Source organism: Drosophila novamexicana, unplaced genomic scaffold (assembly GCF_003285875.2).
Source record: "Drosophila novamexicana strain 15010-1031.04,08,12 unplaced genomic scaffold, DnovRS2.1 tig00000739-arrow-arrow-pilon, whole genome shotgun sequence".
Taxonomy (NCBI): Eukaryota; Metazoa; Arthropoda; class Insecta; order Diptera; family Drosophilidae; genus Drosophila; species Drosophila novamexicana.
In genome coordinates, this window is record NW_020824819.1 from 2,510,682 (window position 1) to 2,582,770 (window position 72,089).

General features: G+C 40.7%; 1 protein-coding gene, 1 long non-coding RNA gene and 1 other non-coding gene across 7 annotated transcripts; 2 read left to right on the forward strand and 1 right to left on the reverse strand.

The window, feature by feature from the left end:
* Nucleotides 1-14,011: 14,011 nt before the first annotated feature.
* On the forward strand, nucleotides 14,012-17,444 carry LOC115763472 (zinc finger protein Noc). The gene is made up of 2 exons (XM_030706057.1): nucleotides 14,012-14,524; nucleotides 14,991-17,444. The coding sequence occupies exons 1-2, from the start codon at nucleotides 14,435-14,437 to the stop codon at nucleotides 16,473-16,475; spliced, it is 1,575 nt and encodes a 524-aa protein (XP_030561917.1). The 5' UTR covers nucleotides 14,012-14,434; the 3' UTR covers nucleotides 16,476-17,444.
* Nucleotides 17,445-21,203: 3,759 nt separating this feature from the next.
* Trnap-agg lies at nucleotides 21,204-21,275 on the forward strand. The gene has a single exon. It is a non-coding gene; the product is annotated as a tRNA-Pro (tRNA).
* Nucleotides 21,276-38,418: 17,143 nt separating this feature from the next.
* On the reverse strand, nucleotides 38,419-43,295 carry LOC115763542. 5 transcript variants are annotated; one of them, XR_004017919.1, is made up of 5 exons: nucleotides 42,936-43,295; nucleotides 41,380-41,575; nucleotides 40,835-41,326; nucleotides 39,008-40,774; nucleotides 38,419-38,586 (listed from the first exon to the last, which is right to left on the reverse strand). It is a non-coding gene; the product is annotated as an uncharacterized LOC115763542 (long non-coding RNA). The 5 variants fall into 5 exon arrangements; XR_004017916.1 differs by having other exon boundaries at nucleotides 41,380-42,088; XR_004017917.1 differs by lacking the exon at nucleotides 42,936-43,295 and adding an exon at nucleotides 41,714-42,915.
* Between the last annotated feature and the right edge of the window lie 28,794 nt (nucleotides 43,296-72,089).

Below are 72,089 nucleotides of genomic sequence, written 5' to 3' on the forward strand. Positions count from 1 at the left end.
TAAGAGATGTTTTCTCAGCAGCATCAACAGAAAGACTATCTCACACACCATGTGGCATGGCAAAAAGCATTCGGCCAGCATTTGCATATTTTTGACATATTTTCTACAAATTTCGGGGCAGCTTGACCAGCTTGGGTCTTGTCTCGGGCTGGGAGGGTACCAATTTTAACTATATGCCACAAAATGTTCACAGTTGATTTATACATGGTTACGTGTGTGTATGTGTGTTTGTGTATGTGTGTGTGTGTGTGTGTGTGTGTTTTTGCTTTGTGGGCCAGCCTAAATAATGCATATACGGATATGAAAATGTTTCTTTTCATGTTTTATCGCACATTTTTCTTCATTTTGTGGGTCTTTGCCGTTTACAGCACATTAAAATTTACTTGAACGCTCGTAAATTTTGCAATTTTCCTGGCAAAAATAAAAGTAATAATCGTAAAAATTTTGATGAAACAGATTTTTACCAGCTTTCTCTTTCTCATTCATTTGATTGTGTTTTTATAATGCACAAACAGTATTTCCTCTTGTAATTGCAGAACATATTTTTTGCCCAAGCAGTTCTTAGTAATCTTTTATATTACGCTTAAAACTTCTAGTTCATTTAACATTAAGTGCATATGCAGTTGACTGACAGATTTTCAATCCAACTAAAGCTTATCATTCAGCAAGAACATAGACCTCAGAACCTAACTGAGCTTGAGTAGCGCTTAAAAGTATATAATCATATAATTTCGATTAAAATCATCAACAAATCTTCATCAAAAATAAAATTGATGTGGTTACTCTACACATGCAAACACAAATTTCGTTGCCTAGTGTGAAGGAATATATTTTTAGCCGCATAATTTATTAACAATAATCACAAGAAATGTATGTCAGGCCGGTATCATTTTCAACACCCCAGCCCTCCCTTCCACACATCTATATCAATTTAGATAAAGTAATAATTAAAAACAAGCAACAGCTCCATTTTCGCCGGACTGAAATGCATGATGCAAACAGTTAAATAGGTACTTAAATTGCTTGTGAAATTCTCGCCAACTTCAGACATTAATATGAGAGAGAAAAGAGAGAGATAAAACAATTAAAACAGAAAGAAAGATAGATTGAAAAGTTAACTGACATTAGTTTTCGAATTTTTTGTTGTCTATTATGTTTACGTCAGGTGATATAAGTTAGTCAACGTTCAGTTTGTCAGTCAGGACAAACTCCTTTAAACATATTACTTATATATTTTATTTTAATTTGTGTACTCCTAATTGGGAATAAATTGTAATTCAAGTAAACATGAAATATGTAGTTGCGAATAGACCAATACAATTGATACTCTGTTTACAAAATTATAAAAAGAATATAAATGTTTTGTATCATGTTTATCCCACAATCGAAATAATGTTGATAAACTAAGACCATAAAACAAATGTAGTTAAGAATTCCAAGGTATTTTTAAAGTTCTCAGACATATTTAGCATTTATCAATTGGCTTAAGTCTGCTTTATTTAACTATGCACATATTTTAAATATTTGAGACCATATAAAATTTGTTGTATCTCAGTAGATTTTGTTTCACATTTTACGGTACTTATCCCTATGGAACATAAGTTTCAGCAGACCCCAATGCATCTGGTTTGCAACATCATAAAGTTCATCCCTGCAGCTCTCGCTAGGACATCACTCCCCCAGAAAGACACATAAATTGCGCTTTTAATAGCATCCGCCTGTCATTGCAATCTAAATAAATTGTTATATTTATTTACGACAAAATGTCCACACAGCGTTGACTGTTGTCTGAAGAGGAGAGCACGGGGCGTGTGTGGCTAGAAAATATGAAAATTAACTGCCGACTAAAGCCAAATCCCGCCACATATATCCCACACACACCACACACACCACACACACACACACATCCACACACATCCACACGCACGTATCCCCACACTATCCGGGCAAAACAATTGCGCCACATTGCCCACATGTGTGTTTGTGTGCGTGTATGTGTAATTTTCACTTCATGTTCGGCCACAAAAGCGCAGAAACTGCCATAAAATGCACACAGTGCTCACAGCCAACGACGAGTCCTGGCCAGAGGAGCAGCAGGCGACGCCTGCGACGCTTGCGACGACCCCGAACAATAAGGTGAACGGGGGCACTAAATGCCACTAAATGAATTTATTTGCCAGAGTAGCCCCAACAACAACAACAACAACAATAGCAATCTGAACGGGAACATTTTGAGAGTAAATAAAGCCCAAATGAGATTTATGCAACATGACCGACAACGACCAAGTGCTGAAGTTGCCCCAAGCCACACGCCGAACCGGCCCTGCCCGGCCCATCTGCTCCGTATGCAGGTTAGTTTGTTAGTTTTAGTGGGCACCCACTTTGTGGGCATTGCGGAGTGGATGGCAATCACCGTACCGGCTCTCAGATACTACTTTTTTGGACCGTGTGCGTGCCTTTTAACCCAACTAATTTTTAGGAAACAAAAAGAAGAGAGCAAACAATGTTCGGACACTCACAAAAACAACGTCCTTCTTCGTGGTGATCCTGGTTCTGGTTCTGGTTTTGGTTCTGGTTCTACTTCCGTGTGCCCGGCCATTTATTCTGCACAAAATTGTCACATAAATTTCACAGCGTCCGAGACATGTCGTGCGTTCTTCATTTTGTATTTTATGATATTTTTCCTAACTGGTTAAAGGGAAATTTATGGTTCAGAAGCCAAGCAAACGCAGACAGCTTATCTATTTTTTGTATGCCCCAGCCATATGGCTGGCTATGAATCGTGTTTATTTAGACAAAAAAAACAACAAATCGATTTTTAAATTAGTAATCGGAGCCCATCAATTTATTAAGAGTCCCATTTATTTTTAGTAAGACTTTTCAACATTATATTACATACTATTAGCTTTACCTGGACATTTTTATACCCTGAACCCATTGAAAATGGGTAAAAAGGGTATATTGTATTTGTGCAAAATCCAAATGTATGTAACTGGCAGAAGGAAGCATCTCCGACCCCATAAAGTATATATATTCTTGATCAGCACCAATAGCCGAGTCGATCTAGCCATGTCCTTCTGTCCGTATGTATGAACGCAAGGATCTCAGAACCTACAAGAGCTAGAGACTAATTTTAGATGTAGATGCTCCTAGTGCCTGCGCAGATCGAGTTTGTTTCCGATAATCGATAACTTACTGTATCCAAGCAATCGATTAAAATCGATATCGATATCCTGTTTTTTGGGCAATTTTGGTAAATAATAAGAGCTAGAGTCAACTTGTAGCTTCTAGAATGGTCTATATATTTGCATATGGAAGATGAGGGTTCATGGTATCCCCCAGCCGGGAGCTCCCGACTAAAACCTCTTACTTGTTTCATTTTCCGGCCGTGGGTTGCTTTGAATGAATTTGTGTTTAGTAAATCAACCAGGACTAACTATTTAATATACTCATTTAGATAAATTATGCGAAACTGATTACATATGCTTGACTAGAGCTATAGCTTATATATAGTCGAAACATGAACAGGAGAAAGTCTGCCTGGTTTTTATTAGAAATGTATTTATGGCATCAATTCATTTAGTATTTATTATATATTATTATATATTATTATAAATTAATATTGATAAAGCGCAAAGCTTTTATCTTAAATGAAATGTAAGAATATGCAATTACCATATTTTTGTTAAAGTGTTACTAAGGGTTGCCATGCGGATACAAGCTTCTTATATAGAACGACATTTAGCTGTAGGGAGCATTATTTTTCAACTGGGCGCAATGTTAACAGGAAGTCTGACCCTTTTCTGTGTTTTTGTTTGAAATTGACTGATTACACACAAAACAGCCGAATATCCGAAATTTGTACGTAATTCGAGACTTTAATAAGTTTCTTGTGGTGAATGTGCTAGTCTCCCTCGCCGAGAGCGAAAATTACCCCTTCTCCAACAAATTGTGACAGACGGGGTGTCCCTTTTCAAATGTGTAACATTTTCTCTCTGAAATGGCATTGCTAATTAACCAATGATATTTTAGGGTTATGAAAAAGTGTGAGAAAAAATGAGACCAAATAACGCCTAGTCTAGTGTGGGCTGCTGGGTTTCTAACTATTCTGTTTACGTTAGTTTTATAGACAGAATATTTAAAGTATTTTAATGTTCTAGTAGAGGTGTAGAGGTGTAAGATATGCATTTGAACCAGCAACTTCACCCACCGAATTCTTGACACCAATTTCCACCAAGATAGAGTTGTTTTACCGAAAAGTGTGAAACATCTCTTACATGAATTTGAACAAAGTTAATTGAAATTGAGTTTGAGCCCGATCGGTGAGTAAGCAACTATTTATTGTTAAAAATAAGTTACATAGAAACGTTTTTCGCGTTTTTTCCACGCTTGAGTGCGGAATTATGCAAATCTCCGTCTCAGCGTGCACCTCCATCACATATTAAACATTTCTACATTAAACATTTCTAACTCTACGGCCTAGGCTGTGGGTTAATCATCAATTGGTCAGTCATGACAAATATTTGTGTATATAAACTTCCTAACTTCTGTTTATCAAAGTCTAGTCTAAGGACAATTGCCAGAATCAATAGTGCCCTAAGCAAGTTATCACATTAGCCTCACCTCACAGACTTATACGGTCCACAAAACGCTGCCCTTAAAACCTGTTCATGTAGTTCAGTGACATTACTTCTGCTTAGTTTAGCAAAATGACGCCCCGCTCCAAAGGTCGCTTCTTGCAGGAGTGAAGTGAAAGCATCGTTTTCATTTCATTTAAAATGCTGTCAGCACGTAACCCTGGGCCAAGACTCACGGGGCTCTCTCCCGTTCTCTCTATCTCTCAATGTCTTCATGTCCTTTTTTTATGGCAATTTCAACGCGTCATTGAGTGTGCCGTGGCGCGTAGTCATCAGCCCGTAGAAGGGAATGGAATATAGTAGAGTAGAGTAGAGTGGAGTAAAGTAAAGTAGAGTGGAGTGGAGTGGAGTAAAGTGGAATGGAGTGGAAGTGCTGCCAACCATTCAGGCTGAAAATGAAGACGCGTAGAAGAGAAAGACGGCGACGCGGTAGTCTTGAGTGTGAGGTGTGCGTTTATAATCAAATTAGAAGCGAAGCGTGAGATCAAAGAGACAGCGGCGGCGGAGAGGAGAGGATACGACTACGGCGACAGCGACGTCGTTCATTTAACCCGGCGTGAGCAAATGGTGAAAAATAGGCGCGACATAATGCCCGAAATGTCGAAAACACAAGCTGCCACAAATTTAAAATATGACGAGGGGCTGTATAGCTTGACAACTTGAAGTGGAAATGACTGCGCGGCCTGAAGAAGACGTCTCATTAATGACAACAAGGAGCCTGCGCCTGGGTCCAGGTCCAAGACCGCGTCCACGACCACGACCACGACCACATCGTAAAAGAAAAGGTGTATTAAACACTCGTCTCAACTCAAACTTCGAGCTCCGGCCGGGACTGGGGCTGCGGCTGTCAATTCAAGTTTTTGTTGAATTGTTTTGCTCAAGTGGTTACTGCTTGCTGGTTGTCGACTCTCTAACCACTTCCTCGAAGGATCATAGCGCTGCCATATAATTGAAAACGAGAAGAAGGTACCACAAAATTGCTCTCGACGTTGCCTGACATTTAAAGTTGATTATGAGTGCCGCCCAACGTTGGGCCAGGGGGATGGATGCTGCACGTAGATGCTGATGGTGATGATGATGCTGGAATGATTTTCGTGCTGATGTTGCTGACGACAGGTTAAATGTTTTCATTATGAATCGCTGAGCTGAGCTGCCGGCAGTTTTTCTATAATTGGAGCTGCATTCAAGTGTCCTCCAGTGTTGTTCCAGCCGTTCTTGCCGTTCTTCTTGTTGTTGCAGAAAACTAAATTGAGTTCTAGGTAGTCAGAAGTCAGCAAAGTTTCCAGTCTCAGGCACGAGTTCTCAAGTGATGGCCTTTAGGTCGACTGTCAGTTTTTCAAATTCATAACAGAAGCACAACAATTCTTTAGAGTTTCCTTTAATGCTCGCATTAAGTCAAGCACGTGAATCAATTGTAAGCCAGCAAATATTTAACAACAACCGTTTAAATATAAAGTTCTTCATCAAACCCCAAACTACAATTAATTATTACTGTGAACGAAACTTTAACCGAACGAGTTGTTTGAAGAGCCGCCGAGCTAAGCCATATATTTGTTTAAACTTTGAAAAAGTTGCTAGTTGCCATTTTGAAAATATATAAGAAGATGTAGACCCCTTCACAAGATTATATTCAGAAGGGATAAAATAAATAGTGAAAAGGAGATTTTTCAATATCTGTGTTGATTTATTGATTTTTAAAATAATTATTGTTCTAGAACATATACAATCAATATTACGTTCACACAAAATCTTAATAATGATTGTGGCAAAAATAATATATATATTTTTTTCAAGCAAATAGAAGGCAGTTATTCTTCTCAACTAAAGCATTTATCTATTCGAAAGCTGCGAGGTGCGTCTACAAAAGCCATTTAATTTAGTTAGTTGTAAAAAGAACGACAGACAGACAGTCCAGGGTATTCAAAATCCAGCTGTGATTTATGAAACATGAAAGAGAGCCGGCTCTAAACGGTGCCTGGGACTAAGGCAAATACGTTCTTCTTCGTCCACGTGACGATAAGCGGCACATCAATAAATTAACACAAAAAGCGAATGAGCACTGGCCAACTGAACGGGAGAATGGAGAGTAGAGTGCCGGGTTCAGTAGAGTCGTAAAGGACCCTTTAAAAAACAAACATGCCATGCATAACTGATGAGTCCTCCTCGTATTTATATTTACTCGCAAGCGTACTTATCCATACTATCCAAACTGCTCGGGCAACCCGTGCAGCGCACATCAAAAACAGCAAAAACCCTAACAACGTGCAATAAAAACTAAATTATATCCTTTCACGTTCAAGTGGCTGAGTCGACGTCGCCGTCGCCGACGCCGACGCCGACGCGGCGTGCTTGAGAAGCGAATCAACAATGCCGCCGAGCAGGAGGCAGCAACATGTTGTCCAGGAACTGACACAGCAGCAGACAGACACAGAGACAGCCTGACAGACGGACAGACAGACAGACAGACAGACTGACAGAGAGACAGAAACCGACACAGAGATCCCGGACAGACCGACCCACGCACTATTTAATTTAGTACAAAATTATTATGCGCAACATTAGCACTCGCCCGGCCTGGACTGGGATCTTGAATGCGTTTGGCATCGGGATGAGAGAACGCGACCGAGGCGTGAGGTGCCTCAAATGAAGTGTGAATTCTGCTGTCAGCCTGTCATTTCAACGAAGCGCACAAGAACAGAGGCAGAAGTGCCGCCTTGCTGCGGGTTCATGTTTTCCTTGGGTTCCTTCCATATTACGTTTTTTCTTTTTTTTCAAGTACCACGCGGTTGTTATAGCTCGGAAGTTTGTTCTTCTTTCCGAGCTATAGCTCACATATGTATTAGAATTATGTATCCGACGTAAGACCAAACCGCTGTACCCAAAATTCAATAGGGCCGCAATCGATTTTTGCTTTGCTCAACTTTCAATCGTAAATCCAAATTTCGTTTGAATTCGTGTCGTAATTTAATGTTATATGCGATCATAAATGCAATACATTTGTAACATAAAACGTAGAGTACTTGCAAGGATAATAAAGACAGGGTATCTAATAGCTGAGGCAAATATCCTGTCTCTAGCTTTCCTAAGCTCCTGAAAATTTTCAAAAAACGGATTTTGATATCGGTTTATATCGATGAAAAAGGCTCGTTCGGCGCAATTGCCAGTAGGATCCACGTTTAAATTTTCTTTGTTCTGAGATCATTCAAACATAAGGCTGGGTAGGCCGACGGGCATGGGTAGATCGACCCATTTGAAGAATAAATGTACTTTATTGGGTCGAAGATGCTTCCTTCTGCCTGTTACATACATTTGCACAAAGCCAGTATACCCTCTTTACCCATTGTCAATGGGTAAGGGCATAATAAACAATATTTCTAAGTTAATTATTCTATTTTATTGGTGATTGCAAAAGATTGCAGTTTTTGCAACATTTCACGTAAATACGTTGTTATTTTTGGCTCAATTTTGCCTGCCTACAACTATGTTCCGAACAAATTTGAGAGACCCAAAAATGACACAGCCGACCGTGGAAATCGCAATCAACAACTGTCACGGCAAAACAGGCAAATAGTAAATGACGCGTGACAAGGCCAGGACGAAGCGGCGAGTCGACTCGCTCAGACGACAAGAAGGGTAATTGCAGAGTGAGTGAGAGAGAGAGAGAGAGGGAGAGAGGGAGTTGCCTCAAGAGACTTTGATAAATGCGTCATAAAATGAGCAATTATCACGTGCGACGGTGAGGCAGCTGAGCTGAACTGAACTTGGAGGACAATTAAAAAGCAAACACAGACCGTCAATAAAATTATTTGTCAAAATGTCAGTGTGTGTGTCAGCCAGGAGGGGAGTGAACCGAAGATGCAGCACATGGACATACGCAGAAGTGTCAACTCTGGTGGCAGCGAAATTAATGAGGACCATAAATCAAGGACAATGCCTGCCCGCCTCTGTGCCAGCCTGCCAGCCTACCAGCCTGCCTGCCTGGGCAGCCTGCCAGCCTTGTAGTCCTTGATTGACCGCATTCGCCAGTTGTTGTTTCTGCACAATGCCATCGAGAGTGACAAAGTATTTTAGAATCCTTTGTGGCAAGAATTAGCGACGCCGTCAAGCAAATCAATAAGCATGCGACTATCCGGATTCCGGGCCATAAAATTGTTAGGCCCAAACAGCGCAAGGCCATGCCTAGCATCGATAGATATTCATGATGTATAGAGCATAATTTATGTGCTCTCTACCGACACAAGTCACACAGGCATCACCATGGGAGATCGAGGGACCCGGCTGCTCCTTACGGATGACTGACATAGTCGGTGTGCGTAGGAAGCGCCAGTATTGAAAGTCCGAGTTGACGCTGAGGTTGCCTTTGCGCCGGGGACCTGCTTCGGTTGTTAAATTTTGAAGGTCGTAAACATTTTTATGTTTGCCCATAAATATTTACGCAGCTGAATGCGATTCTTGGACAAAAGAATATGCAATTGTTGCTTCAGGACTTTGTTGTTTTTACAGATTTTAATGTGAAACTCGAAATGCAGTTTTATTTGATTTCGTTGTCATTCATAAAATTATTGTAGTTCCGTAAATGCTACATTGCTCCGACTTTCCTTAAAGCCTAATTCGTGTTCATGTGCAGGCTTTAATGCTGAACAGTTTATAAATAATATCCAATATTTCATTTGATCCTTTTTGTAATATGTTGCTAAAAAATGCTCTTGCTTTGAGCAGTTCCGTTGTAAGTAAGACAAATCATATTTACACTCTGTATTCATTGCAAATGTGTCTAATAGGGTATAGTAGGTGGTGCAAATGCATGTAACAGGCAGCAGGAAGCATCTTTGACCCTATAAAGAATACACATATATATATATATATGTTCTTGACCAGCATCAATATCCGAGTCGACTTAGCCACTCCCGTCCTTTTTCCATTCGTTCGTCAGTTCGTATGTACGATTTTTTAACATTGGAGTCGCCAAATTTGACATGTAGTATATATGGTATATGGATTGCTAAGATATGAAGGAGAATTCGCACTGCATCTGGTTTTGGTACGAGAAGCTCCAGGATATCCCATAGTCGGGAACTCCCAACCAAAGCCATATTCTTTGTTAAACGAGTCAGCTCAAGACGTAAGCTGCTGAAATTTTTACTGAAGCGTCCTTTTTGGTCAGAAGTGAGCACCATGATGGGGTTTTTTAATTATTCTTTTTAATTCCTTCGAAAAGAACTAAGCAAATGCATGAATTTACCAGAATAAGCATTTCACAAAAAAAATATATATATTTATAACAAATTCTTGTTTAAAATGACGAAGTGTATCGACATCTGGAACTATAAGAGCTATCACACACATATTTCTGCATAATTTTAATAATAATTTCAATTTAATATAAAATGATACCAAATAACCTTGCGCTTCGACTATATACTATATACATATAATATTATACAATAACATTTATTTATCTGTGCATAAACTTCTAGGGGTCATTCATGTTGAAAAGAAAGATAATTAAGATTTTGATGGGCAGTAAAAACCTTTTCTTCCGCATGCAACGTTATTTTGCAATCAATTAATACCTAATACCATTGGCAATGAAATGTTTATTGTCAATTTGTCTGTGCGATTCGTGCACGTGTCACATTTTTTATACCCCACAAATTGCATTGTTTTTTGTTGATTGGCAGCAACAATTTATCCATTAATTTGCTTTATTAATCTACCCAGATTTGGCATTTCCAGGGGATCGAGCACAGGGATGGGAATGCGAATGGAATAGAAAAGTGTGCCCGCTTTTTGTTATTTTCGAATCATGTTCCAAAGAACCTTTTCGTACATTACCGTAAAATTTCAATGTCACCAATGCCAGGGGCAATTTTTCTTCGGTAACGTTGTGTGTTTTTTTCTGGTCGTTACTATTACGAGATAAATTGTAGTCGATAAATTATCGACAGTCGGTCTTTCGGTAGCTCTGCTACCCTCCCTTGCCGCCCTTCTCGGCCCAGCCGCCCGGGGGGCATGCCGGATGTGTATCCCTTTTTAAGAACATTTTTTATGTGAGTTATTGATGGTGTGCCTATGTGTGCGTATGTGTGTGCATAGTCGAGTCGAATATTCGCTCTACTGAATTTATTGCAGTTTGTTTTTCAATTTTTTAAATGGCTGGGATTTTGGGCTCTTCACAAGTGAGTTATTGTATTGTTGGCAACATCAAACGAATGCAATAATCGTACTATGAATGATCTAATCAGAGAGTACTTTTTTATGAATCAGCGGACTATTTCTTTGGCTGATATCGCGAAACTGACTAGCCTTGGTAGTTTACTTAGCCAAGTTGGCCACAGCAGCTGCTGTAGCATCCTCTTTGGAGAGAGAGAGAGAGAGAGAGAGAGAGAGAGAGAGAGAGAGAGAGAGAGAGAGAGAGAGAGAGAGAGAGAGAGACTACTCGCACTTGACAAGCATTGGGTCGTAGTTTTTGATAGGTATACCTTCATATTACCGGAGATAATGTCAAATTTATTGCATTATTTTGCGCAGCGTGTTTTGCAGTTGTTATTCTTGATGGTGTTGGCAACATGCGTGCCCGCTACCCCACCCCCACATTTCCCCCCTTGGTCTCGCTGTTGTTGTTGTTGCTGCTGTGCATAAATCAAAAGGTAAATGGCTGCATTTTTATGACTGCCTTTTGCGCCATTGCCATCTCCGTCGCCATCGCCATCCTCGTCGTCGTCGTCGTCGTCGTCGTCGTCGCCCATCGTTCATCGTTCGCCTTTTGCGCTGCTTCGCTTTTATCACACAAACATTTCTGTGATAATAAATGCCATAAAAATGAAGAAATATGTGGTTAATTTTATGTGCTCTGCTGCTGCTGCTGCGGCTGCCTCCTTTTTATATTCTCTTCATATATATGTATATGTACATAAATGTTTTCGCGGCTACAAATTTTTCGCTTCTGCTCAGCGTTTTTACATCCCTGCGTGTAATTTATAATATTTTGTGTTATTTATATGCCAGCCCCACCCGCCCGTCCGCCCGTGTCCGCCCACCGCCCCCCGCCCCGCCCGTAAACCATCTGCGGGCAGAAGCATCTCGTTTGCCGTTTGCGTTCGCATTGCTAGTAAATAATTCACATGCCCCGGAAAATTTATGACGCTGACAAAGTAGCCGTAAAAATATGAATTACTTACGCTCGTACGTACTCGTTCCGACATACCTGTACTGTATGTACTTACTTATGTGCTGAGCACAATGCATATTTATTTTGGCATTTAACGCAAATGAGCCAAACTGAAAACTGGCTATTGCCAGCACCTTGTCCGCCTTGATGGCCGGCGCAAAAGCCGCAAATTACGTTTAAGCCGTATCGTGAGGTAACACGCTTTTACCTAATAAATCCATCATTCGCTGCGAAGGTTATCCGGCCCAGCCCGACCTGGCCCGACCTGGCCTTGGCCAAGTGCCTAGAGCCTAGAGCCTAGAACCTGCCACATAGCTCTACCTGCTCTACCGCCCCTTGTTCTGGCTTATCCCAGTCCCAGTTCCAGTTCCAGTCTGCATTACGTAAATATCAATAATCAGCTCTAAGCTAAAGGCAAAATCCACTTAAATGCTTATCTCGCATATCAACACATATCCCCGTTTGCTTCAAATGCAATGAGCATTCATTTTCAGAATATCGCAGATTAAATACCCTGGCAGATGTTGTCCATAATGATATACTAATGAGGTGTTTATATGGAAAGTCAACCTATGTGATAAATTTAAATATATTTTTATTTTTTTTGTTATCTCGTATCTTATTTGTAATCGCCAATCTGGCAATAAACAAATTGTTTAGTAACAATATAATTTTAATATGATATTACTTAATTGCTTGGAAAATATAATATAATGTATTTGTCCGATTCTATATATAAGTAAGAGCTAAGTTCATAATATGCGAGGTATGCGTAATTTTATCAGATATTATTATTATTTTGTGGTTTAATCAACGCATCTTGAAGGAACTCAGTTTGCAACTAATAGTTCAAATGAAAGGTGCCTACTTTAAGGTGATCCCAACCGACCCCGAATACTCGTAGTGCAAAGAAATAGTTATTTTTTATTATTTTGTGGTTTGCTTCAGCATGAGACTCAGCTATTCTTTATGCAAATGCTTGGTTTGTGGTTGAATTCACAGTCAATGAATTAAGATTTAATTTAGGGCTTGATCAGCTTGAATAAAGCCATCAACAGGCACTCATTCATTCATTATTAAAAATGAATGAACTCAAGCAACCATTAAACTATTAAAAAAGTCTAAAGTGCATCATATGGCAACGCCAACACATGCAGAACTGAAAACTCTCTCGCATTGCAGCTGGCGTGCTCTTATGGCGAGGCTTAATTAAGCCACACACAGGCACACATATATGTATATGATACGATTACTGGAGGACAAAACATGTGAGAAATTGTTTGGAACAACTTTGACACAACGACAAAACAACGATTTCCACTTAAACAACAAACAGAAGCTCTTGTGGAAAACAAACCGCAGAACAGAGCCCAGAAGTTAATCGAAAAACGCTAAACAATGCCCGAGTCAGAGTTATTGTCGGCTCAGCAGTGGCGAAGAGGCAGGGGCGGAAGAGCCAGTCGTAGTGGATGTGGAAGAGCGATGGAGAGCGGCAAACAAATTAATTTTTATATGACATAAAAACGAGCGAGCCGAGGCGATGGCATAAAAAGAAGAGTGGTTAAGTGTGGAGTGACTGAGAAACAAATCTCAGCGAAGAAAATGCGACTGAGCGTAGTAGAATGGCCTGGTGTTGACAGCCGACTGAGAGGGAGAGCGAGAGCGTAGTTGGAGTGGGAGAGCATGATTGAGTGTGAGCTCCAGATGCGCGTGACATATGTGTGAAGATAAAATTAATGCGCGCGTCAAAGGCAAACTTCCGCGAACAGCGCCAATCAGGCAAAGAAAAAAGAGCACTGCTCTCACGCTCAACTGTTGCTCTCGCATTGAGTGTTGCCGTGTTACAAAGAGGCACTGAGCCACAAATGTCCATGCAGCTGACTGACTGACTGACTGAAAAAAAAAACCTGCTTGGTCACTTTACGGCTTCCATTGCATGGCGCATGCGATTTGATTGGACAAAAAGTACGCCATATTTGAAAATTACACACAGTGCAGCTCACTCGCACAACACATGCCACTCTCTTTTTTCCAACACTCTGAAACGGTGTGCAGCGCTGCTACCGGTTTTGAGCGCAAGAGAGCCAGAGGCACGACTCTCTGGTGAGCGCACACAGCTGAGCGTGATTTCGCTTCACTCTATCGCAAGTCTCTGAATGCCACTTCTGTTGAATTCAGTTCGAGTTTAGCCTTCGATGCGTTCAGACGTGTTCGGAAAAACTTAAATAGCAAGCAAAAAGTAAACTCTACATACAACCAACCACATACAACAGCATTTGTGTATCTGTCAGAACGTTCGCCAGCGACAACGCCGAGTGTAAAGTGCTTGAACAGCCAAAACAAAAGTGAAACATACGCCAGTTGGCTGGCCACTTGTCAAATCAGTGAACGCAAGCAGTTTCTTAAATAAATAAGAAATTCACAGTGTGCATTTTATTAATAAATATCCATAAAAAAAAAAAAAACACCGCAAATATTTTCAAATCAAATTTTGCCGTCGCATTCCCCTTTGGATTACTCTACACAACAACAACCAGCAGCTGCAATTTCTTGTATAGCTGCTCGGGCATAACCCGTCGCATTTTCTGTGGATTACCCGACTAACAAAAGCCAAAGCAGCTCCAAAATGGTTGTCTTGGAAGGTGGCGGTGGTGTTGTTACCATCGGCAATAACCAGTACTTGCAGCCGGATTACCTGGCACCATTGCCCACAACGGTTAGTACAAAAATAACACAAAAAAAAAATGATAGTTAACCCAAAATCACATTTAAAACAAAAACTTAAAAATGGCACAAGGGCCTTCAAAAAAATGTAAAAAAAGCAAACACAAAAAAAAAAAACTATAAAAATACAGAATAGGTAAAAATTCAGACAACAAAAATTACATTGCTGCCTAAAATTTGTTGTTTTTTTTTTTTATATACAAAAAAAGCTTAAGTTAAAAAGACATTAACATAATTTGGGGAATTGCAATTTACGGAACCATAAATAATGAACTTAAACTAAACTGCGTGCGAATAAAAAATTATACTTTAAAATTTTTGTTGGTAAGCAGAAAAGGAAAATTTGCATGGTGTTTTTTTGGATGAATCATAGGGAAGGATAGTTTTTTAAATTGGAAAAATGATTATTATTGAAAACTAATCGCAAATTTACGACGCTTCCACTCGTCATTTAACAGATGGATGCCAAAAAGAGTCCACTCGCATTACTGGCCCAGACATGCTCACAGATTGGCGCTGATTCATCGGCCGTCAAGCCGTTGCTGGCCGTGGATAAGAACAAAAAGTCCGGCACGTGCTCCTCATCGTCGACCTCGTCGAGCTCCTCGAGCAGCGCGGAAATGTCAGCGTCCAAGTCGCCCAGCCAGGCCAAGTCGCCCAAGTCCAGCACGCCCATAACCACGACCATTGGCAGCGAGATGAAGCTGGCCTTCAAGCCGTACGAGACGAACGTGCTGAGCCAGCAGAATCAGAACAGCTTCAAGAGCAGCGCCAGCCTGGCCAGCGATGAGCCGGCCCGGCCCAGCTCCAAGAGCTCCACGCAGGAGCGCGTGCCCTCGCGCAACAAGTCAAACGCCACGCCCACCGATGCGGCACAGTCAAAGCCGGAGGGCATGCCCACAACGCCACATGATGGCAGCCGCAAGACAGTCTCGCCCGCCGGCTCCTCCCAGCGCGGCGCCAGTCCCATTGTGCGCTCCGGCATGGAGGTGCTGAACAATGCAAACGGCACAGCACAGCATCCCAAGGAGATGAGCAGCATGGCAGCTGCAGCGGCCGCCGCCGCGGCGGCCTACAAGGCAGCCGGCCCGTATGGACTGAATCCGCTGTCGGCGCTGTGCTGTCCGCCCGGCATGGAGCAGCACGCGAATCCTGCATTTCGTCCGCCGTTTGCCGGTGGCTTCTCGCATCATCATGCGGCCATGCTGGCCGCGGCGGCCAGCAGCGGCTATCCTGGCGCCGGAGCTGGCCCCGCCGGACAGCCCAATCCGTACATAACCTATCAGCGCATCAAGACACCAGCCGGCGGCGAGGCGATTGTGCCCGTCTGCAAGGATCCGTACTGCCCCGGCTGCCCCTACTCCGCACACACGCAACAGATGCTGATGGGCGCACCCTGCCCCGCCGGCTGCACACAGTGCGAGCACCAGAAGTACGGCATGGCCATGGCCAGCGCCGGCCTGCCGCCAGCTCATCCCTACTCGCAGGCGGCGGCAGCTGCGGCCGCCAATGCAGCCGCCGCTCGCTCTGCACCCTACGTCTGCAGTTGGGTGGTGGGCGATGCCTACTGCGGCAAGCGCTTCCAGACCTCCGACGAACTCTTCACCCATCTGCGCACCCACACGGGCAACCTGTCGGATCCGGCTGCCGCCGCGGCGGCCCTGGCCCAGTCGCAGGCTCAGTCGCTGCTCGGCACGCTCTTTCCGCCATCGGCCCTGCGCGCCGGCTACCCCACACCGCCCCTGAGTCCCATGTCCGCAGCTGCCGCCGCGGCGCGCTACCATCCGTATGGCAAGCCGCCGGGCGCCATGGCGGGCGCCCCTTCGCCCTTTGGCGCCGCAGGCGCCTTCAATCCAGCGGCAGCGGCTGCGGCTGCTGCCCTGGGCCCATACTACTCACCGTATGCCATGTACGGACAGCGCATGGGCGCGGCGCACCAGTAAGAGGCACGTCTTGGATACCAAATAAAGTAGCGAGCAAGCAGGTAGAGTGTTGTGCAACGGTCGAAAAACATATTATAGATAGATAGTGTTGCACAGAGCTGTGTTCGAAAGCACAGCAACAACAAGTTACAACAGCTCTGTTTTATTATATAAATATTGAAATGATTTCAAAAAAAGAAAAAAGAAGTAAATGATTATTGTAAGTGTAACGCTGTCAGCGGCGTTCGCTGTTCTGTGATACTAAACTGTAGATTTGTCGAGCGCTAGTTACGTTTAAGTTTCAGATAACCACAGATACTACAACAGAGAATCCAAAAGCAAACAAATAATAATAACCATCAGAATATTTCAAGTCGTAAATACAGTTATAGAAAGGAGTTTTCTCAGTTTCTGTTTGCATTATATTTATCGCCTATTTCAATTTCAATTTGAATCAAACTTAGCGACATCGTTTTTGAGCATTATTTTTTAAGACGCGTTTGTTCTCAAAGTTCAACCAAAGTTTTTCTATGACTTCCAATTTCTCCCGCGACCTATACACATACATATATGCAAATCGTATAATTATCAGGTTTTGTTTACTTATGTATACACATTTAACTGATGTTTAAGCTTTGTTTAATTTTAATTTGTCTAGGCTTAACTTAGTTCTTAATTATTATATACATACACGTACGGATAATAATATGATTACAAATTCAATAATGTTTTAAGCGTATAATAAAACTGTAATAACAAAAAACAAAGAACAAAAAACAAAAAAAATTAAAAAAAAAATATACAAAAAGAAGATTTCATGTATAATTATTTACTGTGTATCAACTCAATGCATATAAATTAAAAACTCGCGATTACTTCTCAATGTATGCCACACAGCCCCAACATATACATATGCAAGCTACAAAGGCATCAACAATATATTTAAAAGTGCGCAGTAAATAAATAAGTACACGCAAACAATTCATATGGACAACAAATATACAAAAAAAAAAAAAACAAAAAAACATTTTATAAAAATACAAAATCCATTTGTCTTCATTATTTAATTTGTTCCGCACTCTGCAGGCTCAAAGTTTGATGATTTGCCATAAACGATGTTGACCTGGACATCAACACAGACAGACAATCCATCAAGTCGCTGTCTTATATTGTGTTCATTTATTCTCATCAGCTTTTTCGATTTTCGGGAACCTATTAGACAAGATACAAGTCATATTACGTTTGATAGTATATATACATACATATATAGATATATATGAAAGAACGATTCGATCACGTTTTAAATTGTTTCCAATTATTTATATACAAAATATCTAAGAGAAGGGCATTGCAATTACATCATTCAACGATAATTTAGAAGTAGAACCGATCTTTCGAGTATTGTGATTTTGGTAAAACTAATTTGTGGATTAAGATCAGCAAATTATATTAAAAATCGCTATACTCTTGCTAGCTCATTTAATATCAAGAAAACAGATTTTGTATCTTTTGGCAATATTTGTTTTTGCTTCAACATTTTCATCTTTATTTAAAAGCTGCCCGCTTATTAGGCAATAATTAAATTTCTTGTCAAAACGTTGACAATTATGTATTTCATATGCCTTTATATTAGTTAAGGGGGCAGTTAAGCACCTACTCCTTGAGGGAGGTCAATCGGGTGAGTTTCCTTGAGCCGTTATCCAACAGGTTGAAGATTGTTTGGGTCACTCAGCTTGGCAATTACCTGCTTTACCCACGGAATACCAAGCTGGAATTGTGGCATTCTCGTGCTAGATGGTTGCATTAGACAGGATTCGCAGCACTTTATTTATTTATTATTAGAAATAATAAAGGAGCAAAAACCTATAATAGTGTCTCTTATGTAACGTGCCAAATTAAAGCGGTTAAACCAGTTGGATTGGAAGTAGGCCTCAAATATATTACCCAAATCGGGTAAGAGAAGAACTAAAGTACGAATACCAGTAGCATAGTGTATCATTTTATCGTCTTCTTCAAGTATATCGGGCGATGATTAATAGAACCTAGAAGTGGGAGGCATGTATAGTACACCTTCAATTAACCATACGTAATGGACTACCTGTAGTTGCCTTATCACGCTCAATTAAATCTTTGCGGGTTTTATTCCTACACTAATTTGTGTATTTGATTGTAATCCATATAATTGGTCATGCATATTTAACTTATGAATGCTCTTACAATCTAGCTTTCTAACACATAACACAATTAATCCTCATTTATTTTATACATACATTGCGGCTCAGCAACTTGTCAGGCGCGTCCACTTCTGTCATACAAGTAAATAACAAAGGAACAAGTACTTGTCAGTTTAAGGCATTGAAGGATGTGCATCACATTTGCTTTAGTATGAATGAAAATAAATTAAAAAACAAAACTAAGTTTCTTCGCGTGGAGTGGAACTCACAACCAACCCTCAACCGACTAAACTACTTGCCACACCCCCACCAATCATAGCAGGAATTGATTCTAACAACACAGAATTCAACACAATCACAGTTTCAATTCGTTATATATCATAATGTATATTTTTATATGTATATAGAAATTCTTGAAATTTCCGCTAGCTGCCGCAAACACTTGGCTTGCCATTAAATTATCACAGTTTCTTTAATTACATTTGTACTTCTTAACCGATCTTGATGAAATTTTCAGCAGTATATCCTCTTGTGCTATAAAATATTCGTATATTTTTAAAGCGACAACATAATATAAATTGTGACTTAAATTGAATTAATAGCAATGGGGCGTTGGTCGGGAGAAGGGGTTGGCGATAGCTATAAAACTTGAATAACCTGATCCATATATACTATTCAGGAAGGTGCAGTTCACATTTGGTGACTCTAAATCTTAAAACTTAACAGGATTTAAACATCGATTCTTATCGATCGCTTAGAAACGGGGCTAAGTTCAATAGTTCAAGATCCTTGCTTTTTCCCTTCTCATATCCTCGCTTTCACACATACGGACAGACGGACTTTAAATGATGTTGTCCAATAATTTATATACTTTAAGGGTGTGGGAGATGCATCCTTTTGGCCTTTACATGCATTTGCACAAAACCTTTCTATCCATTTTGCACTAATTTTAAATGAATTAAGGGCGTTAGCTTTCCTGGGAAAAAAATGTAAATCATTTATTTTGTTCAATATTAATATATATCATATGTCTTCAAGGGTATTGAGTTTTCGGCAAACCATAGATAGCTATTATTGCCACTTTCTGTAAAATGACTCCAAATTAACGTGTTTCCATTCTGATGAAACTGATCTGTACTTACTAATTCTTTTGGTAGTTATTATTCTAAAATACGGCTTGACTTGAAAACGATCGGCTTTCATTTAAAAGTCAAATCGCAATCAGAAGTCGATGCTGCATTCCGAATTTCGTATGCCAGATGCATAAATTGTGTGCGGCGTTTCGATTTTAGCTCACAAAATTTGAATTTCATGAGCGACGCGTTGCTGGAGCCCGGCGACCGAGGAGTAGGGGCACCGTGGAGAGGGGCAGAGGTGGGCGCGGCATTTGCGCAAGCGTTAACAAACTCTCGGCGACAGCTATAAAACACCCAAGCTGAAATTAAAAATCAATAAAAGAATACATTAAATCAATTGACATTCAACGAACAGCGCTCAGAAAATCCCACTTAGTTACAATGCGCTGACAATTATTATTCCCATACAATATGACACGAGCGCCACAATCGGGCGTACATATCTTTTAAGCAAATTAATTGTGACAATATTCAATTGATTTGATTTAAAATTATCGCCATCAGCTGTCAAACGTTCAGCGACTGTGATTTGTTCAATTGTTTCTACACATTTTTTCGATTAGTTGCGAACCCGGAGCCCAACCCCTATGTTATAACTAGGGAATTGCTCAAACGCTCTCCTCACGTCTACACTCATACGTTCCTTCAGTTTCTAATTAAAAGAGGCTGTCGTAATTAATTTGTCCCGATATATTTCATATAGTTTCGAGTATAACAAGATATGCATGCCTTTGTAAAATGTTAATATAGTCTAAGGTATATAAAAGATGTATTCATGTTGAGAATAACTTCGTTAAATGCAGGTTCACTTTTCTTCATAGGAGCTACCCTGCAAGTTATATCGAATATTTGGAAATCAGAATTTCAAAAGTAACCCAAGTTTATATTAATCGCTCAGGCCAAAAAGATCATGTCATATTCGACTACACACAAATTCGTTTGGTTGATTCGTTTTTTTTTTGTTCTGATTAACAATAAGCATTTTTTTGATTGTCCAATTTCTGTTGAAAGATCTGTGATCGTGTTTTTATTGCTGTCACATGTTTTTTTTTTGTTGTCTGGCGCTTGATTGCCATGTCTTCCATTTTTATTTTGTGTTCCAAATTGAATTTATTTACATGCATCATATTTCTTTTGTACTGCTGTGTTGTCCATGTTAAACAATTTGTTTTGTTGTCAACACTCGCGAGATACAACAACAGCAGCAACCACTAGACAAACTACATGGCAACTTGTTGTTATTATAAATAGACTCGCTTTGCTTTGTTATTGTCTGGCCAGTGGGAGAGGAGAGCGCGTCTCGCCTCGCTCGCTGAGACGTTGCCGCTCCAACTTGGGCCTCTCTTGCACTTCTTTTGGATTCGTTTCATTTGACTTTCTTGTCTTGCGATCTCTCGATGCGCTAGTCTTGTGCTCTGCTTTGTCGAGTCTGCTCAACTGGCTCGTTGGTCTAGGGGTATGATTTCCGCTTAGGGTGCGGGAGGTCCCGGGTTCAAATCCCGGACGAGCCCAAGTTAATTCGAATATTTTACTTTATGAAATTTATTTTACATTTTATTTAATACACATATAATAAATAAGATCAACTTTACCAAGCAGGAATATAAATGTTTGTTATTGAAAACACACTTTCTATGCCTAGAGGGATAAAATCTTCTATTTATTGGAGTACGCCGTAATCTATTACTGGAACAAAATCGCTGAAAATGTGACTCAATTTATGGGCGATTTTAAATAGTCTTGTGACTCAACTATTTCTAATAGAAATTGAAATTTCCGAAGTGCTTTATGGGCACCGTGAAATTAACGATAATCGATGGTTGTGATTTGAAAAGATTTTCTTAACTTTATGTCTGGGCGTTCGGCACATTATTTATGGCAGCTCCATACTAACAAGTCATATATGCTTTTAAGTTATGGCTATATGGCTATAAAAATCATTTTATTAGCTCGCTAGCATATAGATGTTATGATTAAACCACGCGAAGAGCTGACCATAATTTATAATCGCAACAAACAAGTAATATTTCGAAATGTTATCCCACATACTACCCGAATTTCGGATGCCCTATCTAAGACATTCCCAATGTAATAGGGACCTATAGACCAGGGAATTCTTATATACTTTTCGAGATTGTACTCTCTATTTGTGAGACATTTCGTAGAGTGCTGTAAAATACATTAGATACATTTAGGCAGGTGGCAATTTTAATCAGAAGAGTACCCATCGTGTTTAATTGAGTATTCGATTCGTTGTATTGTGATCAAATAAATCGTGGCGACGATTGTATAAAACTTGATTGTTGACAACGTGGTGCTGTGATTTTGCTTCAGCCAAATTGATATAGAGCCACAGCGACAAGTTGACATTTAAGATCTGATGATTTACTCGCGGACTGCCCGCTGATTTATGAGGTGTCGTTTTAGATTAGCGAGTGACTCTTCGGGTTAACATTCCTTCTTATGTAAGTGATAAGCTCTCTTTGGCAATTTAAAAAATAATTATAAGTGTGCTGTTTTTATTCCCTGCAGAGGGTATATAGTATAGTATGTGATCTAAGTACATCTGATCAACATCGGCTTACTAGAAAATGTAGCAGCTAAAGGTTAGAAGTACGAGTTTGTGTAAACATCTTTTGTTTTCTTTTTCATAAAGCCAAATAAAATGTGGAATTTATACACATACATACAATTTTATGAACATGCATATATATAATATGTATAAAATGCATGTTTGTAAAAACGAAGCTTCACACTCCCAACTCTAGCACGTTGACATTATTAATATATACTTAAATAAAAATATTATTTTCTGCTTTTAACACAAGCCTGAATAAATATTACAGCAAATGTAAAAATATCGAAAAAAAAAATGGTTTGGTTATGTCAAGCTGAGGGCCTTGTCCATATAGTTCCCAATCTTTCAAATACTTGTTTTCGAGATACTCTAACGCATTATTACTATAAGTTGCATTACAATACTCTTATCAACACTGGAGTATTTTATAATATAGGGCACTAAGTATAGGCAACAAATGTGATGTTGCGGAAAATGGATTTGGTGAGCCATAAAATCAATATCTATTAAAAACCTTTTCCAAAACTGTAGCCAATGAGAATTTGTCTTCGCTTGCTTGCAGCAGCAGCTGCCCCTTTACGATCCATAGACATGTTAGCATTAATAATAGAGCCAGATGATGAGTGATGTCAGCGTAGTCGTTGCAGCTAATTAACAGCTTTGTTATAAATTACAGCAAAGTCATTAAAATTGTCGTGTCTGCCCTCCTGGAGGAGCGTCAATCATGCGTGGGCCGACATGCATAGATGTGACATCCAGGGGCGTTCAGTGAGCGAGGCAGCTAATCGAGTAGCGAGTAGCGGATACATTTGTATCTTTTAGTTGCTCAAGTGCTTGTTGCCCGCTGTCAGCTCCTTGATAATTTTTCAGCGTAATTTTTCTTTGGTCGCAAGACACCCCCGCTGTGTTTCTTGCCTGCGAAGCTGATGTTGTGACATTGTTGCTGTTGCTGCCTGTTTTGTTTTAATATTTATGGCTTCCTCGTGTCATTTTTATAATGTTGCGTTTGACACTTTCCCTTTGGCTCCACTCCACTCGCGGCCCAGTATCTGACATTATATGGGCGGTCGCGGTGTCTCTCGTGCTCGTTCTCGTTCGATGTTTTATGTTGTTGTTAATATTAATTTCTGAGTTTTTCCTTCAGTTCTTAAAATGACATTTGTAGCTGACACGACAACAGCGGCGACTGTCAACAGACACTTGGTAGGCATTTATTTACATTTTTTTCTATATATACATACATTCAGTCGAACGCTGCCAGAGGAGACTCAAATTTAATGGCTGGTGCCTAGAAAATATGGGCTTCTCTTCTTGCGCATCTCTTTTGCAATATCTGAAAAATGTGTCAAGCTCATAATTCTGGCGATTAGGCGACTGCACCTAATGTCACGTAACGTAATCGCATAGAATTGACGGCAAGGAAACAAGAAATAAAATACGATATGCAATGCGCAGTATAAATTCTGTATACATAAACACACGCCGGAAAATTTAAGGCTCTGCAAGACCTTCAGTTGTAGCTGCGACATAAATACTTCAGCTGCTGTGATTATTATTATGGCACCCACCTTCCCACCTTCCCACCTGCCCAGCGTGAATTGGCCCGACGGTGTGCACAATGGAGCGAAAAATACTTTGGCCAAGTTGTCGGCTCAGTTGACGGCTCATGTTGACACTTCAAAGCGACCGCTGACTTTTTGGGAGCGCGTTTCGTTGGCTCTAATATATTATTGATAGCTACATATAAAAGTATCTGAACGTATCGCTGGTCAGTGGTTAAATTGTTTTGCTTTGTCTGCCTGTCCACACATTTGGCCATCATAAATTATATGGTTCACGGGCTAATACAGTTCCTTTAGGGCTTTAGATTCCATAAGCCCACTTTGCATTAAATGGCTTTGCCATTCATGAAGCTTGTGTAAATCAGGTCAACGCAAACTGTCATCAGGCTCAACAACCTATGAAATTGTTTTTAAGTTGTCATATATTTAGCTTTACAGCTACTTTTCCATTTGAATTATACCCCGAACCCGTTGAATATCTTGGGTTAGTTCTGTGCAAATGTATTTATCAGGCAGAACAAAGTATCTTCTGACCCCATTATATGTATATATTTGTATGCTTCTTCTTATGATCTCGCAAAGACTTGCGTATGGTATACACAGATGCAGAATATTTCACAACCCACCGTTCTCCAAATAGTTGAATACAGCAATTATTAACCAGCATTTGGGTGCCAAACTTATAAAGATCGGACAATAAACACCGAAGCAAATAACGAAAATTATGTAGATAGGGTTTTTGTGATGGCAGCTAGGCGAGGGGCTCAGAGAATCTTCTATGCGGACACTCCTGACTAGAGTACTATTACTTATTTTTAGTTACCGTCAATAAATTATAAGAACGCCGGGTGAATGTTCAATATTTTCGAAAGATATGTTATAAATCTACGCATGATAGCATTTATCAATAAATTGATGAAAGTTCTAATGAAAAAAACAACTGCGATAGATCAAAATAAAATAGGTAAACGGAATAAGAGTAAGAGATTAATCTGGACAAGGCGTTATTTGAGTATCAATAAGGACACAAAACTAAAATGCAAGTTCAAGCGATGCAGTTGCATTCATCCGACTGCGCAATACTCTGCCCACTGAGATTAATCAGCAGAGATTAACTGCAGCTTAAAGAAATTGAGCAAAGACTATAGGAGGATGATGTAGTGTGTCTACAAAACGGGGAGCAAGATAAACAAAGCTTAAGCCGCATATAAAGTTTTTAACTTTGTAAACAGAGCACAATTTTGAATACAAATTCGTTAGCTGTATATGCGCAGCTGATGTGTAATACTTGCTTGTTTCTGCCCACTAATATACTCCAAATAATCTAAAGAGCATAAATATTTCATGCACTGTCAAGATAGCCGATAGCTGAGGACGCCTGTTAAGTGTTATATCGCCAGAAGTTGCTAAATATGTGCTTGACCTGCTGCTGCTGCTGCTGCTGGCGATGTCCGCTGCCTGTTGTTTGCCACATTATTAAGCCAATTCAGCAGCAGCAGATAAATAAATAAAATTTGAAACATCGCCGCAACAATAAAAGGCGACAGTACACGATTTATTAAACGTAGCCGCGGCTGATTTTGTTGTTGTTGTTGCTGTTGTTGTTGCTGCGGACCAAATGAAGAGGCAGACATAACAAGCAGCAACGCAGCAGCAGAAGCAGCAGCTGCTGCTGCTGCCACCGTTGTTGCTCACATTACTCTTTTTGGCGTGGCAAAGACAACAACAACAACAGCAACAGACTCAGATATATTGCTATATAGAAAACATACAATACTTTAGGTTGAGGCCAAAATGACTAATGACCAGCGATTATCAAGCGATAAAAGGCAAGAGACCACAACAACAACAGCAGCAGTAGCAGCAACAACAACCACGATAATTTATTATTGTTTTAAACATTTGTGTTTTGCGCTCAAACGAGATACATTTGTCTCATCTAGAGACCGTCGCCTTTATTCATTAAGACAATAAAGAAAAGGGTCTCCGAAATACTTACGTATATATGGAAATACAACATACATAATGTGAATATAAATATGGAACATATATATTCAAATTTTTTTTTAGCATATGTGTGTTGATGGCTGCAACTTGTAATTAGTTGGCCTTTTATAACCCGCTTATTTACTACTGTCTGGGTGTTAAATTTGCTGCTACCAGAAGCGGCAACAGCAACAGCAGCAGCACAAAACAGGCAACAATAATAAACTTGAAGATTCATGAAAGCGGCAAAGAAAAATAAACAGCAAAAGAGACGTAAATCTTGGTCTTTCAGTATTTCATTTCTTTTGTGGCCCCAGCACCAAACAACCTGAACTATCTCAAGCCATGAAATAAAGGCTTCACGTAATAGCTACGAAGCCTGGTTGCTCTTGCCGAGCTCTATATCTGGCTATACGATAAGTGAGAGCAACAGATTATTAATACATTAATATTATTATTATATTAAAAGAAAATATTATTATTAAGCACAGTTTATTGATGGTTAATTATTTAATCATAATATACGTATATTTATGTATTGATAGAATAAAATTGTATTATTGAGGTTGATTAATTTAAAGTGTTAATTATTGAGATCGGGTTATCAGAAGTTGGCTTGAATGATTGAGGGGGAAAGAACTGGGCTTTGATTAATTTGAGATAATTTGTTTGCTAACGGAAAACCAAAAGCACCCCAAATTCAGACATAGTCCAATGCTTTCCCAATGTGTAGCAAACATCATGCGTTAGCTGGAACGCCTGCGAGTTAGGGTATTCAAATATGGGGTAAGCGAGCTTGAGCAATGATGTTTGCGCGGCTCGTTGTAAATGTGAATTGGCCGAAATTAAAAATAAATTTATGACTTAAGTGGCTATAAATTATATTTCTTGTTAAAATTCTATTGTTTCTGGATTTTTAATTTTGTTTTGTATCTTTTGTGCTCGACTTTCTTTTCATTTATTTATTTTTTCTAAATTTTAAATTATTCACCATGTGCCCTGGCACATAAATTTCTGGCATTGCCTTTTCTGACATTATTTACGACCTGCTAATGAAGTTGAGTAGTTTCCCGATGATTTGCACAAAGATATTTCATTAATTATGAACATGAATAAAACAACGTCTAGCTGTACTCGTATTTTATGGCCGATCCCATATTGAAGATTGCCTGTTCACAATTGCTTGCAATTAATTGTAAATCTGTACCGGAATACCCACTGATAAGACGTCCCACTTCAGCACATGAAGCCACTTGAAAACAGATCAAGTCACATAAATTTCAGCCGCCATTCCAGACCTTTGTTTATTACTGAAATACTTGAGGTCTGTTTGACTGTGTACGCTGTTGCTGTTGGTGTCTGAGGTCTTTTGGGTGATTTGTTATTTATTAAACACTTCGACATGATTTTTTGTGTCCCGAGATTTGTAATACTCTCTGTTCTGTACGGCAGCTCAGCTCTCTGATTCATTTTGTAGCGCCAAAAGATGACTCGAGAATATTTGCGTGAATCAACTGGAAAGCAAAGTGGACTTTGCTATCAATATTATTACATGTTTAATGATGGTTTATTCATTCTATTTTATTAATATCAATTTCTACTTTCGCAGAAGGGCATTCGCTCTTCGATAATCGTGTTAATAGTGTTTCCTCCGGAGTACCTCCTTGGTTGTTTGGCCTGACACTTTATCACGCAAGCGGCGAATAGACAGCTCTGGAACATTTTTTTTTGGGGGGCTTCATGTGGGCATAGAATATAATGGAATAGGTTTTAATAAAGAGGCGACACAATTGATGCGTCCATTAAACAGTGCCTAATCTAAATACAAGGCAATTAAAATTGAAATTTATGGCGCTAATGTGCCACATACTCGGAGGGTTTAAGATCTGGCCCCGCTATAGGCACGCCTGTCGTCTGCCAGCTTAAGCCATTATATTTTATAGAATTTTATGGTTCCGTTTTCGGGTGTAAGATTCAAGTGATAATTTGTGTGGGCAATTAAAAATTTGTTTGACTGCCGATTCGGGCGCTCAACTTGTAAGCTACCCACCAACAAATTTGTAATACTCACCGCTAAGTAAAGAGCTATCTTTTAAAAATAGCTTCGGCATAGCTTTTGTGGTATTTTCAAGATAAACAGAGAACGACGACGACGACGACGACGGCGACGACGCATTGCAAAAGCCTCTGACAAGTGTCAACTGTGTGTGGAGTGAGCTCATTCCCATCAGTCTGGATGTGTTTTCTTTTAAAACATTTGGAAACACGACAAGCGCTATAGTAAATTTAAGTAATATACTATCAACATTTTGCGGCTACTTAGCTGCTTAGTTGCTCAGCTGCTTAGTTAATGGGCAAAGATAATAAACAGCTTTACATCTGCATGGAATTGTGGAAGAAAACATTGCCGTGCGGTCTCGGACCTGCGCCGAGCTAGTGAGTCTCGTGAACGTGCTGCCTTGACAGCTGCTTTCTGCTGGAGACTGGCAAATGTCTAAATTTAGTAGCTCATACACATTTGGTTAGTTTGCTTTGGACCAGAACTGCCATTTAGATAACTCGGTCGGAAGATTGTGATCTTGAGATTTGCAAGATCTGTTTGTTGTCTTGCTCTTGTTGACGTTGATTGTTGGCTGGCACACGATTATCACTGCAGCATTCTATTTAATCTGCTTGATTGTTGTTTAAAGATCTCGGCAGTTTATCATACACTTTATGGCATACTCAACCAATTACCCGGCCATCCTATACTAAACCCTCTAATTTATGGCATAGGTCGGCTTTAACAGCTTAACATCATCTTTTATTGCTGCACAACTCAAGGGAAACATGTCATAAGTATGTCAAAGCAGGGATCAACATTTTTTCGTAGAGTTATATAACAGCCACAAAAGTTGGTTTACAGTTGCTGCAATATCTCCTTAGCTTATTGATATCACCCGATTATCGTTTGAATACTCGCTTCGCTAATTCATGATAATCTCTGTGATTTATATATTTTATTACCTAACAGAGTTAATATTGCACTTAACTTTAATTTTGAAATTGGCAGCTTTTAGTTTGAACTCCGTACCTCTCACGAAGGTGTGAAAAGCATATTTTAAAATTGTGAAAATCTAAAAAGTCAATAATACTCAGCTCGCGTGTCACAGTGAAACTTCCCCGTAACCAACACAAAACTAAAAAGTAACTCTACAACAAGATGGAAACGCGCCTACAATAAACATACATTCCTTGTTGATATCAACTAGTTATACGTTACTTCATTGCGTTGGTAATTGTAATACATTTTGTTATACAAATGTTCCTGGTTCAGGTGTCTAAATGGAAATACGTTGATGGCATCGTTCCCAGCGCAACTTGTCTGGCTATCAATGCCTTCAACTTGCAGAGCGCGTAGGCTCAACAAGCTCTCAAAAAGTATACTCTGCAAATTTTTGTTGTTGCTGTCAACGTGGCCGCCCTCGGCAACATCGCGAGGTTGGTTGGCATCAAGCTGTCAAACATTTAAGCCGCCCACCATCGACCATCTGTCTGACAGTGGCACTCTTCTGGTCATTTAATCACAGTATTAACTCTTTCGCTGAGCCGCTGTCAGTCTTGTCTCATTTTTGCCGAGCTGTCGACCAGAGAGGGGCGCATAGCGGGCGATGCCGACGTTATAAATACTACTGTCTTCCAACTGTCAAGTTGGTATAAGTTTTGAGCGCAAAATACAAAATACAAAGCCGACTTGACAGCTGGCTCTGACTGTGGCTCTGGTCATTTCTCGTCGAGCACCATACTCCAAGTGCTGCCCCCCTTTGGCCATCATCAGATGCTGATGATTATTATGTATTTTGTATTTTGTTGTTTCTTAACTTACACATACACGCACACGCACAAGCACACGCACATATGAGAGATACTCATGTGTCTCTGCATTCGTTTAGGCTTTTAAACGCTTAGGCCGACTTAAGTTGGACTTAACGCGACTGGCGAGCAAAAGCCAACAGTTGGACAGCTAAAGACGCCTCAACTCGACGTTGGCGACGTCGGCGGCAAAACTTGAAATGAATTTGGACGCGCTTCGGATAATGAAAACGAAACGTGGCGCGCGCTTCATGCAGAGGGAAAAAAGAAACAGCAACAGAAACGGAAAGAGACAAACACACAAAAAAGCCCCAACCGAGACATGAAAAAACAAAACCGTCAAAAGTGATTTTGTGCTTTGGTCAGCAGCAAAGTAAAATCAAAAAGTGCCGCCGCCGTCGCCACCGTTGCCGTCGACGTCGCCATCAGCACCTCCAATGCGAGGCCCTACCCGTTCCTCCGTTTCTCGTTGTCTGTCCGTAGGCCATTCCCGGCCCCGGCTACTGTCCACCCTTAACTGTTTTGTGGAAGCTGACAAGCTTTTGGCCGCATGGGGCATTTTGACATCTGATTCTTTTTCTTCGACTTTTTCTGCTTTGCTTTCGGTTTGGTCATTTGACACGTACTTTTCGCTGTCACAGCGCCCCAAGTATGCGGCAGGCGCAGCAGCATGTCTCCAAATAAAACTGTTGAAAATTTAGAAAATTAATAATTACATGCGTCTGTGTTCTATAAGCATATAAGCACTTAGTGACAACTTCCTCCCTTTCACCCCTTACCACAAAGTTCAGGCTAGTGGCAGTGGCAGAAAACAATAAAAACAAAATCACTTTTTATTTTAATAGAGTGATTTTTGCAAATTTTCTAATTATACCCTGAACCCATTAAAAATGGGCATAAGGGTATATTGTATTTGTGCAAAATCCAAATGTATGTAACAGGCAGCAGGAAGCTTCTCCGACCTCATAAAGTATATATATTCTTGATCAGCATCAATAGCGGAGTCGATCTAGCCATGTCCGTCTGTCTGTCCGTCCGTCCGTCCGTCCGTATGCAAGGATCTCAGAACCTATAAGAGCTAGAGACTTGAAAGAGACTGTAGGTGCTCCTAGTTCCCGCGCAGATCGAGTTTGTTTCCGATAATCGATAACTTACTCCGTTTCAAAGCAATCGATAAAAATAGATATCGATATCCGGTTTTTTGGGCAATTTTGGTAAATAATAAGAGCTAGAGTCAACAAACTTGACAAAGTATAGAATATATATATGCATTTGATGTTGGAAGAAGGGAAGGGAGCTCCCGATTAGAACCTCTTACTTATTTAATATTGTGTTCAGGCTTGGGTATGCAAAGTAAGTATATTGATTTAGATAAAACTACCTATTTATATGGCTTGAATAAATCCAGTGGAGAGAGCTCGATTGGGACAGTACTTCGTTTAGCATAATTTAATAAATCTCACTTGAGATACTCCAAACGTTTTTTGGCCAACAACTTTTTTTTAACGAATGCCATATGATAGTAGGGATCTGTAAGCATTCAAAAAGGTATAACATTTTAAAATGAGATTATATTTACCCGAGATTTTCAAAAAAATCGTCAAACATGTTGAGATATTCGAACTTACCCCGATTTTGGAAAAAAACGTGATGTAACCCCTTGCTTTTTGGTCGATTTGGGTCAGAATTTAGATTTTTATTTTTCTGGTGCCAATCGATAGTACTGATCCTTACGAGCCAAAAATAGTATAAAATTGCAAAATCTGAGATTATTTGGCCGAGATAGTCTAAAAAAATTTTCAAAAAAGGTTGATTTTACAAACGAAACGTTTTTTGGTCAGCAACTCATTTCAACCCATCAAATTTTAATATGTTTGAATGCCGTATGGTAGTAGGGATTCGTACGAATTCAAAAAGTTATAACATTTCAAAAACAAGATATATTTACCCGAGAGTACAAAAAAAAAAATCGTCAAAAAAGTTTGTTTTTTTTTAACTTATATATGTTTATTGTATTGAATCAAAAAATAGCATACATTTTTATTACAAAACCGTTAACTTAGGTGGTATCTCGCCAATCCTGGTTGGCTCCTCAGGCTTTATCGTGGACAAACGTCAAAGCCGTCTTCTTTGAGTAAGGCTGCACCGTCACGTAGGTAGTCGGTGGGCTCTGGGGCTTCTCCTGTGTCGTGGTTGGAGGAGGTCTCTAAAGGATATTTTCTTGAGCCTTCTGACTACTCACCTCTCAGCGAGGTCTCTTGTATGGGTTGGCGAATGCTTCGACTCTGAGATTACTTGGCCGAGATAGTCTAAAAAAATAAAAGAAAAGGTTGAATTTACGAAACAACAACAACTTTTTTCAACCCATCAATTTTTAATTTCTTTGAATACCATATGAAAGTAGGGATCCGTACGAATTCAATATGGTATAATATTTTAATATCAGATTATATTTACCCCAGATTTTCAAAAAATATTCAAAAAAGTTTTGATATTCGAACCTACCCCGTAATAGCTCTCGGGTAAGAGCTGTCGGGTAATGGCTCTCGGGTAATAGCTCCGCGCGGAGATATGACGTTCAAAAACGACATAACTCCGCGCGGAGATATGACGTTCCAAAACGACAAACCTCCGCGCGGAAATATGACGTTCCAAAACGACATAATTCCGAACTCCGCGCGGAGATATGACGTTCAAAAACGACATAACTCCGCGCAGAGATATGACGTTCAAAAACGACATAACTCCGCCCGGAGAGTCGCGGGACTATGTCGTTTTGGAACGTCATATCTCCAAGCGGAGCTATGTCGTTCCGAAACGACATAACTGTAAGGGTATATAGTGTATATTGTATTTGTGCAAAATCCAAATGTATGTAACAGGCAGAAGGAAGCTTCTCCGACCCCTTAAAGTATATATATTCTTGATCAGCATAAATAGCGGAGTCGATCTAGCCATGTCCGTCTGTCTGTCCGTCCGTCCGTCCGTCCGTATGTATGAACGCAAGGATCGCAGAGCCCATAAGAGCTAGAGACTTGAAATTTGTAGGTCCTCCTAGTACCTGCGCAGATCGAGTTAGCTTCCGATAATCGATAACTTACTCCGTTTTCAAGCAATCGATAAAAATCGATATCGATATAATCTTTTTTGGGCAATTTTGGTAAATAATAAGAGCTAGAGTCACCAAATTTGACATATAGCTACTAAAATAGAATATATATATGCATTTGATGTTGGAAGAAGAGGGTTCAGGGTATCCCCTAGGCGGGAGTTCTCGACTGGAGCCTCTTACATGTTTTTATTTAATGTTTTTCTGAAGAACAACAAATGAACAAATGTAAGGAAATATAGGTACTTGTCCTTTTAAATATGCAAAACAAGTTGAATAAAATATTTTTCACACTTATCGATCACATTAAATTTTTGGTAAAAACAAAATCATTTGATTCGTATTGACATAAATGCAATAGAAATTACTTTCACACAAATGTAATATAAATGTTTAGTTTTGATTTAGTTCGAGAGAAATGAAATACACCTCATCTGAATATTGCCTAGGGCATCGGTTACTGATCCATGCTATATTCTTTTTCCCCTTTTGATACTTAACGAGCAAAAAAGTATTGCACATTTTATGTGTAATCGAAATCATCGTATATTTAAATGATTTATATGCTTAATTGCAATCAGTGCTCATTAAAATGGGTTAAGGCTCCCATTTATTTTAATGCCAACATCCAGCAGGGCGAAAATGCACGCACGTTTTAATTTGTATTTTTGTGCGCCGTGCAACGCGAAATTGTTTATAAATTATTGATTAAATGACAATGCGCTGTCAGAATTTGATTTATGGCCTGGGGAGCGGACGACTTCGTTGGAGGCACGCAAGCAAATTGTGTGGGCACAAAAATACATTGAAAATTTGTTAAGCAAACAATAAACAATATACAATAAACAATAAAAGATGGCCGCCACAGCCGACAACGATGACGGCGACGTTCTCCACGATTTATGACAGCAAATTATACGTGAAGGGGGGCTTCACAAGCTTACACAACGACGCCCAACCGAAAAACCCAACACTGGAGCCAGGGCTGGGACGCGGTCTGGAGCTAGAGAATAAACAAAGTCGTCTGTTTTTATTAATTTATCATTGGACAACGGCAGCAGCAGTGGCGACGAAAAAAAAAGTGACATTAAGTCAGTCATCAATCAAAATTACGAAATAAAAAAAAAAAAAATGCTGCAATAAATAAACGATAAAAGGTCCATTTCGTACTTGAAGCTGAACGCCGAGCCGAGCACCGAAAGTTGGTTGATTTTCAATGGCTTTTCAATTAACGATGGGATTCATATCCCCCCTGTTTGGAATGGGAATGATATAAGGAATATCCGGCACCCTTTTTGAGTAAAAGCTAACTGAAATGATTCAGGATGTTTTGTATTTTCCATTTGATGCCATGTCCAAAGTGTGTTTTCATCCTTATGCTCGGATCATATTGTTTTTGACATAATTAGTTAACTAAAATAATTATATCATAACTGAATAATGGTTTTAATAACTGAGTAATAATATTTTGATTTAATTATTTTGATTAGCGTATTGAGATCTTATATAATATTTTGTACTAATTTTGGCCAGGTCATATGTGCTACTGTCTAAGTGCATTTTCCTGCTTGGTTACCTCTGGCAGAGAGAGGAAAGAGGAGAGAAAGAGAAGAGACGGACAGGGTTCAATTGAGCTCAAGCCATTGGGTTAACAGCCCGCAGCACATATCATCGTGCAGGCACAAGAGGTGTAAATACCCCAGATTATGCTAGCTACACATGCTACTGGTTCTGGACAAACAAGGTGCTCAGGCACTTTTAAAATGTACTTTTCTTCATATTTATATTTAATTTTTTTCCAACTAACCCATAGCAAGAAACCAACTGCGCAAATATTTGCCAGGCATTTAGAGCCCAACGGTTATGTTGAGAGCACCATATTCCTATCGCCAGTGTTTACCAAGTGTAACACGCTGTTTGTTTGTTTGTTTTCCAACACTCAAAAGTTGATTGCGTACGCCAGTTGACTGGTTAATTTGATCGTTTCCCGCATGGAACGGTTTCTATTTGACTTTTGAAACATAATACCAGCCTGGCCGAGCAGACAGATTTATAGGCGCTCTCTGCAGATGCAGTTGTTAACCGTAATACCAGTTTTCACTTTTGCACACAAGCCTGGCCTATGGCCAATGGCAGCGGCCCGATCCTGATACTTGTTCAAATAAATGGAAATAAATCTGCACGTCAGGCGATGTCGTCTGGCTTTGATTTACATCATATAATGCGCATTTTTCTCGTGTTAAACAGACTTAATGTCTGTTTATAAGTTCAAGCAGCGAACACCTCACACAACACACAGCACACAACATGCGATGACATCAGGAATTTCAGAGTGGTCTTGCTTGGGTGTCGCGCTATAAAATATATACATACATACATATAAAACAATCTGATTTATAGCATTTTGATAACCTCTTAGCTTCATCTCTCACTCTCTCGGTTTCCCCCCTCTCCATGCTAGGCAGCCAGTGGAGCGGAACAGCTCAGAAGGTTGTGCAAAATGCTGGCAATATTTGCGACGATAATTTATGGTCCGTTCTTATAGTTCAGATTTATAGATGCGTGTTTCTATATACGCCTGCATATGCATGTGCATGATGGGAGGACTTTACCATTTTGTTTGCAAAAGCGTAATTGGAATTGGAAGATTAAATGAGGTGGAAAAAATTACAACGCTTTGTTTACAAAAAGTATATATACTATCTTTGCATTTTGCTACTGGGAATGTAAGCCAGTTGCGCTCTGCCTATGTTTTGGTTGTATATTATTATTCCACTTGGAAAGATTAACCTATATTCTCTGTTTGCTGCATCATGGGAGTTCCCTAGAATTCAAGACATTTTAAAGGCAGCTCTCGAAACTCGGCTAATGTAAACAATTGCACATAAAGAACAGTTGAAGTAAATTAGTTTTCTTACAAGCTTAAGTGGGATACAGCAATATACTTAATATTAATTAAATCATATTTGTTCGTAGATGGGATCCCATTAAAATTAGAGATTTTGTCTTATTTTTTGCTTATCTATAATAGCTTGACAAACAATAAGCCAACACGCGTTTCGCGAGGCAACGAAAAAGCTAGATAAAGAAGAAAGGTATTAAATTTAAGTGTATTTATTTTAATTCTATATATAATCGTGTAATTAACTATTATGTGATATAAACAATACTGTAATATCAACTTTTAAAAGAAATTGTGTGCAAGTAAATAACTACTTTACTGGGCGTATGTAAAGATATCAAGGGAACTGTATCTCATGGTTACGAAATCTATCATAGAAGTAAATTAGACTTAAGTAGTGGATAACGATTTATAACCGGAAATGTCACAATGTATTAAGTGAAATGAGTACGGATTGTTTTGTTTAGCATAAGCCAAATATTTGGTGTATCTATTAACATGTCAGAAAGTTCTTGCCGAGTGAGCTTAAAAATAATTTGCCCAGCTAATTAACACACACACGCGAAAGTTCATTAAAGCACTCAAGCAGGCAGCCGTCCATTCATGCAACAAGGCGACGTCCCACTTGAGATGGTCATGTCAAATTTGAAAAGGAAAATTATTTTGACATACCCGCCGCAGAAGGGGCGGGAGAGAGTAGCGAAGAGGCCAGATACAGTCGACAAGCAAGACGACAACCGCAATGACGTGACTTTGGCAAAGCAAAGCAAATTGTGATAATCAACACGAGGGCAATCCACAAAACGCTATTGCATGGCTGTCAATCAAAGGGGGTTGGCCCACGGTCTACGACGTGAACCATGAACCGTAGTCTCACAGAGCGGCTGCTGCCCGAATCGCTGGGCAATGCGAGCTGACAAATAGTTAGCGCTAAGCGGGGGTTAAATTGGCGTTGATAATGACAGCTGAATAATTTTTATGCGGCGCGACATGGAACATCATCAAAACAATTTCACGCTACACTTCAAGTTAAGAGAACTGCAGAGATACTTCTCTGCTCCGAGATACAGATACGCATACAGATAAAGATACAGATACAAATTTATGGAGCGTGTGTGGGGCTGGCGTCGCATAAATTAAATGTAATGTGACATTTTTACAAAATGCGCTCATTTCTCAACATATCCGGCTGAAAGAAAAACTGAGACAGAAAACAGTAAGCATAAGAAATGGGAAGTAAAGTACCGAAGATTAAATACCCTAGAAAACGGATGGCGGACTTTATAGACCTTGAATTTCCCTAGGAGCTTTTTGATATATTATAAAGGATATCAAGGAATTCTTCAAAACAAAACATTTTCTTTACACAATACAACATTTTTTTTGTGATAAAGTTAGATGATCTACAATATATATTTGAAGCTGAGAGACAGCTGTTCCATCTGATAATTAACATATTTTAATTCTGGGTTCAAAAAATTATTTAACTTGTGCTTGACAAATTTCATCCAAAAAGAATAGTACCCTTTCAGCGTGTAAAAATATATATTAATGAAAAGCAAACGTGAAGAGATGCGACAAAATGAGACGCATAAATTCTCATATATGCCAAGCGAAATATTTCGCCTTAAATTAGCCTCAATTAAATGTTAATGCATTTTGACATTTCTGCTGTCGCCCCCCCCCCCCCCAGTAAATGCCCCTCTCCACGCGTTCCCCTAGCCCAGCCAGATTAAATATACAAAAATAAACATACTTATGAATAAGACGGAGGCCTCTCAGACTACGCGTCGTGGGTTTGTCACATTCACTTCACAAGTCGGCTCGGCATTCATGAAAAATGAATTATGATTTGACGTAGTAAGGCGAGTATCTTTCGGTTGCGCTCTGCGCAGTATCTCATCGGCTGTGCGTGTATCTCTGAAATGCAAAGAGCAATTAGCGTTGATGTAGCCGCAGCAGCTGCATCTTCATTTATCATCTGCTGCTGCCACTTGCTTTGCTTTATATTTCATGGCTGACATTCTGTTGGCAAATATGTATATAAATTACTTAATGGCTTAAATCAACACTCAGCATTGCAGTCCCTGCTTATTGTACTCATCAAATCTGTGAGCGACTTAACTAAACGTCTTGTAAGTCTTGTAGGCTAGCTTGTATCCTCCTTGGTTTTGTAGTTTCATTAAAAGTTGTTGTTGCTGTTTTTCGGGCAATCGCATATCTTAATATGTTCAATTGACTTTGTATATGAAAAATTATTTATGAGAAAAATATATTCAGCATCGGAATATTATTTTAAATAACTTGTACGCGGAATAACATTAAATTTGATGTGTACCAAATTTGTTGTATAATTAAGTAAATATTCATAAAGTAAATAAAATAAAGGGCTTTGGCATGCTGAAGATTGTAAGGTGAACTAAGAAGCTCGTAATTGCTGAGCTCGGTGGCAATATCTCAAAAAACAAGAAACTTGTCCATACAAAAACTCAAACTTTGAATCGGTCGACGAGAGCAATATTCTATAGTTGTCATTGATATGGTATGGTATGATATGGTATGTGAAGTTAAGTTTGTGTGTTTTGAAATGTATTCTATGCAATAAACATACCAAGACAAATTTAACATAATTTATTACATTCATACTGATCTTGTCAGATTCTAAAACATGAATTATCCAATGCAAGCCAAATATTGTTATCATCAAACATAGTCGCGGAGCAACTACCTTTCGCAATATATATGTTCCGCGTCCCCGCATTCAAAGAGGCATAGTTTTGTGCTTTGCTTTGGTTGTTGTCGCTTATCACCAATAAGTCAGCTTACGTCCTGGCTAAAAAGCATTTGATTAGTAATTAATTACCAAAAAGCTAATAGATAGTCTGTATAGCTATTTCAAGGACCTTCCGGCATCATATGCAGCATACTTTTCCAAAACTCAAATGTTATTTAAATGGATAGAACTCGTAGTTGTAGCAAACTTGTCTGATATTATAATTAACAGGCTAAATATAGAGATGGAGAACGAGCACTGAGCAGAACTAAGACTTAAACAAGTTTCGATGGGTTAAATATAATCTATAGCATCATTTTGGTAAACCTCGAAGAAATTTGGAAGAGAACACGCCCTGTGCTTGACACTCCAGACCTTACATCTGCTATTTGCATCTGTGTGTCAATTTACCTGCAACGAGCAGCAGAAGAAGAATAATTTTCAAAAAAAATTTGCGTAGTCCCCCTTTCCCTGCGCTCACCTTGTGGTTGTCCTTTTTGCCGTTTGCCCATTTGGGCCGTCGCGTCGAGCAGCCGTTCGGCCGTTCAACCATTCGGCCGCATGTCATCGTTAGTGTCTGCTTTCGGCAGGGATTTGTAATATTATGCTGTCAAGTCAAACATGCCCACTGACAGTTACCAACTGTCTGACGGGCGGACGCTTGACTTGAGTATGTAAGCCGACGTCGGGTTACAGCCCTCTTCTGCAATCGCAATCGCCATAGGAACGACAATGCCTGGGGAAAGGGTATGGGTATGGTATGGGTAAGGGCATGGAAATGGGAATGGGAATGGGAATGGGAATGGGAATGGGAATAGGAATCGGAGAGTGGCATTCGGGGATGTGCGGGCTGGCAATTACACTTTTGACGCCAGGCCAACGTGTGCAGGCAGGGGCGTCACCAGTGTCCTCGTGGTCCTTGACTGTCGGCCGACGGTGTCGCAATTGGCGTCGCTGTAGGTTTCGGTTTGATCCTAACAAATAATGACATGGCAATTTGCGGATTTCACAGCATGTCCAAAGCTCTGGATACACGTAAATAGTCGCATATTCCACTCGAACATTGCCAGTCAAGTCGAGTTAACAAAGTCAATTCAAAGCGCCGCTACAAGTTTGTTTAGTTCTCGCTCGCCTTGGGATCGGCAACGGCCACTGAAACTGGAACTGGAACTGCCCTGCTATCAGTGTCAATTCAAGGTGGTTGCAGCTGATCCCCCGCCGAGGACCGCCTGCCAATGTCAGTTAGTTGAAAGTCCTGGCCTAGTCCCCGCTGCTTGTCAGCCCGTGTCTGTCTGCCCGCTGCGTTTCGTGTGCGCCCCACAGAAATTCAATTGCGAGCATGGGTTAAAAGCTTGCCAAACTGACAGCAGCTCGACCCGAATCCGCACCCGGACAGGGTCTTGCCTGCCCACTGTTGGTTGCGTTTGGGTGAAGACCTCCTACGTGTCCGCTGTCAAATTTTCCTGTCTCTGCACAGGCCCGTATTCCAGACCCTCGGTGTTTCTGTTTCTGTGGTATTGCTTAAATTTGAGTAAAGCCTGGCATTCTTTCTTTCTTCCTTTCCGACATGTGCAGCTGTCATGTGATTAAGTCATTAACTTGCAGATTGAAGATTTTACATTTATTTTCGTTATTATTTATTGCTTTTTGGCTCTTTCGCTGTCTTTCTATATATATCATGTATATCTTAACGACGTGATGTTACAGCCCCTCACATTCGGCTACAAGTTATCTATTAGTAAAACATTTCACCCCTTACAAATGGAGAGAAGAGTAATCTCTAAATATAAAATTGGTTCTTCTCAACGCACAGGCTAGCGCGTAAGAGCTAGGCACCTATCTGATGAAGGTGCACGCTAAGACAGGTTTTAACGCATTACCAATCAGACAGTCTGTCAGGGCAAGCATTTTAGTGTACAAAGATGGAGGCGAAACTACCGAATACCAAATGGATATACCCAAAATGCCTACAACAAATGCGCAAAATCATATCAGTATCCCGTTCGCCAAAATTATAGGAAACTCATTATATCCTGAACTCATTGAAAATGTGTAAAAGGGGTATAATGTATTTGTGCAAAAAAGCATCTTCAAACTCTTCTCTCGATCAGCATCAATAGTCAAGCTAGCCATGTCCGTCTGCCTGTTCGTTCGTCCGTCCGTATGTTTGAATGCCAGGATCTTCATGTTTTTTGTTAGTCGCTTTCGCCTTAAACAAAAGTATTGCAATCGTAATGGGTTACTTAAGCTAAATAGAATAGAGTAGAAATAACTTATTGGACAGGTCCTATTCCATGTAGGTATTTACTTGACTTTGGCACATCCATCGACATTTTTATTTGTTCCATCTATTGCGTTTATCGAAATTGAGTAGCAGCTGTTTTAGCCCAGCTGCCAGCTCACATTAGATGTTTGCCAGGCCATAAAAATGCATTAAGATTAGGCATTTGATGACTGTCACCTGTTGCATTGTTTGTGGAGCTTACAATCAATTAACTTGTATGGAAATCACATAAATTGATGTAACATTAAACGAGTGGCAGCTGTGCCGTCTTCAGGTTGGAACTGGCCATGGTCAACATTTCTCAAATTTTACGAGCCGCTCTTCAAATTGATAGAAACATTAACTAAGCTTCAGAGTCTGGCTTGGCGCGCAGAAACCAGTTTTCCAAAGAGTTTTGCCGACCGCTGATTGCTCCGTCCCCTGGTCCGGGATTTCAACAGATTCGCGACCAAACCGCCGTCATGTCTGTAAATTTATGGCACTTCCTTTTGCCCATAATTTTCAAATTAAGTGTTGCTTCATTTAAATTAATACATTTTCTGCAACGTTTAGAACACATTTTCACTTACCCATTATACTTCGGAATTTGTCAGATATTTTAGTGCGTTTTTTTTAATACTCTTTCTAAATGAATATTGATAAAATTAGGTGTATTTGTATTTGCTCGATCATCTATTAATCCGTTCCTCGGTCCGTCTATTCATGTTTTATTAACTTCAGATCTGGCCTTTTTGACTATATCTCACAGTTTATAAAAGCGTCCATCTGTGGTCGATGGTCGTATATTATGAGCAGAACTTTTTTATAGTCAAAAGTAATGTTTCTGTTTGGGAATTGATTTTTGTATTATTTTCAATGAATCAATTCGTTGATTTTTTTCAACTTTATCTTGGTTTCTGTTACTTTTGTTAATTGCGTTTGCCTCTTTTTTGGCAAGCAAGTTTTTGAAGCTGCTGCCTATCTCCTCCTTTCCGCCTGACAGCCACTTCCTGCCTGTGCTGCTCATCCGTCAGCCAGGACAGCGTCTGCCACTCCTGCTGATCTGCGTTCCCCTTGTCCACTTCTTGTGCCTGGCTAGCTGCCTATCGATTCGCTGCTCGTCTCTTCGCTGACGGCTCATTAGCATGTGTGCATAGTCCTCTGCATGAGTTTGCCTGTGAGTTGTCTGCGGGAGTGAGAGTCCCCTTTTCTCCCTTTTAGCCTGTCAGCCGCTCTGCCATTAATTCTGCCAGCCATGGAGCTATAGAGCCTCGCCTCGAGCTCAAAAACTAACCTAACCTGCAGTGTAATGCGTTGTATTGTTCACGCAAAATTTATTTCCGCTGCGTCATGAACATCCTGCTGTCGTCGCTGATGTGCGGGTATGTTGCAGTTGTTGTTGCTGCTGTTGCTGTTGCTGTTGCTGCTGTGGCTGTTGTTAATTTACGTAATAAATACGCTTGAAAATTTTGCACGCACATGCAAAATGAATTACGTCGCCTGACGTTGGCGCAACAGCACCAACAACAACAACAACAACAACGATAGCAACAGCAACAACAACGACAGCAACTTAACTGTCACTTGTCACAGGAACGTTTCGTGGGGGCCCTTGGCAGCATGTCCTGGCAGAGCCGGCGACGGCGACGGCGACGTCCTCGTCGTCTCTCACATGTCAACGCGCGTCGCTTTGCTTGGCATTTTTGTGATGTGAAATGAAGCAACGAGGTGACAGCCAAGGGGAGTTGCTGCCGCTGCTGCTGCTGCTGCTGCTGTTGTTGTTGTTGCTGGTTGCAGCAGCAAACGGCAGCAACACAAATGAATTACTCGCGTGAACAACAAAAACTGTCAGAGGGCTGTCAGCTATGCTGGCGCAGGGGGCGTATTGCTGCCTTAATGCTGTTGTTGTCATTGTTGCATGTGCCTGCCTCTCTCTCTCTCTCTCTCTCTCCCTGTGTTTGAGGTGTCAGCGCATCTCATTTGAAATGCTCACACAGAAAACAGTTAACAACCAACAGTCAGTCAGTTGTACATCAACAACAATAACAACAACAACGATGACTGCCACACGCTGGCAACATGGGTCTGCAGCCAGCTGCAACATGTTGCCAGCTCTTGTGGCACCTTCCTGAAGTGATTATCTTACCTAAATTGCTTGTAGCAATCCACAAAATTTGATGTCTACGCGTCTTACGGCGTTGCGGCTGCTGCTGCTGCTGCTGTCGGTGCGTTTTTTGCGCTGCTGTCGCAATTTTCATTTTCGCACTCCATTATAAAGTAATTTTTTTGCATTACTTATGCCTGTCAACGTCTGCTTTGACTGCTTTTCCTGTTTCCGCAGCAACGCCTCGTCCTGGCCCCGGCCGCGTATCCTTCTTGTTGGCAAAGATTAATATGTTGCCGCTCTGCCATTTCCTGGCCACACTTTGTTTGTTCGCCCCAGCCCAAGCTCCATTCGCCGCCCCAGCACAAGCTTAAAACTCCGGCTGAGCTCCGGCGTGTGTGACAGTTTGCAAATGTGATTGACAACTGACACTTCCATATAAATTCAAAGCTTTCACACACAGCAAGCAACGCGTTGACAGTCTACACAACACATTGCAACTGAAGCACAGGCCGCCTCTGAGGCATGACAAGCTAGCAAAACGACTGAATGACTGAGTGACTGACGGCCTGACGGCCTGACTGATGGGCGGTACGACTCCGACTGACGACGGCTGATGGACAGCCTGCCAGCAGTTGGGCGTGTTGGGCCATCAGGCAAGCTGGCAAGCAGCTCAGCTGGAAACAAGAATGGGTTCCAATTACAGCAGCCAACTCCTAATAGAGATGTGTAATGGGCGATCAACCGCGAAGTATATTATGCCCGAAATTAAAATAGGTAAAAGTTCGCTATTCGATGGTGCTTGGTATTTATTTATTTATTGCAACAATTAAATGCTAAAAGCCTAACTAAAATACACAATTTTCTAATAGCATCACCGACCAATGGGGATGCTCTATTTGCCCCTCCGGCCACCTATGCCCCTTTTAACAGATAATTTTGTCAGCGATTTTATTAGAGACTAAGGCTTAAATGATGTGTGTTAGTAGAGAATATATGTAATGTTCTCAAGGAAACATTAAAATTAATCCTAATTTTATATTATTTATGAAAATACAATAAATAGGAAAAGAAAGAAAGAAAGAAATGATTAATAAAGTAAGGAAATTTATACTTGATTTATAGAGTGTTAAGTAGAGAGGATAAATAGATAGTAATGGGAAATCATCGAACCGGTGGGGGAAAATTTATAGCCTGTCCGGCAAGCTATGCCCCTACTCATAGCTGGGAATTGTCAACGAATAGCAACGATTTTATTAGATGTAGAGAAAGTTCGGTGGATAAACCGTGATGCAAACTATTGTAATATTAGCATAACACGCGAAAAGAATCTGTTGTGCAGGTTGGTAGGAATAAGTGGCAATAATTCCTGGTAGGTCTAGGTGAAACAGAGATTTGAAGACGCCCAACTTATTATTGTCCTTTGGTTGGTTAACGACGGAAGATCAAGCAGAAGAAGTCTGATGTAGTAGGATGGCAACAGCAGAAATTATATATACAACAGCTCGATATTTATATAAGAACAGTAACACAAATCCTATCTTTTTTGGTCAGGTAAAGATTATCCGGAAAGTGTGAAGCTTGTCAAAAATGTTCTTTGAAATGAGTGTGAGCCTGTTGCAGACACCTTTCCAGACTTACAGGCGGAACTTTTTAAATCATGTCTCAAAAAAACATATATACAGATTGAAAATAAAAATAACGATACATTTAAAAATAAATACTTATTGGCATATGTAAAGGTAATAAAAGGTAAAGACATAAAATGGAATATTTAGACACTCGAACAATATTCTTTTATTTTTCATTTTCCACAAAGCTCAATATGAAATTCGAACACTTCCTTTTTGGTAGATATGTATTTTTGAATATTATTATTTTTATTTTTTTTATTATTTGGAATTATATTCATATAATTTTAAGAATGAGTGTAGAAGAAGCTAAGCTAAGCTAAGTCGATTGTTCAACTCATTTTCCGGCATGTTTGCCTAGCTATTTCCTGTGCCTTTCAATTATTCCCCCATTTGAGATTTATACAATATTCCAATTACCATGACTACTTCCTCTGTTAAGGCTTAGACCTTAAAACCCAAACCCAAATGAAGGGCTAATTGCTATTTAGGGTTTCGCTCTCACTGAGTTGGAGCAATGTCCCATTATTCAAACATCAGCCTTAACTGCTGACACGGCCAGGTGGGTAATAGACTCATCATGCATCGAGCACCTAGCACCGGGCAGCACCATCATTATCATCATCATGGTCGTCAGAGGCACAGCAGGTAGCTGGCACCAAATGGCAAGTGGGAGCCCATTCGGTGGAACCTGTCGCTCGTGCTGACGACAAATGTCTCGGGCAGCAAACGGAAGTGACATGACAGAAATCTCTGACAGCCTCTGAAAAAACTTGATTATAAATGTTCAAGCCGTGCAGAAAATAAAACTAATAAATTGATGTTGATCAGATGCTGCTACCGACCCGACGGCAATGACAATGACAAAATCAGCCGAGCTGACAATGATGAAAGTGACAAAGACAATGGCGCTGAATGACAGCCAGGCAACTAGCTGGGTAGGATGGAGATATGAGCAGACACAGCGATAGGGCTATGGCCAGGGAAATTGGTGCTGGTATTGGAAATGCAATTGGGAAGCCAACAGCCAGCTGCTAACCCAACGCCCTCGGCATGACCTGTCAACCGGGCATCATCAGCACTTTGACTGGAATGGTGAAGATGTGGCTGGTCCTTGTTTATCGAAACTGCAATAAGCGATTCACTACAAAATGCAATAATTATCAGTTGCTTACTTAGTATTAATACTTTGTTTGAATAGTTTCTTTGCTTAAGAATTCCATCGTTTGATTAGGTTCTTGTAATTAAATATCCAAATAGTTCTCCTATTGTTTTATTTTGTTTCTTAGTTGAACCTCATTGTGCTATCATTGTATGACCTCCGTAGTCCATCAACCAGACAGTCAGTCAATCAGTCATTCACTCATTGCGACTGTTGTCACTCACTCAGTCTCGAGTTGCATGTGGCAGGCTCCGTGTTGCACGTTTCATGCTACGCTACAATGACAACAAGCTGATATTTGCCTGACATTTCAGATTGATTGTCATCCATCAAGAGAGCTGCCTCCTCGCAACCTTCGCTCTCATCCACAGCCTCGTCCATCGTCGGTCTGTCTGCGTGAGTGATTGAAGGGCAGGGATGCGCTGCTTGCATTTCGAATTTACATGCCCCTCTTACTCCCCAGGAGGGCACTTCAAAGCATTTGGGCATTGGCCTGAATTTATATTCAATTACAAAGCTGCCTCAGCCAGTTCCTCTTCATCTTGAGGTGACCACAGAAGTCGTTGGTCTGCTGACCAGCTTGTGAGTTACTCCACAGCAGCTGTCTTGGCATAATAAACAAAGTGATTGCCTGACTTGAGATCATATTTGGGCTTGACATGTGCTGACCAGACAGCCGCAGAAGCTCAGCGCAGCTGAGAGTGAAAACATTTATGGCACAATCCTTCCTGCAATATATAGATACCTTTGAAATACCTTTATGTTCACTCAGATATGCCTACTCCATGCTAGAAATGGAAATAGCCCGGCCAAGACCAAATAAATATTTCTCAGGTGCCGCCAACATGCGTTGACATTCACAGATCGACCAAGTAGCGCATAAAGAAATTGAATTCATTAAACATTAGCTTCCTGACACGATTGCCGGGAGAACTCGGTCAGTAGAGGCCTTTAAACATTTAGTGTCGCAATATGCAAATACATAAATTTTGTGGCCAGATCCGAGCGCAGTTGCCAGTTGCCAGTCGCCAGTCTCCTGCCTCCAGACACCAGGCACCAGTTGCCAGTTACCAGTCGCCGTGTCGGGGAACAGAAGACATACACACGCGATAAAGAAATTCGATTAGGCATCAATTTTAAATGAGACGCATTTCCCTCCTGGAGCTGCCAGAGCTGCCAGAGCTGCCAGAGCTGCCAGAGCTGCCGGGCCGCCTGCTGCGGATGCCACGTAACCTGATATGGTGACACTCGTCGACAAAGTCGACATCGTTGCTGTTGCCGCGGCTGCAATCTAATTTATGACTTAATTATCGGGCCATATTTAATGTGTCCAATAAACTAGTCTACAAAATTATACCAACACATCGTTGTTTAGGCTTGTTGCCAGTCCGTTCCCCTCCTCCTCCTCCTCCTCCTCCTCCTCCTCCCCCCCCCCCCCCCCCCCCCCCCCCCACCACTCCACCAGATCAAATACTTGTGGCTTGTTAGGCATTTGCTTTATGCGTGGACGGGTAGAACTTGAATTCGCCACTCGGCGGCGGCGTTTCGATGGTGGCCTCCTTTAGTTTTGCGGCCATCAATTTGCTTTTAAATGCAACAATTTGGTTTCCATTGCGCCGGATCCACAGACGCATTTGCAGTCCCTCCCCGCCATCGCCCTCTCCTCGTTCTCCATGGTCCGCCGTCTGCAGTCTGCAGTGTGCAGTCCACGTCATCGTCACCGCATGCAGTCAACGTTTTTGGGTTGGTCCCCGACTTGCAGAGTCTTTGCCTCCAACTCCGGTGCCTGAGCAATAAAAATTTCGTGAAGTGGCAATAAAATTCCATTTAAAATGGCAGCGATTATGTCTCAACAGACCATTAAAGTCACTCAAATGACAACTACTACTTAGGCACACTCACACACTCTCCGACCGACGCACGGCCGCCTTTTTTTCTTTTTTTTTTTTGGTTTTTCTTTATTTTTTAGATCGTCGATCGCGACATCTGTCGGTGCCGATCTCCGCACAGTGGGGCTTATTAAACGGCTCAAGTTTATGATCATGGGGCGAATGGCCGGAGATTCACTTTGAAGCATTGAGTCGCAGAGAGTAACAAGTGCAATTGCCTTGTCGCTAGTGCCAATTACTTACATATTATTATTCAACTCCATTTGCTTACGCTTCTCAATTTGGATAATATTGCCCTGCAAGGAAGGTTTCGTTCTCGTCTGATCGCATTCGAACTTGTCTTACATTCAAGGTCGAAAAGCATTGAAAGCTGCCAATGCATATTATCCCAACACGATAACTAAGCAAATATATTTTCATTTAAAAACGAACGAATTCGCAAAAATTTTTTATAATTTCGGAATTGGGGTAATTGAAACCATTTTCAGGGTTTTCAGAACAAACAGCATCGGAAAACTTTGCATACTAAGCTGTATAATTTTGTTTTTAATTGTGAAACGCATAAAAGGACACATGTTCGAAAACTATATATATATAGGAAGATCAATTAAATGATATAGTTGATACAGCCATATGCATAGCATATCCGAACCGGCCGGATTGAACCACATTATCTTATAGCCATAGTCACGACCTATCCAAATATATGTTCTTGTGTTTTTTGTTTTTCAATATATCTAGACCAAACTCGACATTTTTTAGCTTAACTATGTTCCAAACATATATGTGAAATCCAGTCAACTTCGCACCACTATATCATATAATTGCCATAGAAACAATATTTCGAAAATTGGCTTCTTGTGTATAAATAATTCTTTATTTAAAAGGCTCAGCACAGAGCTTCCAATTAAACGGGATGCTACATTTTATTTTAATTTAACTTATATGAGAATATAAACAGATAAATATCAAGGTGATACATGAACTTGGTCAAGGAGAATATTAGGAAATCGAACTAGAACCATGATAACATTTTCTAGGATAGCTTGATATAGCCTTGAGTTTGTTATCTTATGTTCAATCTGTTTGGCTAAGTGGAATATCATTTATTTCGTCTGTCAACAATTTGGGGGTATGTCTGAATGGATTATTATACAAATCACAAAAGTTATAATCCAATTTTATCTAACGACCTGCCGGCTGACCAATAAGATCGAAATCCCAAATTTTCTCTACGAAAATCCTTAGCTTGGTTTAGGTAGTTAGTATTACTCACTTTACTCTGTTGGCACAAATTAAATTGGGTTCCTGCATTTATTGACTTAAGGAACACAGACTGGTCCATGCTCTGGAATACTGCAAATACTTATTTCCTGCTGACTAACCGTTTTTATACCCTGAACCCATTAAAAATGGGTATAAGGGTATATTGTATTTGTGCAAAATGCAAATGTTTGTAACAGGCAGAAGGAAGCTTCTCCGACCCCATAAAGTATATATATTCTTGATCAGCACCAATAGCCGAGTCGATCTAGCCATGTCCGTCTGTCCGTCCGTCCGTCCGTCCGTCCGTATGTATGAACGCAAGGATCTCAGAACCTATAAGAGCTAGAGACTTGAAATTTTAGATGTAGATGCTCCTAGTTCCTGCGCAGATCGAGTTTGCTTCCGATAATCGATAACTTTATACGTTTCCAAGCAATCGATAAAAAATGATATCGATATCATGTTTTTTGGGCAATTTTGGTAAATAATAAGAGCTAGAGTCAACAAACTTGACATATAGCTTCTAAAATAGAATATATATATGCATTCGATGTTGGAAGAAAAGGGGTCAGGGTATCCCCTAGTCGGGAGCTCCCGACTAGAACCTCTTACTTGTTTATTTAATGGCAGCCGGGTTACACACAGACGTTCAGACGTTCGTTTCAGACAAGTACGCAAATGATTATGGGCCGGCTTCCTGGCCATTTTCAAGCGCATTTACGGCGTATGCTGAAACACCGTTTAGATAAGAGTTTTCAAAGTTTCGGCCATTCGCAGCAAGAGCTGCAGCGACTCCTCCCTCCTGGTTACAGTGCATACTTCCTTATTGGGGCTGCAAGCTTTGCGTGATTGGCATCACCTTTCAAGTGGTTTTTGAAAATCGTCCATGGATTTCTGGGCGTAGCCAGCAAATGGAAATTTAATACAATCGGCTGAGAGGGCAGACAATGGAAATCCAATGCCATAATTTGGCTTTCAAGTGGCTGAAAAAACAACAACAACAACAATGTGAAGGCAGCTCGTGTGACGGGCGAAGTTGATCCTCATTAGTGGTCACATGTCAGACTGGGTCGCATTTGCAGCATAATTTTGTCATTCATCATTTTTCGCCCATTTCATTTTATGCTGCATGCCAAAGGACTCGTATTTCACGTTCACCCTCTTCCTCTTCAGAATCTTTCAACTCCTGTGACATGTGACAACAATGTGGCCCGCTGTCATTGTCATTGTTGTTGTTGTTGCTGTTGTTGTTGTTTGTTGTTGCCGTTGTTGCCGTTGTTGGTAGCTGTTGCTGTGACACATTTGTTTTCCTGCTGACTGCGACTCCGTGTGGGAGCGAGGTGTGATTTTCAACAAGTTCGTTTTTGGATCATGTGTTGCGAGTACCTTTTTTTTTATTTTGATGATGATGTTTTCTGTGTTTTGGCTGCTTTTCCTACGCATTCTTTCAAGCGTAAGCCGTGTGATATATCACGCCCCGGCGACACTGAGTGATGACTGCCTGCAATGCTGGAATGATGACGGAGTACCCCTAATGACAGAATGAGCTGGTCAGCTTCTGTCAGCAACTACACGCAATAGACACACTCAGTATAGTAAGTGTGGCCAGAGCTGGCACAATCAAAAGTTCGCTAGTTTTGAAACACATTGCTTTACTCTAACTTTTATTTAAGTTAGCCGTCAATCTAAAAACTAAAAACGGGTTTAAGTACTCTCTAATTAAAGTATTTGTTGGCCATATTCTTAAATGCAAAAGCGAGACATGAGCTTACAATTTTTTAATTCTTATTATAAAATATTTTTACAAAATTTTCAAGAATTTTAAGTCAAGGATTTTGTGGGCGTAGCTTGAAGTTTCGTCCGATCAAACTCATCTTCAAAGTAAGACTTAAAAAGTTAAGCATTACCTGTTCGTGAATTCCACCTGAAAACGCAACTCACATCTTTCTTTTTCACTTCTTTTGGATGCGGAGAAAACTCCAACTTTTTGTTTCTCATTCGATGGACTTTAAACTCAAAATATAACATTGACCTTGGACAAAATAGTACGGAATGATTTTAATTTTCCACGAATGGGAAATTAATAGAAAGTGTATGCTTAAGATTCGATAGGGCAAGGCTGCGAAACACTAGATACAAAAATTTATAAATTAATCAATCAATAGAAAGGGATTGAACGCATAAATTATAGAATTCATTGCACTTGTTACGCTCGGCGGGTTGTTAATCATCAGTTTGTTAAGTAGTAAATCAGCTGGTCAGATTTGCTCTTCTCTCTTATAATAATTATCTTTTGGATATAAGCATTGACAATTTATTTAAACAGCCTAATTAAATTGTATTAATTGTGGAGCTACATATTTATAGACAACGCAAAATAGAAAGGTTGCTATTCCCTTATTAGCTGCGTTAGTGGAGGACCTTTTCGCGGCATTTGGAACTCAAGGCCTTTTAACTGTTGAGCTTCCCAGAGCGTCAGCCGGGTTGTCAACGCCTGCTGCGCGTCGTCGTTGGCAGTGTGTTGAGCTCTCTGGGATCCAAGTGACAGATAGACAATCTTCGGGCCGGCAGCCCGACGGCTGGGAAGGAAATGCCAGAGACAATGGGCAGGAGACGGCGTTGCGTAAGACGAGCAGTCGAACAAAAGTTTGTCCGCATTCGCAGCCTTTTGTTAGGCAATTTTTTTTTTGTGGGCCTCGGCTTGATCGTAATTGTGAGTGACAACGTCTTGATGCCTGATTATGATAAATGAATTGTTAAATTGAATTAGGTGTTGCCGCGCTGCTGTCACTCAAGCCCCCCCCCCTGCTCACATTTATGCCAGCCGCTCTCCTGTGACCCCTTCACTTTATTATTTATTTTTGCTTTGAGTTCCTCAGCCTCTTCAAAATTAAATTGCATGAAATTTGATATTTTTCGGGGTTGTCAGCGCAGGCAGCAAACCAAAGGGTTGCCAGCCAGCTTGAATAGTCTGCGTCTGCGACAGGATGGGACTCCCCCTAACAATTGCTGGTCCCGCGCATTTTCCTACGTGAAAATTAGCTCAGGTTACCTAAATGATGGGCTCCGGATGGCACTTTGTTCGTTTTCGCATAGCTCTGAGCTCTCCGATTGCGAGTGCAGACTAGTTAATAGATTAACGACAAGTTAAATATCACTACGATCCCATTTCCCGCTATTTAAATTTATTAATTGGCGTTGCATTTATGTATACATAAATATAGAACGGGTGCCAAAACTTAGAAGGGTTAGTTCTCCGACTGAGAGATACCACGTAACCGGGTGTGAGATGTATTCCAAAAGTGAAATATGCTTCATATATGTTTAATATCCGAAGACATACGTTAATAAACTGGTTAAGGAGCGAACAGTCCAGCTTTATATACATACCAGAATTGGTATTGAAATTTGCGCTGAATCAATTCTCATTTAAATCAAATTTTGCGAAAATTAGGTTAAGATAGTTGGGAGGCTCCCTTGATCCGCCTTTGATATATATGCTGTCTGCAAGGAAGGAACAGGGAGCTTCTCAAATAGCTAAACAGAGGACATGCTCTTATGGGGTAAACACCTTATTCATTGTGGAAAATTATATAAAAGAAAACTTGATCTTAGTTCAGCCAGGTTAATTTTAAGCTCATAACCTGAAATATTGTGTGCATTGAAAATATAACTAAGAGATAAAGATAACATAACTTCCGAACCCGAGTAATCGATGGGGTTTTCTTGATATTATAAATCGCCCAAGGCAAAATTAGAATGATTAAATGCACTTGCATCTGCAACACCATTTGTATCTGCTACCGCTTTGGTAGGGTTGCTAAGCTGTTGCAATAAAGCGATATATTAGATAGACAGATGAGAAACTCACACACACACACACACACGCACGCACACGCAAGTAGAGATGGGAGCCAACAGCAGGCAGATGCATATGTCAGAGCCAAAAGAGCAGGCGACGCCCCGACGAGTAAAACAGAGTTGACACCAACAACTGAAACCGAAATTCAAAGTGCAAGCACATCAACACACACACACATGAACTTCAGTGCATACGGGCGTGTATGTGTATGGGTGAGTTCGTATATTTGTTATATGCATTTCTGCTCAGCTGCCACTAGCCATTAATTTTCGACCAGCAGAAACAGCAACAGCAACTGCAACTGCAACAACTGAAGGCTACACCCATGCGTTGCCCTTACGTTGCTTTACGTTACGTTGCTGTTGTGAGCTTCTGTCGCTGTCAGCGCTGCTGTTGCTGCTCTTTCATTCTCTCTCCACACTCTCCACTCTCCAGTCGGCGCTCCCGCGCTGTCAGCCAACAATGCTTTCACTGTCAGAAACACAGACAGGGACGTAGACGGAGACGGCAACGGGACGCAACAAAGACAGAGACAGAGCTATGGATGTGGCTGTTGTTGTTGCTGTGCAATTTGTTATGTGTCGCATTGTTGTTGCTGTAGATTTTTATATAAATTTTTGCCATATTACAGCTCGGGAGAGTACGACACATGTCAACAGCAACGATGCATTCTGACAGCCCAATGACATTTTCTACATTTTCGTAAATTGCTTCGATTTGTTGTTGCTGCTGCTGTTGCTGCTGCTGTTGCCCTTGTGCTCTGTGGAGGAGGCGTGTTATGTGACCAAATGGGAAGGTGCACTGCGAATGGGGCCGGTTATGCAATGCCAAATAAATAACAAATACAAGCATAAATACAAAGCACACAAGTAAAGTTCAAATATGCATGCGTATTATTTAATTAAGGTTGCATACTCCTCTTAGAAATTCTCGACATCTTAAGAAAATACCTTGTTGACGATACCATAGTTCATTATTTCCCTCAGCCGGAGAGAAAATATCCCACTCCATCCCATTAAATCGTCCAAATCAGAAGGTGCACTATTCAGTGAAGGTTGCATATTCTTCTTGAAAGTTCTCCCAATCTAAATAAACTTCTGTGTTAACTCGGTCCTCTCGAACTCATTTAATTTTCCAACCCTCTGTTTTTATACCCTTGCAGAGGGTATTATAATTTTTTCGTGAAATGTGTAACGCATAGAAGAAGACATCTCCGACCCCATAAAGTATATATATTCTTGATCAGCATCAACAGCCGAGTCGATAGAGCCATGTCCGTCTAGTCCCTCAGTTTTAAAGCTATCTTTATGAAACTTTGCAGAAATCCCTCTTTCTGTTGCACGCAGAAAATATGTCAAAACCAGCTGGATCGGACTACTATATCATATAGCTGCCATAGGAACGATCCGTCGAAAATTTTTGTTTTTGTATGAAAAAACATTTTGTTTTTCAACATATCTTGACCAAACTCGGCATTGATTAGTTTTACTATACTCCTCATATATAGGCAAAATACTATTAAGATCGGACCAATATATCATATAGCTGCCGTAGGAACGATCGGTCGAAAATTTAGTTGTTGTATGGACAACTTTTTTGCCATTCAAGATATTTTGATTAAACACGGCATTTGAAGATTTCACTATGCTCCCTTCATCGGACCAGTATATCATATATCTGCCATAGGAACGATCGGTCGAAAACTAGGTTTTTGAATTAAAACCTTTTTTTTTTGTTAAGATATCTTGACCAAACTCGGCATTGACTATTTTCCCTGTGCTTCTTAGATACGGGCAAAGCACTATAAGCATTACGAAAAGGTTGGGTCTGCAAGGGTATTAGATCTTCGGCGTGCCGAAGATAGCCTTTCTTTCTCGTTTTTTTGTGATCTCTCAGCTCTCAGCATTGATGACATTTTGTGTAGACGCTTCTATTTATGTTACGAATATCAATGTTAAAAACTTTGCTGCTGCCATCGAATAGCGTGTTAATGTCGCGTTATTTGTCAAAAAATAAGAAGTGCACCTTTAAGCCTGTGTCAGTTGGTGGTTTTTGCCACCTGTCACCTGTCACCTGTAACTCGATCCGGACAAATGCCGTGCTGTCTCTGCGAGTATTTGACCTCTTCAGTTGCCTTTGCGCAATATTTATTGCGCCCCATCAGCCTCGTGAGCCGAAATATCTGCTTGTTAGCCAGCTTGCAACATGACCGCTAAGTGATAAGAAAATTACGGGCTACACTTATTAGACAGCAACGTGTCAGAGATAACAGAAAGCCGGGCAAACAAAGGCTTGCCGGGCGGCGCCGCGCTGCCCCCGTGTCCTCGGCGATGCCATGGAAATCAGAAAGTGTAATAAATTTTAAACAATGCGGAAAATTTACGGTGATTTTCGCTGACATGCCCACTTCTGTGCATTTGGCAGACAACAGAGAGGCCCGAAGTGTTGGTAGCATGTCTAGAGAGTCGCGTCGCCTTCAGGCGGTATATCAAAGAGCCCGAACGCCTCCGCCCCCAACCGACGCGTCGGGCGAGGATAAATGTGTAGCGTCGACGACGACGGCGACGTCACAAACTGTTGAAAGCCCAAAGTGAAAGATATATGACTTCAAGTAGGTGTAATCACACTCGCACACACACTCGCACACTCGCACATGCATGTGAGCTTAAAAAATTGCACTAAGTGTTTTTCAAGGGAAGCCTCGTCGACTCGTTGACTGTTCCACGCTGAGAAATGACTTGTCTGGGTCTGGGTTGTTGTTGTTGTTGTTCTTGTTGTTGTTGCTGTTGTTGTTGTTGTCTATCTGAAACTGAAACTCGACCTATGCATAAATTGTCTTGGTCTTGGCTGTTCACTGGAAGGCATTTAAGGGGTTCCTTTGCTCTGTTTTCAGTAGTCCCTCTCCCCTCTCTCTCTCACTCTCTCTCTCTCCCTCTGTGTTTATTATTTTGGCCCCGGATTTTCGCAAAGTATGCGTGAAATACGATTTATTGTTTTCGTTAAAAAGATTTATTATACTAGCTCGCCTCTCTTAACCAGCGCCAAGTTCCAACTGCGGTTGAACTTTATTTGAAAAGTTTGCAGCAAGTATTTGCACTTGGCGGAGTCAAGTTCCACAGCGTCGGCATTTCATACGAAAGGTTTATTCTATTTTTCAAGCCATGGCTTGACGGGCTATCCGTTCATTTTGACATTCATATTTAGGCCAAGACAACTTAGCCATCAAATGCAAATATTTTCTGACAACGATAGAGTTGGAAACTGGGCTCAACTCCCAGCCCAAGGGGCGATGGCTAGTGCTAGGGAGTTCACCAAAAAGCTCTATCTTTTTGCTCATTACACAATCATTAAATACCACGGAAATTGCCCACTAGAAACTCAAGAAAAAGAAGCGTAATAAATGCATTTGCCTGACTGCACCAACACTCGGCACATCCATCAGATTGTGTGTCGCCGCCAACAAATGCACGCCCCCACAATCGAATCTTTGAACCCTGCGGTGCAGCTGCTGACCCCGACTTTGGCAGCAGTGAGCAGCAAGTCCGTGGGGTTATAGTCGTCTTTGAGTGGGTCTGTCTGTGCGGGGACACAAATTGCAAGCGCAAGACATTTATACACTTGCCACACCGCCCCGCCCAGGCCCCAAACCGAACCGACCCGCGCCCTGCCCTGCCCTGCCCTGCCGTGCCGTGCCGTGCCTCAGCTGGCGCTCAGCCGCACAGACGTCAGAGCATATTATTGTAAATTGAACTCAATTACCAGTGACAGCAGACAAATTGAAGTGGAAATTGAGATCTTCTTTGAGGGCGCACTGAGCAGCGAGAAGCGAGAAGCGGGAGGCGAGCAGAGAAAAACTTAATAAAAATGAGAAATATTCGCTGGGTCAGAATATATACTTATAAAACGGCAACAACAACAACTAATTCACTTAAAAACACTTTGCTCGGCCCAGTCTCGAAAATGTTGTAGCCCAGAAAATGTGTCTGGCAGTCTGTGAAATGTCATTTGTCAAATGCACTTTGTGTCAGAGTCTGTCCGCCTGTCCGCCTGTCTGTCTGTCTGTCGCGTTACCCGCTCCCTTCTCACCTCAACGCTTTTGATGTGCAACTGTCACAGACATGCGGGTAAGTTTGTCTATTCCCAGGAAACATATTGAAACAGAGCAGGACTAATAGCGAGAGAGAGCGAGAGAGCGAGATATAGAAACGGAGTGAGACAGAGGCAGCTGTCGTCCGTGTGCTGGCTAATTTATGAGTCAATTAGTCTGCCCGCTAGCCATGCATAAATAAATATAGTACTACATCTAAATATCATTATTATAAATTATATATGATACATATATATATGTATAGCATGCCATCCAACAAGGTGACAGCCGCCGCTTTCCCGCGTCGATTTAATTGTCTTTTTGGTTTATGACTCGTTGAATTTGGCACATGCCTCACCCACTCAAACACTTGCCCCACAAGCATTCAGCACAGTTGCACTGTTGCACAATGCCAACATTGTTGCGGCACTTTTGGTGGCAAACGCGTCGCTGCCAGTTAAGTGCCCTGTTTGATGCTGTTGCAGCCAAGATTATATGGGTTAATGTTCGGAGCGTGTGCGCGTAGTAGCTCAGAGCTTCTGATCTGAATACGTTCCGATGCATTCTGCAATTTAAATCAAATGAACTGCAATTGGGCACAAAGAAAACATAAGAAACAAACAAAATGGATGAATGAATGCGCAACGAAACTAAATTAGAGGAAGACGGGAACTCCCCTTGAGTGAAATTAAATCACATTTGTTTCACCCAATTTTCGAACTTTGTTACAATACGTTTGTTCAAGGCTAGCGGGTATTACATTTGGCTGGGACTTGTGTTTTTTTTTTGTAAGTATAAGCAAGAGTTTGAAGATGGTCGGAGAAAAACGAAAACTTTTCCTTCAAAAACAATCTTAAATTAACCTTGAAATAAACCTTCGATTATATACCTTTCACACCTATTTTAAAAAGATTTTCACAAGATGAAAAAATTGAAAAATTGATTTGGGGCCGTTCATCCAGTACAAACATCCATTATACAAACGTATTTCGCCAATTTTCCACTCTAACGGGTGGAATTCGCAAGTAAAACAAAATATAATATCAGCGGTTTCTTAGGGCTTGGGTTGTGCGTTGATCGAAAATCAGTTAGAGAGTCAGAAAAAAGAGTGTTGTTTTTAGACCTACGGGTCTGACATGTGTTGTCGTATGTGATAGCAAAAGTTATGTATGACTAGCCTTAGTAAGATATCTTTGGTCAGAGGACCTCGATTGCATGAGAGCAAAGACTTCATAGATTTCTCAATTTCGTTATGGAACAAAACTAAAATGCAATAACAACAACAATTCGAGTCTATAAACGTGATTTGTTGTTCGTGTTTAAATTAATATTATTTATATAATTATTATGTGTAATTTTTAAATATTTAAATCATTTTGCTGGCAACACAATATATAAGTATGAACACCATCGTCTGAATATATTGAATATCAAATTGGCTGCATAATTAAAACTTTTACGCAAATTCAAAATACTAATAAAGTGAACTGCAGCAACAAGAGCAACAATAACTGCAGCAATAATATTAACAACAACAACAAGAAGCCGGCAACAAACAATGGCAACTAAACATCCGGCGGAGGTCAGAAAAGTACGAAAAGCACATAAATAAAAGGCAGCTGACACGCTGCAGGCGAAAAACAACTAAAAGCCAACATTTGCAATCCCACGAATCGAAATAAATATTTTTAAATATTTAGTTGTGGCGATAAAAACAAGTGGGGAAAATCTGTGTGTCATAGCAATGCCCGTTACATCAATAATAACTTATAAATTTGTAAATATTTTATAAATGGCACATAAATTAACACAACTAATGCCACGGCACACAAGAGCCCAGCACAAGAGCAACAAAAACAATGACTATTTCCATGATTTGCTGCACGATAATAGCAGCAGTTGCAGCTGCAACCAAAGAGAGTCACAGTTGACATTATTCTCGCTTTATCTAAATGCACTAAATAAAGCACACATGCACAGATACACACAGATATTCCGCAGATAGATATTCCGTACATAGCCAGACATTTGGTCTGGGCTTATCGGCCGGGTCGGGCCGGGGAGTTGGGGGAAAAACTGCATAAATATTATAATATGATTTACAAGCGGATGCTGCCAGAGCGCCGAAACTTTAACGGGCGATAAATACATAATATTTTTTGAAAATCCATTTTACAAAACAGGATGTTTACCACGAAGTTGGGCAACTGCTCTCGGGAAATACAATATGCAATTGGGGACCCGTTCATGGGATGAGCTATTTTGGGCAATATATTCTAGCCAAACGCATATTAAAAGATTATTTTTTTTTAATTTTATGCTGGAAACTCTTGAGTTTTTATCCATTCCTTATGCTCTAATAGATCCAGGTACAACCAACAACAAGCTGTAAGCACCAAAGAGTTAGCAGGTTGCCTCAAGAACTGTCACAAAGTCGATCGTCGATAGCTGGCCAATATAATACAAGTAGCCCATGAGTTATCTTTAAGAGGCCTCAACGGACCAAACCGTTTTTTACTCACACTCCGATCACAACGGACAAATGGGGTTTGGGCCAAAACAATGTATTGTCAATAGATCGAGTATCAATTGATGATCAAATTTAAAAAATGGACTATGATTATTATTGAATAGCGAATATTATTTGTTTTTTTTTTGTTTGAGTTATCTGTAGCCCATTTATAAAATGTATGATTATTTATTTACTAACTATTTGCAAGGTTGTTAAAATTTGTGAATTGAAAGTAATTTTTTGGGTTTAAAGTTATATGTTATTATATTAAGTTATATATATTACCTTTTCGGAAATATAATTAAAGTTTACATGAAGTTTACAAATGTATTTAACAACTAGACTACAAGTGCATATTAGTATTTGTTTAGCTCTTTAATTTATCAATTATACGTGGTAAGGCACCTTGACATAAGGTAAATTAACTTGTGTCTAGTCATAGAGTTGGTAGGTGAGGCTCTCCAAGCCACCTTCGAGTAGAAGCCTAAGCAAAGAACAGTCTCCAGCTTGCAATTAGCCGCTGGGAATATCTGCACATGGAATGCATTAAGCTGACTCGAGAGACGGAGAGATGCAACTCGACGAGGAGGCAACAATCGCAACCTTCGTCCGAGCGTCGTACCGGGAACTGGGAACTGGAAGTGGGAGCTGGAGCTGGAGTGCAGGTCTTGATGGGGCCATGCGCGAGCTGTGTAAATGTTTATGTTATTGATTAATTACATTTACAACAATCAAAGTTCATTGATTGATACCAATCAAAACAAGGCAAAGACAACAATAACAACTGCGAACAGCGAATGCAACGCGCTGCAATGAATCTTCCACTTGAAGTGAAAATGACTGACTCAATGAGCCAGCGAGAGGCTGACTGACTGACTGACTGACGGACTGACTAACTGAACGAGTGAGTGAGTGAGTGACTAAAAGAATGGAGAACATATCTAATGCTCGTGCTGTGCCCCTCACTGCGCCCCTGGTTGCGTGTTCAGCTCTTGTCGGTGCTTGTACGGCATTTGTCTGTTTGTTCGCGCTGCTTTGATCTTGTTTTTTGATCTTCACTCGCTTTGATTGATCAATTAAAATCATTTGTAAACAAGTTCTGCTGACGACGATGACGCGGCGAAAGACCAAGTGAAAGACGTCGACCGGGCTCTGAGATTTATTTGGTTTCTATTTTGGTAGGCCACAACAAACAGACCGCCAACATGTGACAACAATGCGATGAGCAGCACGTTCTGTTCCCAGTTCCCGTGCCCGTTACCAGTTACCAGTTACCAGTGATAAGGCAGCACTCGCATCTGCCCTTGCCAAAGCTCGCATTGTGCATTTTTATAGTTGTCAGTGCGCTGCCTGTCAAGTGTCAGAAACATTTGCAGCCCGCCCGCCCGACTTCCAAACGCAAATGCACTTACGAACGACAGACGCGACAGAGCGACAGACACGACAGACGCGACCAACTGACAATTCACAATTCACAGTTCACAATTTGCAAGTTGCGACTCGCAACGCTCTGACGATGACAGGCAAACAGAAAAACATGTACGATGAGCAATTCGCATTGTTCGCCAGATATTACACGACGACTCAGTCACAATTCTCATTGTTGTTGTTGTTGTCGAATGCAAAGCTTGTTGTTGGGGGCCTGCTCTGACATGGCTGACGCCTTGATTAAACTGTCATTTAGCTTCATTTATTTTGACATAAAACTGACAAGAGGCCCCCATTCTAAGTGGCAACTTGAAATGCATTTTCAATTTAATACACAACAGTCGACATCATTTTGACTGACCTTATAAAGCAAGTGCAAATCTATATGTGTGTATGTATAAACATTTTTTAGCAAATTTACTATTTTTTTTTTGAGCATATGAGCAAAAGTAATTTATTATATTCATCGCAGTTTGAATATATGTGAAAGGCATTCAGCTGAGAATTGTCTTACGCATAAGAAATTTCAAAATTAATTTTATATTCTAATTAGATTTGTTTAATCTACTTTCAAACCAATCAAGTAACAAGTAAATGTTTCTTAACCTTGATTGAGTCATAGTACACTTTTATCCCTTTAGGGTCCTTAACTCTCTCACGTGCACTTCAGATTTCTTGAGGTCCGAACGTAAAGTCTGATTGCCGCAAGTCATTCGAGGCGCACTCATTTATGCAAAATAACAAGTGATTAAAACTCGTATTCGCCGATATAAAGCTGTCACTGAACATAAATTACAATATGTCAGTTTCAAGAACCTTTGACTTTTATTAATGTAAACATGAAAAGCAACACGCATGCTGAACAACTAACTGAAAAGCCGAGATAAACTCGAGACCAAGACCAAGACCCAGCCCCAGACCCAGACCCAGACCCAGACCCAGAGCCGGTCCTCAACGACGCCTGGGAGCGCTGACAGCCTGTGTTGTTGGTATGTGAGTGAGTTTAAGTCTGCGGATCAGGCATAAAAAATATATCCATACGAAAGAGAGAGAGAGAGTGAGATAAAGAGAGGGAGTGAGAGAATAGATTGAAGCGTAAAGGAATCTCGAGTGAAGTGTTTGCTGATTTGTTGCTACTCGAAGAAGATGCAACACTTGGGGCTTGCTTTTGATTATGCTATATTTGTGTTTGAATCCCATACTCATACTCGCACTCGCACTCGCACTCACACTCACACTCACACTCGTACTTGATTTTGTATCTATGCAGTGCTTGAGCTCACTTAGCGATCATATCATTTTGACATGCTCGTGTGTTTAAGCTGTCAAATTGCCTGCCGTCTGCGGCTGCTGACGATGCTCTCTAGCTGTCCCGTCCCATTCCATTCCGTCCCGTTCCATTCAGTGCTCCTCCTTGCTACTCCTCGACTATCTTTTCACGTTGGCCGACTTTACTATGCTCCACTCTAGTCCAATCCCTCTGACTCTCTGCTGGCCTGGCCTAGCCCGGCTCGGCTCGGCCCGGGCTGTCTATTTGTATCTAGACAGGCACTCGGCCTTATGCCTCCTTAAGTTGACGTGTTACGCTGTCAGCGTGGAGAAAACCTCAATTTCAAGCTGTCAGTTTGTATGTCAGCTCCAACTGACAGTTCTCCACAATGTCGTTGTCGTACTCGTTGTCGTTGTTGTTGTTGCTCTTGTTGTATCTCTTTCTACTCATGTCTTGCTCTTGCTTTTGCTTTGCCTTGCTTTTGCAAACTTGCCACTCTTGGCGCTGCACAGCAACAGATACAGATACACTTACAGATACTTAGATGGACATTTGAATAATGCGCGTACAGCAAGCCCAACAAGGCTGCAACGAACCTTTGTTATGGCCTGGACGTATGTTTTATGGGTAAGTTGTTATTGGCCACTTAAAAAGTAAACGACAACTTATTTACCGAGTGGGGGAAAATAGTTAACCGGGCTGGTTAATATGGCGAATTGAGCGTGGAATAAATGTGAGTGAAGGGATTAATATAATATTTAAAATATTTATGTATGACTATTAAATATTTATTTTAAAAACTGATGTCTGTAACTGTCTGTAACTTCAATGGAAACTAGTCTTTCAATTCGGATATAGTTTTATGCATTTTTAAGAGTAGCTGGCTGTGTTAAGTATCATAACTAAGGAGTTAGATAATGACTTGCCCAAAAGTAGACTGAAGTCGAGTTCACATAGAGTCGTTAATGCGGCAGCATCCGTTTTATAGTCGTCGTCTTTGGCATGTAATGTTCTCGAGCGATAAATTAAGCTGTGAACATTTGCTCGATTTGTAGAGAGGTATACTCGCAATCCTTTATAAGTGCCGCTGCCCCAGCTGCCCCAGCTGCTCCAAGTGCCCCAAGTGCCTGAGCTGCCACAACTGCTGGCCCAACTGGCCGGCAGCTGCCATGTCGTTGCACTGCGTCGGACACAAAAGATTTACGATTATGGCGCGACTATTAAAAAGTTTCGCCTCTCGCACACCTCTCTGTATCAACTGAGCCGAGCCAAGTGAACCAACTCACTCAAGCCCACATTCAAAGTCAAAACAAAATATTGTAAAAAGCACAAACAGCGTGACGACTTTGCAGCCGGCTCATGGCATCGACTACGGCTCTTGGCATCGGGTACGGCATCGGCATTGGCATCGATTAATTATGTGTGGAATTTGGTTTATTGAGTACGAACCGCCTTTAAATTGTCTAAAAGACCAGAGAGCCAGAGCTGTCAGGGCCCCAGCGATCGCATCTGAACACCAACAAGAACAGCGACGGCAACGGCAACGGCAACGGGTTTCAGCGGCTGACTATGCTGGTAATTTATGAGTTTAACTATAATTTTTAACATTTACGCTGCGCCTGCGTGCGCTTGCAATATGACAATTTCACAAACTTAAACTGGAATCCGGCAAGGGCGGGGAGCCACTGGCGACTGTATTTGGACTTTATGTAGACAGCTGCTGGTCAATTGAGTTGGCGTTACCCACCGACAAGCCGACCGACCGACCGACCAACCGACCGACTCCAACTCGCAGACAGGGTCTCTTTCACAGCGGCAACCATTTTGTTGGTTTCGATTAGACTGTTAAGTTGTCAACCTGAAATTGATTTGTAGCCGGCCCAATCGTTTTTGCTCCAATGTGTCTCTGGCAGGGAATTGCTCGGAGCCGACTGAAATTAATGTCACAGAAAAGTGCAGCTTAAAGGTGTTGTTCGCTGGAGCTGCCAACTGATCATAAATCTATCGTTTGACTAGAACCCACGAATACATGGATAGATTTGTTTACGGCTATGCATCGAATTCATAGACCATAAGCCTCGAACCCCCAAATTTAATACAAATGAAAAACAATAGTCAAGTAGCTTCTATAATAGTATACATATATACAGAACAAGTATCCTAATTAAGAGTCACCAATTTCAGCCATCATTTTAGTGCTATTATCTTTTTGAGAATATAGGAATATTCTATAGCACAATAAAATCTACTGCTGAAAATTTCATCAACATCGGTTAGGAAACACAGAAGTTATTAAAGAAAATGTTTTTTGGCAGAACACATGTTTGCGGCAGCTAGCGCAAAGCTCAAGAATTTCGGTATGCATGTTCACACATGCATAGACATAATAAGAATTGCAATTTCTATTGCATCGTTTACGGTGCACTGTGTTTGTGCTGCTATCTTGGTTAAGTTTGTTTTCATGCAAACAACATTTTTGGTATGGCTGTGAGCTATGAGGCGGCAGGGGGTTGAATGGAGTTGCGAGTTCGAGTCAGCACCCGTTAAGGTAACTTAAATTAAAGAAAATATTTTGTTATATACTAGCTTCATATGGTGTTTATAGCGCACTCTTACTTAGTTTGTTAAAAACTGCAGAAAAGTTAGATGACAATTAAGAAATTATATGTCCAACAGAAATAAATATTATATGTCACTACTAAGTAGGAGCACACACTGCACGATTGGGATGTGCGTGGCTCGGACTTCGGGGCGCGATAAGTCGTAAATGTTTGATGTGCTCAAAAGCCGTACTAAATGCCAAATAAGGTGTCATTGCTGTTTTTCGTCTTATCAAAATCTTTGGCATTACGTGAATTGGACTTCGATTGACGATTGACGATTGACTAATCATCTTTCAAAATCCATTGCGATTACGCTTAATGCACGCTCGAATCCACTCGCATTTCCAGCTCACTGAGCTGGAGATTGTGACTTTCCGAGTACTCCGCAGGCCTGTCTATTTGTATCTCTGTCTGCGTGTGTTCGTTAGAGCGAGTGTGCGAGTACGTAAAAAGCTCTTTGAAATGGTTGTCAGTTTCGGTTTCTGCAGCTGTATCTGTATCTGTATCTGTGTCTGTATCTCTATCTGTATGTGTGCTGTATCTGTATCTGTATGCCTGCGCTTGTGTTTATGAGTTGGCGTTCGCTTCAAAGGAGTGTGCGACGTCTTTGACGGCAACGGATTTACGCGCTCCCCTCGGTACTGCACACAAGCATGTGTACCGACTATAATCTGACATTTAATTAATAATAAAGTTGACAGTTTGTTTTGAGTGACTGTGACAGTTTTAATTGAGATTTGTTTCCAAAATGCGCTACACAGGAGAGTGTGCGGCTTATAGATCTATTCAGCTCTTCTTGTCATTCAATGCTACCGTAATACTTTCTTACAATGCTCCATACAGATTTTATTGGCGTTAATGTGCATACGAAGCGCAGTCAATGCATTAGATAACAATTGCTTTGATTGCATTCAACACAGTTGTTACAGCAATGCGAAAAGATGTGCTAAGAAGATTTTGATAATGTACTTTAATTAATAATAATTTTAATAAAAACCAAAATTTCCCTAATTGGGCTACAAACAGGGCTTGAACCGAATAGGTTTGAGCCTGGTAATACAATTTGTTCACCCGGAACTACATAATATATAAAATTTTTTAGCGCTTAAAAAAAGTTAGTGCAAACTAGGAACTAGGTACATAAAATAAACAAAGTTTTAAGATTAAACAAAATATTAGTGAAACTAAGGCAGGAACCATAAAATGAGATCTCGTAAAAAGTTCACGAATAAAATGTAAACTGTTTTTTTTTTATAATTTTTCCAAGAGTAAATATGTACTTACTGGTATTGATACTTCATATTCCTTCAACGAACTGTTATAAAAATACTTCATATTCCTTGAACGAACTGTTATAAAAATACATCATATTCCTTGAACGAACTGTTATAAAAAGTATATGTTATAATCAGCATATACTTCTGGATCCCCTTAGTGGCTATCTAGTGACCGCTACCGCTTTGATCTTTAAGAGCACCTCTCGCTTTAAAGCCAGCCGACACTTCACTCACTCCTCTGGCCCACGGGCTGCAGGGCATACAAATCACTTGAAAAGCCGAGCACCTACAACAACATTGCTGCCACTCAAAAGTCCCGTAGCACTTAAGTGCTGAGCGTGGGTGTGTGTGTGTGTGTGTGTGTGTGAGTGTGTGTGTGAGTGTGTAGTCAACTCGATTTAGAGGCGATTAGCGCACAAAACACAAGTGGCATGTTTTGATGATGATCATCAAGCGCGTCTGATTGCCGGCAATCAAATGACGATGTATAGCTGGGCGGGGGTGTGTTGTTGTTAAAGGCGAGGGAGGGCGGGGGCGGTAAGACAGACACGCGTAAAAACGCTTGCAAATTGAGTTGTTCAGCGTCCTGCCACAACGCCCATTCAGCTGAACTCTTCCAACGCAGAGCACAGAGCGATAATTGAGTTTTATGATTGACACGACAACTTTGCTTTTTAAATTGACATAAATTTCAATATGTCGCGTTGCGAATGAGCGAACAAAACAAACCGAAAGAGAAACGTGCACAAAGCGAACAAAGCAAACGAAGCGAGCAAAAAAAAAAAAACATTAAAATCCGTCGAGCTGCGATCTCTGCCCATGGTTGACTCTCTATCACAACGATAAATTGTGCAATAAATTTCAATTACTGTTATTCTGCCGGCATACACAAAATACAAACATACATACAAAAAAAAAAAAAAAAAAACAGCACGTTGCTGCCGACTGCGAAATACTCTATTTACAGCCCGAAAGTTAATATACAGTAGGTGGGTAAGGAATGGTGCATAAAACCGAAGTATTTCTATTTCGCTGTGAACTGAATATACCAATAAAGCAGTATATTTCGGAGTGCCGCAAATATTTTTTCATTTTTGTTATATAAGTTACATATCAGATTTGATTTAGATATTAAATTCTTCTGAATTTATAGAGCTCGTAAATTCGTAATGGAAATACATTATATCAAAAGTTCGACTACATTATAATAAAGTTCCGTTGTAAGTGGAAAATATATGTATATGAAGGTATTAAAAATTGCATGATGATAGTTTGAAAACTGAGAGATATTAGTTTCGAAAGAAACTGACAACGAAAAAGCTATATTTCCTCGGCGGTTCATGTTGATCGAGTGTAGATATATGTATATACATATTTGATTATTTGTATATATGCATATAGTTAGTTTTTGTGGTCTTGATATGTGTTACAAACTTAATGATGAAATTACTATACTCTCGGCAAGAGTCTAAAACTTGTAGGCATGGCGTATAAACTGCCAAAGTGGCGGGGCAAACCCCAGAGAAACATGTGCACCCAAATTGTGATAAATTTTATGTTAAAGTGCATGAAATTATATGGCGACACATTTGGGCACTCATAAATTTTATTTAAACAATTTACAATTGTCATTCCACAATTGCTGTTCACTGTTTCCCCTCCTTCTCACTCGCACACGTTCTCAGCCTCTCTCTCTCTCTCTCCTTCTATGAACCTTTTGGGACTTTCAATTGCGTATTTCAAGTTGATATGTGAATAAAACTATAGGGTATTGACATTTACATATACATATGCACAGGGATATACATGTACATACATACATACATACATAGCTGTTATTACTAGACATACTCATTGTTTTTCTTATCGATTATTAATTCTATGATTTGCGCGTTTATGATATATATATTTTCTGAGTTGAATAAAAAAACTTGGAAAAAAAAAGAAATATGAAAAGATTCCCCATAGTTAAAACTCAAAAAATGGAGTAATATAATGTACATAGTTGCCAGACTTTGAGAAGATGCATAACGAACATCTTCAGAAAGTTCGGTCAAAGCACCCAAAAAAAAAAAATAATGTGTTCTATTTTACATTTCTGCTACATATTTCTCATGATATTCGGAAAAGTCGACTCCAAAATATTTAGTACTTGCATGAATATGAATTAAATCCTAGCCAGGTTTTGTACAGATCGCTGAAGCTAAGACTCTATATATGTACATACATCAGTAAATAAAAAACTGTTTGACTGACTGACTATTTTACATAAAGTTTATACGTACCACGGGCAAGGCCGGGTAATACCCTCAACTATCCTAAGACATATGTAGGCAACAATTTCCCACCCCCATAACTCGGTCAAATCTCATCCGATTTTCACGAGACTTGTCACTTTGTTCATGGCTTAGCCTCCAGATCAATTTGGCATCTAAATCTGAGAAGATTATTCTTGTTTTTAGGTTTTGTCGGATTTGCTTCGAACTTATTTTCAAAAGAACTTAATGACTACGTATTTCAGCGGTTCGGGAAATTTCACTCGCAACAGTGGTAAATTGGCGGAAACAGATCGGTTTCGAAATCATTTCTAATGCTTTTTTTTTTTTAGAGAATTCAGAAAACGCTGCAGCTGTTCAAGCAAATTAGATTTACAATGCAATAAACCATAAACAATTTAGTTAGTCCTTTCAAAAGCAATGTCACGGCCAGATGAGTATTTTGTAAATGCATGTTTCTTTCTTACATATGCCAAGACACCCCCAGGGCAATTGAATTCCGTAGCGAGTACATGCTCTAGACCTTGAACAGAGCTGTCTGTGCTGCTGCCGAAATCAAAACTCAATCAAATAACATCAAAGCAAATGTCGCCAGATCCTCGCAAGTGCTGGGCAGTGTGGGCAAGTAATGCAAGAGCAAGGGTGGGGCCAACGAGCCCAGGCGACTCGACTCAGCCATCCAACCCAGCTCGTCTCGAAGTGCCAGTGGCAGACGCCACCATCATGGTCGTGCCATGGTCTCGTTTCTGTTGCTGATTCTGTTTCTGTCTGACAACTTACTTTGGCATTTGGCTGTCAACATGCTGTCAGACATTTAAACAATAAATGACCAAACACTTTTCATTATGTTGCTCTTTGCGGTTGTTGCTGCTGCTGCAAGAGACAGCGAACTGAATGCCGAATTCCCAATCCCCCAATCCCGAACAGAGAATCCCAGAAGCAAAAACTGAAGGAGAGGAAAGAGATTTGTCGACTGGCAAGCAAAGTGGGCAACATTTGCTTTGATGCCCAGCGACAAACAATGCGAAAAATCAACCAAACAATATGTTAGAGTAGTTCGATTCCCGGCCGGAGCGGGGCGGGGCTCGAGTTCTCGACATGCGTATGCATGATTTGGGCTCTGATGTGGGTCAAAGTGGCAACCACTGGCCCTTGCCCCCCTCATCTGAACTCCACAGAGACAGAGGTCAAAGTTTTACTGCTGTTGCTGTCATAAAAATGTTGCCAAAATGTTGCGCTCCAACACATTTTTTGTATTTTGTCAGTGGCGCTGTCCGGAGTCCTTTGTCTGATACATATGCGAACCCATTTCAAAAATGTTGACACTCAACATAGGGCAATTAAATTCATTTTTCATTCATTCGCGCTCCTTGTGTGCATGTGTGTGTGTCGGTGTGTGTGTGTGTGTGTGTGTGTGTGTGTGTGTGTGTGTGTGTGTGTGTGTGAACTGGACTGTGCTCTGCTGGTCTGGACACAGTTGGCAGCCTTGTTGAAACTAACTGACATATTGCGTTGCCAATTTGAAAGGTTTTCCAGGCCCACGGTTTTATTGCTACGAAAATTTGTTAAAATAATTTCCAATTTTCAAGAGGATGAATTCATGTTGCAAAATATTTCTCTTGCTATTTTATGCTGAACAGCATTTTTGCTTAGCCTGAATTATTGCCGGAGCTTTACATTTTCAACCATTTACGGCGGAAAGAATAAAAAGAATTAACTGTAAGCTGCATAGGCATTCCATATGTCATCTTCTGGTTAAATCATTTACATTTGCTTATCCCTATTCGAGGGTGACGTAGGATTTCCAGTCCATCTGGGAAGATACATCAGCGTAAGTCGGACTTTAACTATGCCAGGGACAGAAGCTATATGTCAAGTTTGGTGACTCTAGCTCCTATTATTTACCAAAATTGCCCAAAAAACATGATATCGATATCGATTTTTATCGATTTCTTGGAAATGGAGTAAGTTATCGATTATCGGAAACAAACTCGATCTGCGCGGGCACTAGGAGGACCTACAAATTTCAAGTCTCTAGCTCTTATAGGTTCTGAGATCCTTGCGTTCATACATACGGACGGACGGAAGGACAGACAGACGGACATGGCTATATCGACTCGGCTATTGATGCTGATCAAGAATATATATACTTTATGGGGTCGGAGATGCTTCCTTCTGCCTGTTACATACATTTACACTCTGCACAAATTCAATATACCCTTTTTACCCATTTTGAATGGGTTTCAAGGAAACATGAATTCATTCCTTATTGAACAACATTTTTCTTGCATTTTGTGATGGACTTTGAATTTATATATTTAGATTTATGATTTTAATAGACCAAAACTGAGTAAAGAAGTTATTTGTGAAATTTTAAGCACTAAATATGCCACGGGCAAGGCCGGGAAATGCCCGTGCCTATTTCCCAGGCCACAAATCCTCCAGCATACTTATAAATACCTGAACGTTTGCTCGAACTTGGAGAATGTCAGCGGCGTTTTAGTGCCTTTGGCTAGAGCCGCATTAATGGACCTTAAACACGTTGTTGGAATTTTCTGGTCGCAAAGAACAAATTGCTTAATGTGTGATAAAGAAATTTGCCTCGCTTGTTTTCCAACGTGGCTTGGCAGCGCCCACGTCAGGAAGTATCTGGAGCTGTCGGGGCTCGTTTAGGCAGCAGCAGGGACCATAAATTTTGTTTTATTTATGAGCATTTAATTTTTGTAACATTAATTTAAACATAACTGCCAAAACATAAATTAGCTTCCGTTTCAAACTAATTATGCCGCCTGCTTCAGTCACAGGCCGAGCCCTGCCCCCGCACCCACCCCAGCCATGTTCGTGGCGTATCCCCCCTCGGGCCGCTGCTCGTTGTGGCAATCGCTCAAGCATGAAAATCGTTGACTGCACAAAAGGCAGCCACTACACCCACACTCACACGCACACACTCACACACGCACACATGCATACACTAAAACCCTGGCAGAGGACAGGCTGAGAGACAAACTCCGAAAGACGCCCCCAGCGCATGTATTTGAATATATGTATGTGTGGTTGTTTCTTCATCTCTCTCTCTCTCTCAATGAGCGCCACGCTGCGTTTTATCTTTTTGGCGGGCTCGATGATTGGTCGGGGGAAGCTCCCTAAGTGCCGTTACACATGCACCGCTTCGCATGAATATAAATTTTATCTGTTTGCCGCTGCTCTTTTGAAATGCCATCAAATTAGTTGTTCATCCAAGCAATTAACCCGCAGTGCCGCGACGAAAGGGATGCCAAGATCAGGGCTGCAAAGCGATCTGTCAGATAAAAGAGGATTACGTATCGAAACACTTTCCGATATTAAAACAGTCGTATATTATTAATACTACATTTCCTCAGCCAGTTTGTCTGGCTCTACAGTGTCCCTCCCCCCACACCCCACACACCCCACACACCCCCTCACTTGGGTGATACGGCAGCCCTGCCGAAAAGAGCCAAAAGCACGCCAACATAATAATCATAAATATATCAGACAGCCAACTTTTGGTTGGCATAATAAAATCCAATTAAAAACCAAAGAAAACAATGTTTACGACCTGCCAGTGCCCTACGTCTGCCCGTTGAGCCGGGCAGGGGAGGGTGCGGGGCTGCTCTGCGCCAAAGGGCTGACTCGGCGATTGCGTTGAGTTATGTTAATGGCACTGTCTGCGCCCACAAAGTGCCACCGATGTTGTTATGTATTTCTATGAAACGCTTTAATGTCTGCATCCTCCGAAATGCATGCTACATGCCACAGCTGTTGCTGCGCCATGGAGCAGGCGGGAGCGGGTTGTGGCGGGAGGGGGGCGACTCATTATGGGGTACCGGTAGCCAAAACAGCAAAAACTTCAACTATAATATTTCAGTTGAGACCATATAGCTCATAGACTGGGCACGTCTATCGTTCGCTTCT

Excerpts from the sequence above, each read along its gene's own strand:
- LOC115763472 (XM_030706057.1), top strand. The coding sequence starts at position 14,435 with ATGGTTGTCTTGGAAGGTGGCGGTGGTGTTGTTACCATCGGCAATAAC. Across the intron at positions 14,525-14,990 it reads TGGCACCATTGCCCACAACG|ATGGATGCCAAAAAGAGTCC; the intron begins GTTAGTACAAAA and ends GTCATTTAACAG.